The 60,948-nt window shown below is 41.9% G+C and overlaps 1 protein-coding gene and 1 long non-coding RNA gene across 5 annotated transcripts; one reads left to right on the top strand and one right to left on the bottom strand.

Annotated features, from left to right (window-relative positions):
• Window positions 1-33,875: 33,875 nt before the first annotated feature.
• On the bottom strand, window positions 33,876-55,385 carry TPBG (trophoblast glycoprotein). Of its 4 annotated transcripts, none has more exons than XM_072142058.1 (3): window positions 55,322-55,385; window positions 37,664-37,811; window positions 33,876-37,334 (listed from the first exon to the last, which is right to left on the bottom strand). In XM_072142058.1, the coding sequence occupies exon 3, from the start codon at window positions 37,161-37,163 to the stop codon at window positions 35,967-35,969; it is 1,197 nt and encodes a 398-aa protein (XP_071998159.1). In that variant the 5' UTR covers window positions 37,164-37,334; window positions 37,664-37,811; window positions 55,322-55,385; the 3' UTR covers window positions 33,876-35,966. The 4 variants fall into 4 exon arrangements, with proteins under 4 accessions (XP_071998159.1, XP_071998158.1, XP_071998157.1 ...); XM_072142057.1 differs by lacking the exon at window positions 55,322-55,385 and adding an exon at window positions 38,217-38,291; XM_072142056.1 differs by lacking the exon at window positions 55,322-55,385 and adding an exon at window positions 37,919-38,091.
• Window positions 38,001-59,779, top strand: LOC140121902 (uncharacterized). Its single transcript, XR_011854216.1, has 3 exons — window positions 38,001-38,145; window positions 47,434-47,528; window positions 59,154-59,779. It is a non-coding gene; the product is annotated as an uncharacterized lncRNA (long non-coding RNA).
• The last annotated feature ends 1,169 nt before the right edge of the window (window positions 59,780-60,948 follow it).

Raw genomic sequence — 60,948 nt, forward strand, 5'->3', positions numbered from 1 at the left:
ACCGGCGGCTCGTTTCCGATCGCAGGCGTTTCCATAGAAACGCCGATGCGATCGGGCCGAGGCCCGCCCCGGTGGGCGCGACTTTGTCTGCGTTTGCAAGCGCAGACAAAGCGCCCTGTGTGGCGCCGGCCTAAGGCATTGATGTGTTGAAATCCTGGCCTATCCACGCCTGATTCATTTGACAAAAGTCTGTCTCTTCACATTACGGGTGGACATGCGGGTTCTCCTTGCGCACTGAACACCCGCTCTGATGCCACACTACTGGCCAGGCAGGACAGCTTCTCTACTGCAAACTCAGCAAGTTGCGGCCATACATCAAGCTTGGCTGCCCAGTAGTCCAGGGGATCCTCTGCCCATTTTGGACCAGTACATAGGCTCCAAAGGGTGGGGAGCCAAAAGTCATCCCTATGGCGGATGTTGACTATTCGGCTGTCACTAGTTAGGCAAAGTAGCATGCTGCGGCCCATCTGCACAAGTGACTCTGAGGGACTCTTGACCTCCATCTCCACTGTATACTGCCACAGTGCTTCTGGGTCATCTGCCTCGTCTTCTACCTCCTCCGGATGCTCCTGCTCCTCCTCTCCTGTCACCTGGGTAGAAAAACCACTAATTTCACCAGACTCTGCTTGTGCTCCAATGTCCTCCCCTTCCTCCAGTTCAGCCCCCACCGGACTCATGTGGCCATGAGAGGTAGTCGCCACTTCTCCAGTGCCCTGACAGACAGATTTTGCAGCATCAGTTCCAGGACATGAAGCAGTGGAATGACATTATTCATCCCATAGTCCTGGCGACTCACTAATAACGTGGCCTCTTCAAAGGGCATGAGCAAACGGCAGGTGTCACGCATGAGCTGCCAGTGGCTGACATCAAAGTTACATAGGGGAATACTCCGGTGTGCTTGCCTCATCAAAAAATCATTAATGTCTTTTCTTTGTTCATGCAGGCGGTCAAACGGCTGGAAACATCACATATCAACCTATGTTGGGGGAGGCCGTTTGCCGCTGCAACTCGAGGACGGTGTGCATGGCTTTGTAAGAATGGCTGAAGTGCGTGCACAGTTTCCTGGCCATTTTTAGAATGTCTTGAAGATGGGTGGAAGACTTGAGGAACCTGTTGACAACCAGATTGAACATGTGCGCCATGCAGGGTGAATGGACCATCCCTCCTCTGTGCAGTGTGGACCCATGTTCCTCCCATTGTCCCAAATGAGAAGATAAAAGCTTAGTAGGATAAACAAAAATAAACTGATGGGGTAAAAAAGAGGAGAAAAAGTTTTACTAATTATGTATTAGAATGCCCTTAGTTGTAAAAGAAGAATATTCAATACAGTTGCTGGAGTAGCCCTTTTAAGGTTTTTTTTTTTCTTTTACCCTGGTTGGCAGCGGGTTGAATATGGGGAGGGTAGGATGAAGGAGCAAGATATTAGAAGTTATGTGTAATGACAGACGGTTTGTGGCTGTATTAGAAGTAATATGAAGTCTGTGCATAAAATGACATGTAAAAAAAATGTATGTATGAAAGAGTCAAAGTGGGATTAAGCATGTGTTTCTCCTTTTTGTGAAATTTTTTTGCAAAATGATATTCTGCTATTATAATGTTTATATCTGTATTTTCTTGTTTATTTTGGAAACAAAGTAAGTAAAAACAATAAAGTAAATCAGTAGATATATAATATTTCAATGACAGTTTTAATTTCAAGCTTTAGACATTTCCATGCTGTTATGCATTGGTCCTGCACGTTGGCCCTACCATTGTGAATCAAAAATTTGCCTTCTAACTTTTGGTCTGTATGGCAGTGAACACGCTTAATAATTAAACATAATATATTATTATTGCATGGGGGTAAGAGGCACATTTTACCCCTGAAGTGGACTCTTAAATTAGGAAATAATATATTAACATTGCCCTAGCTAGAAGAATTATTTAATTATATTTTAAATATATGAAGTGCCTTCCTAACTTATCTTGGGGATAACTTGCATCATGCAGAAACATGGACATCAGCACAGAGATAGAGAAATCTAGCAGTTATAATGATGTCTGTTGTGAGTGGGCATTACAATGCTCTGTAGGTAAATGTTAGTCTCTCCCATCCTGCCCTTCTTATACTTAATCTGCAATCAGGTAAGATAAAGAATGGCAAAAAAATGTTTTCCTTGAGTTTTACTTTAAGGACATTCAGTGGGTTTTAGTAAATAAAAGGATTAACTCATTCACATCAAAGCATATGACTGAGCTTAACAATTCATTGCTGCTTAGGAATGTGCTGGATCTTCAATGGCATTCTTCTAGTTCATCTCTATAAAAGGGAGATTATCAGGATTAAAGTGGTGTAAGAAACATAATTGAAAAGGTTTGTAAAGATGGTATTGCAAGTTTGGATTTGCAAATACAGTGGGTACGGAAAGTATTCAGAACCCTTTAAATTTTTCATTTTTTGTTTCATCGCAGCCAATTGGTAAGATAAAAAAGTTCCTTTTTTTTGCTCAGTAATGAACACTCAGCACCCCATCTTGACAAAAAACATAAATGCAGATATTTTTGTTAATTTACTAAACAAGAAAAACTAAAACATCACAAGGTCATGAAGTATTTGGACCCTTTACTCAGTATTGGGTAGAAGCATCTTTGAGCTAGTACAGCCATGAGTCTTCTTGGAAACAACAAGTTAATTCCCTCAGGTATGATGGTGAACGTTGACATTTTCAAGTTTCTCCAGAGATGCTCAAATGGGTTTAGGTCAGGGCTCTGGCTGGGCCAGTCAAAACGGTAACAGAGTTGTTCTGAAGCCACTGCTTTCTTATTATAGCTGTGTGCTTAGGGGCATAGTCTTGGTGTAAGGTGAAACTTCGGCCCAGTCTGAGGTCCAGAGCACTCTGGAAGAGGTTTTCATCCAGGTTATCTCTGTACTTGGCCCCACAAATTTTTCCTTCAATTGCAACTCGTCGTCCTTCCCTGCAGCTGAGAAACACCCCCATAGCATGATGTTGCCACTACCATGTACAGGCAAGCTTAGGGGGTTTATCCTACTGCCGTCAGCATTTAGTCTCTTTCACCTGAAAAAGAAGTACTTGATTACCCCGAAACAAGTTGTTTCTTTGAGACATTTTCAAATAAAAATCTTCAATTTGTTATGCTGTTGATGTGACCCTACCACCTGTGTGCGCCAACCACTTTGACCTCTGCTGCCCTTACCATAGATTTAGCATCATGAGACACTTTGATAAATCTGGCACAGAATGAAACTGTTTAGCACACAACACTTTAAAAAATTCTGCCCCAAAGGATTCAAAATGCATCACTACTGGAGATCTATTATAATGACTTCTAATTATTGTAAGCATAAAAGGTAAAATTACACATACATTTAGGCAGAATGGATTTATAACAAAAAATGTGAGGTGTGTTACAAAAATAGATTAGCTCAGCTCTTATTCATTAAATCCAGCTACATTACTTTATAGTTTATATCAGTTCTAAAGCAATAGGTCCACTCTAATTATTCATAATTGCCACTAGTATCATAAGAGAATATTACTTATTAAAGCACTTCAAAACATTTAGAAGTGTAACTCATTAGTTGTGCTGCATTTTATGAAGGCAGAATTATAATTTCATGAAATATAACAGTGTGACATTATTATTTCAGATAATTATTCTTCTTTAGTTCTTCTGAAATCTCAAATGACATGACCTGAATGCAGTGACATGGACATGGATATGATAAGGTATTAATGAAATTGGTCATAGCCATTTCTGAAGAAATTATAGACTTTTGGCTTTTTTACTACTTTATCCAAAATTACATATACTGTATATGTATTCTTCCAAATGGTAAATTCAATAACATAAATTCAAAAGTCCTTCTCAAAGTATGGTACTTGTATAAGTATGATTTGAAACATTTACAAACATCTGGGCAGTGTCCATTTTCAGGACGTGAATGCCTCTAAACAAATACATCCTTCTGTGTTGGAACCTTTGCACTTTCTAGGATAATTGTTAGGGCAATATACCCACATATACAAATTGGATACAAAGCTAAGAATAAATTATAGATACAATCTAAAAACATTTATATAACTCCAATGATACAATAAAAATATTGGAGGCTAAAAATATATAGACTGTAGCAGTGGTGGGGTGCCAGAGGTGGCACTTAGAGCGTTCTCTGTGAGCACTAAAGCTACCACTGCAGCAGAGAGTTCACCAGACAGGATTCCAAGAATCTATGTGCAGTCCCACGCAAGTCAAGATTCACCAATCTCAGTGCTATTTTAATTTTTTTTTTTTACTTGTTAATAAGAGGTTTTATACATTTTTAACATAGAATATCAGATCAACATTTACAGATTAAAGAAAGGGCCAACAGTGGCCAACAGAAGGCCTGAAAATCTGCCTTAGCTCAGTAATCACAATCATCAACAGTAGACAATACATCTTTTGCATGCTCATTATATGTAAATGTATCAAAAAGAGCTCCCTTGGAGGTAATACATAACTTACTTACAACAACTGTGGAACAAAGACACAGGACAAAGATACATGAAGGAAAAATAGAAGGAGTAGGGGGGGTCTCTCTATAAGGCAAATCTGCACCAGCTTCAGTCACCTCCTTGGTTCCCCTCCCCCAATAAGCATTCCATGGGGCCCAGACCTTGGAGAAAAGGTCTACTCTGTCATTCATTGATGCAGTCATAGATTCCATACTTTGTACCACTCTCACTCTTGCCCGGGGGTCCCTCTGGCAGAAGGATTTGTCTTCTTCCAATGTTGTGCAATCAGACACCTGGCTGCAGTGAGGATGTGTAGAGCCAACTTTGTGGACAACTTAGGTATAGATTGTGGGGGGATATTGAGCAGGTAAAACAGAGGATTAAGGGGTACTGATATTGACAGTACCTATTGAAGTAGTTCTCTGACCTTCTCCCAAAAGGGTTGAATACGTGTACAAGACCAAAAGATATGCTGCAGAGTACTACCCGTCTTCACAGCGCCAACGTTTGTTGGGGAATATATGATGTAACTGGGCTGGTGTATGGTACCAAATGTAGAGAAGCTTATATTTATTCTGCTTGTATACAGTACAATGTCGATGTTTTAGTTGCATAGTGCCATATACGATTCCAGGTCTCCTGCGCAATTGGCGACCCCACTATTCCCTCCCACTTAGACGTATAAGCATGGGAGACCGTTGCTGTGGGATCTGGATGTAGAAGCATAAGAGAAATGTCTGAGATGAGCCCTGACATATGTGAGGTAATTTTACAAAGATATTCAAAGAAAGTAGGCTTGGAAACTATGTCAGAGCTTCCCAGGGTTTGCAAGAGATGATGGATCTGCAGGTAGTGATAATGGGAAGAGGTCGGGATGTCAAATTTTTCTTGGAGGGCGTGGAAGAAGAGCACTGTCCAGGAAACATGGTCTACCATGTCTGACCGCATGGGTGACCGCTAAGAGACCAGGGCGAACCTGGAGCAGCAGTTGTGCCAGAGGTTTAAAGTGAAGGCTATGGGTCCTAACATTGGTGCTTCCGGCGAGGGTATTCCAGGGGTCCACAAAAAGGCATTTGGGTGAGAAGGGGCTAAACAGAGTTTCTCTATTTCCATCCACCTCGAGTAAGCCCACAACATTGACCACGCCAGGATACGTCTGAGGTGTACCGCCATGTAATATTTTATAAGGTCCAGCACAGACAATCCGCCCTTAGATCTGTAAGCCAGTAAAACGGATTTCGCTACTCTATGTCATTTGTGAGCCCACACGAAGCAGAGGAGAGCACCTTGCAACGACCGTAAGGCCCCCAGAGGCATCAGTATAGGCAGTGTTTCGGATAGGTAAATCAATTTTGGAAGTATGGTAAATTTTATGGCTTTTACCTTGTTCCCCTGGCTGCTCTCCCTGCCTTCTTGGTTGCCATGGGAATCATTATCTGTAGCTGGAGAGGAGTAGAGGGTAGGTGGATATTGTTGGGTGGGGCACTAGTAGAGCTGTAGCCTGCTAGGTGCAGGAGAATATAAGTCCTGATTAGAGATGAGCGAGCACTAAAATGCTTGGGTACTCGTTATTCGAGACAAACTTTTCCCGATGCTCGAGTGCTCGTCTCAAATAACGAGCCCCATTGAAGTCAATGGGAGACTCGAGCATTTTTCAAGGGGACCAAGGCTCTGCACAGGGAAGCTTGGCCAAACACCTGGGAACCTCAGAAAAGGATGGAAACACCACGGAAATGGACAGGAAACAGCAGGGGCAGCATGCATGGATGCCTCTGAGGCTGCTTAATCGTACCATTATGCCAAAATTATGGGCAACAGCATGGCCATGACAGAGTGACCGAATGAGGCTGGATAGCATCTAAAACATGCAATAATTGACCCTGACACTATAGGGGACGGCATGCAGAGGCAGCGGCAGCAGCGGCAGGCTAGAGAGTGTCATGGCGACATACCATAAATGGACTCAGGCTTCAAACCAATGGGTGGCAGAGAGGAACCAAAGGAGGTGAGCAAGAAGCGCTGAAATGATTTCCTATGTGAACAAAAAGTTGACGGTATATTTAGTCGATAACACAGCATGGTGGCCACATAGTGACCAAGTTCCATAACGTATCTGGTGAAACACCCGAAAAATGAGCCTGACACAGCTCTTTTGATAAGGGGACGACATGTGGAGGCAGCCATGGAGACGACTTCCATGATTAAGAGCGACAGTATGGGGCATTCATATTGCGCTGCTATGATTGCAACTTCAGGTCTCCAGCATGGCGGCGACAGATGGGCCGAGTTCCACTATGTATCTGGTGAAACACCTGAAAATTGTGCCTGACACAGCTCGTTTAATAAGGGGATGATGTGCTGCATATCCTCTCGTGCTCCAGCGTCTGGGGTATAGAGATTTGAAATGAGACATTGGTTGACGCTGTGGAGGATCGTGGAGGCAAAATGGACAGGAAACAGCAGGGGCAGCATGCATGGATGCCTCTGAGGCTGCCTAATCTTGGGATGGAGCTGGCGGTCCACTGCCAGGCGAGCTTTCGCCTGTCCAAGCCCCTGTCTCTCGGCTCCTCCCCACCCAAAATGGGCCTGGGGGCCAGAAGCGTTTACTTTGAAAAAATTATAATTTTCAAAGCAGCCCGGGTCATTTGAATATTTCACCTAGGAATAAAGGAATAGCATAGTGGTTCTATTTTTAATTGTTTTTACGGAAATGGTTCCATGATTAAGAGCGACAGTATGGGGCATCCATATTGCGCTGCTATGATTGCAACTTCAGGTCTCCAGCATGGCGGCGACAGATGGGCCGCGTTCCACTATGTATCTGGTGAAACACCTGAAAATTCTGCCTGACACAGCTCGTTTGATAAGGGGACGATGTATGGAGGCAGTGAACTAGTAGTAGATTAAAGGTGCTGCAGTTAAAACTATGTTAGTTGGATCTTGGGATGGAGCTGGCGCTCCGCTGCCAGGCGAGCTTTCGCCTATCCAAGCCCCTGTATCTCGGCTACTCCCCAAACAGCACTTCTAAGAACCTTCTGTATAAGATCAAGTGTAGTAGCGTTCTTATAAGTTTGGGTTATGGCGGGTGAGGGGAACGTAAACAGATGCGCAAGAAGCGCTGAAATAATATCAGTAAATGATAAAAGTTTGCCAGTATATTTTGTGGATTACACAGCAGGGTGGCGACAAAGTTAACAAGTTTGATGTGGAATCCATGAAAACAACCCAAAATTCTGCCTGACACAGCTCGTTTGATAAAGGGGACCATGTATGGAGGCAGTGAACTAGTAGTAGATTAAAGGTACTGCAGTTAAAACTATGTTAGTTGGATCTTGAGATGGAGCTGGCGCTCCGCTGCCAGGCGAGCTTTCGCCAATCCAATCCCCTGTCTCTAGGCTACTCCCCAAACAGCACTTCTAAGAACCTTTTGTATAAGATTAAGTGTAGTAGCGTTCTTATAAGTTTGGGATATGGCGGGTGAGGGGAATGAAAACAGATGCGCAAGAAGCGCTGAAATAATATCGGTAAATGATAAAAGTTTGCCAGTATATTTTGTGGATTACACAGCAGGGTGGCGACAAAGTTAACAAGTTTGATGTGGAATCCATGAAAACAACCCAAAATTCTGCCTGACACAGTTCGTTTGATAAGGAGACCATGTATGGAGGCAGCTATATGGGTGACTTTTGGAGGCAGCTATGGCGATGACGTGTGGAGGTAGCAATGGAGACAACGTGTGGAGCCAGCTAAAAAGACGACATGTGGAGGCTGCTATGGAGACAATTTAATTTGGATAGTGCCTGTATGTGGCAGTCCAAAAAAGTTTTCAAACCAGAGGAGCAGGTAGGTGGTCCTCCAGAAAAATTAAATAAATTGAGTGCCTGTATGTGGCAGTCCAAAAAAGTTTTCAAACCAGAGGAGTAGGTAGGTGGTCTTCCAGAAAAATTAAATAGATTGAGTGCCTGTATGTGGCACTCCCAAAAATTGCTTAAAACAGAGGACCGGGTAGGTGGCCCTCCAGAAAAATTAAATACATAGAGTACTATAGCTAGAGCCAGTTGGCCCTGGCAAAAAATAACCAGTTTCCTCTGCTTTAGTGTACAAAGAGGAGGAGAAGGAGGACAATGAGGAGGAGGAGTGCATACATTATTCAGGTTGAGCTTCTTTCACCTGGTGGAGAATGAAAATCCGGAGAAATCCAGGCTTTATTCATCTTGATAAGCGTCAGCCTGTCAGCGCTGTCAGTCGACAGGCGTGTACGCTTATCGGTGATGATGCCACCAGCTGCACTGAAAACCCGCTCGGACAACACGCTAGCGGCAGGGCAGGCAAGAACCTCCAAGGCGTACAGCGCCAGTTCGTGCCACATGTCCAGCTTTGAAACCCAGTAGTTGTAGGGAGCTGTGTGATCATTTAGGACGATGGTATGGTCAGCTATGTACTCCCTCACCATCTTTCTGTAAAGATCAGCCCTACTCTGCCAAGACTGGGGACAGGTGACAGTGTCTTGCTGGGGTGACATAAAACTGGCAAAGGCCTTGTAAAGCGTACCCCTGCCAGTGCTAGAAAAGCTGCCTGCTCGCCTACTCTCCCTCGCTACTTGTCCCGCAGAAGTACGCCCTCTGTCGCTAGCGCTGTCAGAAGGGAAACACTGTTTCAGCTGGTGCACCAGGGCCTGCTGGTATTCATGCATTCTCACACTCCTTTCCTCTCCAGGGATGAGAGTGGAAAGATTTTGCTTGTACCGTGGGTCCAGGAGAGTGAATACCCAGTAATCGGTGCTGGAATAAATTCTTTGAACGCGAGGGTCACGGGATAGGCAGCCTAGCATGAAATCTGCCATATGTGCCAGAGTCCCAACGCGCAAGAATTCACTCCCCTCATTGCCCTGACTGCCCATTTCCTCCTCCTCCAACTCCTCCAACTCCTCTTCTTCTGCCCATACACGCTGAACAGTGAAGGACTGAACAATGGTCCCCTCTTCTGCCAACATTCTCCTCCTCTTCCTCCTCATCCTCCTCCACCTCCTCCGATATGCGCTGAGAAACAGACCTAAGGGTGCTTTGGCTATCAACAAGGGAATCTTCTTCCCCCGTCTCTTGTGACGAGCGCAAAGCTTCCGACTTCATGTTGACCAGAGAGTTTTTCAACAGGCCAAGCAGCGGGATGGTGAGGCTGATGATGGCGGCATCGCCACTGACCATCTGTGTTGACTCCTCAAAGTTACTCAGCACCTGACAGATATCAGACATCCACGTCCACTCCTCATTGTAGACTTGAGGAAGCTGACTGACCTGACTACCAGTTCTGGGGGAAGTTGACATCTGGCAGTCTACAATCGCTCTGCGCTGCTGGTAAACTCTGGATAACATGGTTAATGTTGAATTCCACCTCGTGGGCACGTCGCACAACAGTCGGTGAGCGGGCAGTTGGAGGCGGCGCTGCGCTGCCCTGAGAGTGGCAGCATCTGTGCTGGACTTCCTGAAATGCGCACAGATGCGGCACACCTTCGTGAGCAAATCAGACAGATTGGGGTATGTCTTGAGGAAACGCTAAACTATGAGATTTAACACATGGGACAGGCATGGCACATGTGTCAGTCTGCCGAGTTGCAGAGCCGCCACCAGGTTACGGCCGTTGTCACACACAACCATGCCTGGCTTCAGGTTCAGCGGTGCCAGCCACAGATCGGTCTGCGCCGTGATGCCCTGTAATAGCTCTTGGGCGGTGTGCCTTTTATCGCCTAGGCTCAGCAGTTTGAGCACCGCCTGCTGTCGCTTAGCGACGGCACTGCTGCTGTGCCTAGAGCTACCGACTGATAGCGCCATGCCCACGGATGGTAATTCGGAGGAGGAGGTGGAGGAGGGGTGGGAGGAGGAGGAGGCATAGTAGGCCTTTGAGACCTGGACCGAGGTAAGCCCCGCAATCCTCGGTGTCGGCAGTATATGACCAGCCCCAGGGTCAGACTCGGTCCCAGCCTCCACCAAGTTAACCCAATGTGCCGTCAGCGATATATAGTGGCCCTGCCCGGCAGCACTCGTCCACGTGTCCGTGGTCAGGTGGACCTTGTCAGAAACGGCGTTGGTCAGGGCACGGATGATGTTCTCTGACACGTGCTTGTGCAGGGCTGGGACGGCACATCGGGAAAAGTAGTGGCGGCTGGGGACCGAATACCGAGGGGCGGCCACCGCCATGAGGTTTCGAAAGGCCTCGGTCTCTACCAGCCTATAGGGCAGCATCTCCAGGCTAAGCAACTTGGAGATGTGGACGTTGAGGGCTTGGGCGTGTGGGTTTTGTTGCGCTATACTTCCTTTTGCGCTCCAGCGTCTGGGGTATGGAGAGCTGAACGCTGGTGGATGCTGTGGAGGATCGTGGAGGCGAAGATGGGGTTTTCGCACGGGAGGTGTTTGGGCCATGGTCCTGGGCAGGGGGCTGACTAGCAGATGACACAGGCGAAGGAGAAGTGGTGTGCCCGGCCAGAGGTGAACGGGCTTGGTGCCATTGAGTGGGGTGTTTAGCATTCATATGCCTGCACATACTGGTGGTAGTTAAGCTAGTAGTGGTGGAACCCCTGCTGATCCTGGTTTGGCAAAGGTTGCACACCACAGTCCGTCGGTCATCCGGTGTTTCTTTAAAGAACCTCCAGACTTCTGAAAATCTAGCCCTCGCCACGGGAGCTTGACTATGGGCAACATTTGGCGCTGATGCACCAGCTCTGGCCCTGCCTCTCCGTCTGGCCCCACTACTGCCTCTTCCAACCTGTTCTGCTATAGGACTCGCCTCCGTCTCAGAAGCACTGTGTTCACCCGGCCTATCAACCCAGCTTGGGTCTGTCACCTCATCATCCTCCGATCCCTCAGTCTGCCCCCCCCCTCGGACTTCCTGCCCTGACAACAACTTCACCACTGTCTGACAACCGTGTCTCCTCATCGTCCGACACCTCTTTACACACTTCTTCCACTACGTCAATAATGTCATCATCACCCACAGACTGCGACCGGTGGAAAACCTGGGCATCGGAAAATTGCTTAGCAGCAACCGGACAAGTGGTTTGTGACTGTGGGAAGGGTCCAGAAAACAGTTCCTCAGAGTATGCCGCTTCAAATGCCAAATTTTGCTGGGAGGGGGCAGACTGGGGGGAAGAAGGCTGAGGTGGAGGAGCTGGAGGAGTGCTAATTTCGGTGACATGGGTGGACTGCGTGGAAGACTGACTGGTGGACAAATGGCTAGAAGCATTGTCCGCAATCCACGACATCACCTCTTCGCACTGTTCTGGCCTTAACAGTGCTCTACCACGAGTCCCAGTAACTTGAGACATGAGGAACCTAGTGAGTGTAGCTCTGCGGCGTTCCCCTGCTCCCTCATCAGCAGGTGGTGTCTCACCCCACCCAGGACCACGGCCTCTGACCCCTGCAGTAGTTGGACGCCCACGTCCACGCCCTCGTCCTCTACCCCTAGCCCTCGGGTTAAACATTTTCAAAATTAAAACTTCAAATTTTTTTTTTTGTGTGTTTTTTGTGTTTTTTTTTTAAACAAAATGATGCTATCCTATTGCTATGGCTAGTTTCTAACCTACACTGATAGCACACAACTGGATTTTGTGCTGTGCCAGATGACTTTGAGTTATAAGAGAAATAAACGTAAAAAATAAATAAATCAGCAGACTGTGCCTAATTCAAATCAAACCTCTAATAAATTGTCCCACTTCGGTGTTTGAGGTGGATATGTGTGTCACTAAGAGCTAAACACAACGGTCGCAAGTCTCCCAGCAAATTCCTCACAATATGGTACTAGCTGCACTAGTAATGCCAGCAAGCCCAGCCACAAGCAAACAAAAAAAAGGAAAATATAACGCTATTGTAGGCCTAAATAAGCCGTTGGGGTTCTCCTATGGCTATTTTCGAGCCCACACTCAAAGCACACTGATTTGACAGATTACTGTGAGTTCTAAAAAGAAATAAACGTAAAAAAAAATAAATCAGCAGACTCGGCCTAATTCAAATCAAACCCCTAATAAATTGTCCCACTTCGGTGTTTGAGGTGGATATGTGTGTCACTAAGAGCTAAACACAAGTCTCCCTGCAAATTACTCACAATATGGTACTAGCTGCACTACTAATGCCAGCAAGCCCAGCCACAAGCAAACCAAAAAAAAAGGAAAATATAACGCTATTGTAGGCCTAAATAAGCTGTTGGGGTTCTCCTATGGCTATTTTCTAGCCCACACTCAAAGCACACTGCTTTGGCAGATTACTGTGAGTTCTAAAAAGAAATAAACGTAAACAAAAAAAAAATCAGCAGACTCTGCCTAATTCAAATCAAACCCCTAATAAATTGTCCCACTTCGGTGTTTGAGGTGGATATGTGTGTCACTAAGAGCTAAACACAAGTGTCCCTGCAAATTACTCACAATATGGTACTAGCTGCACTACTAATAGCAGCAAGCCCAGCCACAAGCAAACCAAAAAAAAGGAAAATAAAACGTTATTGTAGCCCTAAGAAGGGCTGTTGGGTTCTTGTAGAATCACTCCTGCCTAACACTATTCTAATAGAACACCCTAACGCTTTCCCTGACCAGCAGCAGCTCTCTCCCTAGCGGCATCCAGACAGAGAATGATGCGAGCAGCGCAGGCAGGGGCTAGTCTATTCCAGGGTCACCTGATCTGGCCAGCCAACCACTGCTATCGACGTGTAAGGGTACCACGTCATGCTGGGTGGAGTGCAGAGTCTCCTGGCTTGTGATTGGCTCTGTTTCTGGCCGCCAAAAAGCAAAACGGCGGGAGATGCCATTTTCTCAAGCTGGCGAAATACTCCTCCGAGCAACGAGCAGTTTCGAGTACGCTAATGCTCGAACGAGCATCAAGCTCGGACGAGTATGTTCGCTCATCTCTAGTCCTGATATTTACAAGCATCTGACTGATCGCATGCTTCAGGCCATCCAATTACAAGGAGGAAGTCTTTTTAAATTGTCCCATGAATGGTATGGAGTAGAGCTGGGTGTGTTTGAAAATTTGAATGCAGCACAATCATTTCTAATGAATGGCATCAGATCCTGCACACACAGCACAGTATATATACCGTGTAACCTCTTTGCACTGGGTTGGTCTCTAGATAGGGGGAATCTTCTATAGAGTATAATGGCAACATTTTTTTTTAAAAAAATCAGTGATTAAATACGAAACCAGTCCTGTATTTTGGGGAGGGTGTCCTCTAAGATAGGTGGTCTTCTAGGGATGTTACACTGTATGTGTGGATATAAATATATATACTGTGATGTTGCCATGTGTTCATCTTTGTAGGTGTTTTATTGGACATGTTTTAATATATCTTTTTTTAGTAGTAGATTACTGTATGATCATGCTCACTAGTTCTCTGTACATGCATTAACAATGATTGTGTGTTGTGATTGGCTGGAAGTCACAACCAAGAAGTCCCATCTATCTATCTATTGTTGTCAAAGGCTCTTCTGCTGTGCTAAAACATTTTTTTGTGAAGAAACTTTACAGTTATACTTTAACATATCTGTACCAAGAACTTTATAATGCAATATTCATCTTTGAATTGTATGTACCTTGCATTATCTCCCATATATGAGGTTTAATGCACAAACGTTAGCTTACGTTTTGTGCCCTGTCCACTAGAATTACTATATAGGGAACATCATTCTTATATTACCATTTTTAAAATGTTTTTTTTAATATTGTCCGAAGGTGTTTTACATTTATATGTTAAATAAAGCATTGTTGTGGAACTCGCCTGTATGATTCCTCATTTTCTTTCTATTATTGTTTGTGTAAATTAAATTTTCACCATTTTCATTTCTGAAAAAAAATTATTGCCATTTCAATGCAGGTGCTTGTTTGGTGTTCATGAACCATGATTTTTGCTTAAAGGAAATCTACCATCAAAATACATCATGATAAACCAGGAACACTTACTCACAGATCCAGGCACCATGACTGTGTTGATCTTCTTATATTTGTTATCAATTGTCTCTCTCATTCTAAAATTAACTAATATGGGGGGCGTGTTCGGATGCCGTGAGGAGAAGCCGCGTGTTAGCTTGGCTCCGTCTCCCGTCAGTCCCACGAGCCACTTCACAGCTGCCTACCCCTCCAGTATGGGCAACAAAAGAAGGACCAAAGTATCCACTACCTCCCCGGATCGCTCCGGTGTCCCGCAGACTCCCATGCTGGCGGAGATTTCTTTAACAGAGAGACGCTCCCGGCTGCTGGCGGCCGCAGACTCCTCACAGAAGGCTCTCCACACAGCCTGTCACAACCATCGGGGTCAGCACAGCCCCAGGATTACTCAGGTACCGCTCACCTTAGCCCCGCTGCTCCTTCCACAGGACAGGGTAGGCCTAACCATGAGGCCCAGCTACCGCCCCAGGCACTGGCTCCCAACTCCTCACAGCTACGTACGCAGCAGGGGGACTCTTCATATCCGTAGAGCCCACCCTGTGCTCAATGGGGGTTGCCGAATGCAACCTTGGGGCCCCAGGCACCCCATCAGCAACTACTCATCGACCTGGCTCACCCCTCAGGGCCTGTAGGCCTGCTTCCAAATGTCCAGGCAGAGCCCATCACGTCTTGCCAGCCTTCTACCCCTCAGCCTTTACCCCAGAGGATCTCTGTCCCACAAAAGCGGGTAAACAGTGGCATTGATCTTGATGCGGCAGAATATGCCGCTACCCCACAAGCCCAGCGGTCATCATCACCCCACCAGAACTGGTCTCCTGCCTCTGATGGGTCATTTGCCACAGAACCCCCATCTCAACCACCTGCAGATTGGTGGATGCACATACATCAGCTGCTGACTAAGTTGGATTTTCAAGCTCTGATATTGGAGGTCAAGGAGACATGTAAATCGGCTATAGCTGAAGTACGTAATGATATACAAATGGTGGCTCAGCGAGTAGACTCACTGGAGGACGACCATGCCACAGCCCGTAAAGCCATCAATGCACTCCATAACCAAGTCGCATCTCAGGAAGAGACAATTCAAGAACTACAGTCTCATATTGAGGACTTGGACAACAGGGGTAGGAGACATAACATACATGTGCGGGGGGTCCTGGAATCTGAAGGCTCAGAAAACGTATTTGCTATCCTACAGGAACTTTTTAATTCCATTCTGGGCAACCAACTCAACACTCCTCTCAAGATGGACCGGGCACACAGGGCCCTTCGCCCTAAATCGGCCTCCAACCGCCCCAGAGATATTATCTGTTGCGTCACTGAATTCTTGCTTAAGGAGGACATAATGACAAAAGCCAGACGTATGCGATATGTTGATTACCATGGAGCACAGATCCACCTATTTCAGGACCTTTCTTGGGTCACTCTACAACCACGCAGAATTCTACGCCCTCTACTAATGACCCTGCAAGAATGATGGAACCACTGCGACTCTTTGCACCATCAAAGAACTACCGGAATTTTGCAAGACACTGGATATTCAGATCCCAACAACCATGCAAAAGGAATTTGCCCCACAGATTCCCCCACTCTCACCAACATGGCAGCGAGTTCCTACCCGCAGACGAGGACGCCACACTCCAGCACTGGAGAACTCCTCAACCTCCTCCCAGCGAAGACAATCACCACCACGCTGAGCTAACAATGGTTGAGCTTTTTCCCTTCTTTTCCATATCTTTTCTTTACCCCCTCTTTAGCTTTCTTCTATTCTAATATAGTATAAATATGCTGTCCTTCCTCCTCTTGCTAGAGGTAGGCATTACAATCTTGCATTCTTAGGGACCGCCAAGGAGCGGGTTGCATCGCGGTTCACATCCCCCGGAGACCGCCATGACCCCCCATGACAGACGTACAAGATGCACTGTGCATATATCCCCACTTCCAAGGATACCTCCCTTGCATCGCACATAGGATCTTTGTACACAGGTCAGCTGAACCAGAATGGGGTACCCTAGATGTCTAAGCTACATTAATGTTCTACTTTTGTTTGTACTTAGTTGTTTTACTGTTTTCCCTTGCTTTGTTATGTTTTTCAAGTTTGGTTCCTGTCTCTCTGGAGTACAATCGCCAGACAATGAAGGAGCAGCTTGGCACAGCAACGCGGGGGTTTTTCCAGGACGAGCCCCTGTGTTCCGGCAACATTACACTGATGAGCACCCCTTGAGAAATCTTCTGATATGGTGAGACTGATGTCATTGAATGTTAAGGGCCTTAACTCAAATAGTAAGCGCCATATGTTGCTTCAGGAGCTGAAAAGGTTATCCCCAGATATCGCATTCCTGCAAGAGACTCATTTTGCTGAATCAAACTCATGCAGATTTACGAGACGTAAATACCCGCAAGCATTTTTAGCATGCTCCCAATCTAAAAAGGCGGGAGTTGCAATCTTGGTCTCTCATACATGCCCCTTCACAGTCTCCATGACAGATCCAGATGGCAGGTACATTATCTTGCAAGGATGGCTGAGCGACCTTCCCATAGTACTTTGTAATATCTACACACCAAACTCAGGACAGCTCTAATTTATTTCCCAAATCCTAACACGGTTAGCGCAATTCAGAGGAACCCCAGTCCTAATAGGGGGTGATTTCAATGCCCCCTTTTCAGAGTGTAGAGACAGACTCTCTATCCCAGGTCATCCCCCAACGCGACAGACCCGGGGCTTAGCTAACGGTTTCCGGAGGCTGATCCGCCAATATGACCTGTATGACCTCTGGAGAGTGGACAACCCGACAGCTAGGACGTATACTTTTTATTCTTCCCCTCACAAAACGTATACATGTATTGACTACTTTCTAGGGGACATCTCCATTCTTAGGACTTTAAATATATCTTCCATTGCACCGATTACTTGGTCGGACCATTCCCCTATATTACTTGACCTTAACTTCGCCTCCCCCCCGCACACCCGCTACACTGGAGACTTAACGAAACTTTGCTATCTGATCCCGCACTGCGAGCCGAACTAAATCAATGCTTATTACACTACTTTGATGAGAACACCCTTACTGCACCTTCACATGTAGTTTTGTGGGAGGCACATAAGGCTGTGATCCAAGGCGATTGCATCTCAGTGGCATCTCGGAAAAAGCGGCTAATTCACGCAGCTAGGATGCAGTGTGAGAAGGAACTTCGCTCCCTGGAATCCCACCTCACAGCCAACCCGTCCCTTAGACTGTTGAGACAGGTAGTGGACACCAGGACTAAACTGCGTGAACATCACTGTTCTCCCTAAACCGGGCAAGGACCCACTGATCTGTGCTAGCTACAGACCAATATCCCTCCTTAATTCGGACCTCAAAATCTTCACTAAATTGTTAGCAGACAGGCTCAACCGCTGGCTCCCTCAGCTGATTCACAAAGACCAGGTGGGCTTTGTCAGATTCCGCCAGGCCGGGGACAATACACGAAAGGCGGCAGACCTCCTTGAAGTCATTAGACATCAGGGACAGCAAGCCCTTTTCCTTAGTCTTGATGCCGAAAAGGCATTTGACCGCCTGGACTGGTCCTTTCTGTTTGCTACCCACCAACGTTTTGGACTAAGGGGTCCCTTTCTGCAAGCTCTTAGAGCATTATATTCTAATCCACGCTTACCACATGCCCATTCTTCCCCTTTCCCTATACGGAACGGGACATGTCAGGGGTGCCCACTCTCCTCCCTATTGTATGTTATGAGCATAGAGCCTTTGGTGGCAAATTTTAGGGGGCGAATCCCGATATATCAGGTATACTGGTGCATAACACCCAATTTAAAATTTCTTTATTTGTGGATGATGTTCTGCTTACCCTATCCAACCCAGTTATAAGCTTGCCAAACTTACATGAGACGCTGAAACAGTACAGTGACCTGTCGGGATATAAAATTAACAGCCCTCCCCATTAACTTACCCCAGAGAGCCCTAGAGGACTTACGATCAGCCTTTCCATATTCATGGAAGAGCTCCTCCCTAAAGTACTTGGGCATTAATCTAACCCCTGCTTATGGTGAGCTCTTTGGAGCCAATTTTACGCCCTTGCTCAGCGTCTTCTAAGTAAATGGAAACCAATACATGTATCGTTTATGGGACGCATTGCGGTGGTTAAAATGTCAATATTGCCTAAAATATTATATCTGTTTGAAACTCTACCAGTTAGGGTACCAATGTCCTGGTTGACCAGATTACAGTCCAACTGTCTGGACTATGTCTGGAATGGGCGCAGACACCTTATTCCAAAGTCAGTTATGACAGCGAGCACCGCTAATGGAGGCTTAGCTTTCCCTGATTTGAAATTATATTATTTTGCAGCCCATCTCAGACATATAATGTCCTGAACCATGCTCCCGGCATACAACAGATAGACTGAGATAGAGAAATTATGGCTAGCCCCTTTCCATCCGGCTACTCTAATATGGGGTCCTGTATCGGAAGTGGCCCCCTCCTCCCTCTTAGGACCTATGATGTTTACGAGGGACATACGGCTCAAATGCAGGGTTTGCTTTCAATTGGCTACCTTATGCTCACTGCTGACCCCGGTCCTTTTTACCCCACATATCCCAGATAGTGTCTCCTCTGCAGGGTTTAAACCTGGGTTTCAGGCCTGAAAGTTTCAGATGAGGGACTTTGTAGATGCACAATCAAAGAAAAATGAACCTTGCACAGCAAAGTGTAACGCCAGGTAAAAGTAATGGTCGACACACTCAAAACAAGTAATCAAAAAGCCAGAAAAAGCAGTGTGTCACTGACATAATGGGTTCAGAAAAACATAACAAATTTTATTTGTATCAAACACTGAACACAAACACATATCTAAAATCAATTAAAATTGTACCGAAGTACATACAATTCTCTACCATGTTGTGCACTGTAGTTGGTGCAGAAACAAGACACCTCCTGAATGGGCAAAATATACCCAAGCCACCCCTAAGTATTGAAAAAACAGGTATAAAGTGCAAATGCATATATCAAGCTGCCATAGAGGTAAATGCTAGATAAATGGATGCCTACAATGCAATCATAGTATACATTCAATACAGGTAATGGAGGCAAACCCTAGTGCACAATACAGATAACCTGGCAATAAGCCAGTAAAATAGCAGCATACAAACGGGGTGGTAAAGTGGTCAGGAGGTGGAGGGCTCCCCACGCGTTACGTCTCCAACTGGAGACTTCCACTTTTCTGGCTTTTTGAGGACTTTGTAGATGCCCATAAAAGACAAATCCTTCCATTCTCCACATTAGTAGATAGACATCCCGAATTAGGTGGAGGGCTTTTTTGCTATCAGCAAATCAAGAGTTACATATTGACCGCTATGGGCCCAGAGACAGTCCCGAGGCCAACCCCTTTTGAGTTATTATGCGCTAGTGGCCCATCCAACAAAGGCCTGATTTCTAATATTTATGACATTTTGAATTCCCCTCTGGTAAATGACCTCATGACACATAAGTATATGGATAGGTGGGAATCTTGGCTAGGCAAAACCCTCTCCAAGGAACAGTGGCAGATCATCTGGTCCAGAGCCAAAAAATCCTCTGTCAATACCCTTTATAAGGAAAATCAAATTAATATTCTTATGAACTGGTACCATACCCCAGAGGTGCTTCACAAAATGAACCCTGACATTCCAGATACATGCTGGCGTTGCAATACAGCAGGGGGCTCTCTAATGCACATATTCTGGGATTGCGCAATCATACAACCTTATTGGAATCTAGTTAGACAATTGGTAGTAGACCTGCTGGATCTGAATGTCCCTTTGGACCCTGAGGTATATTTGCTTCACCTATTACCGAAAACCATACAAGGTCCAAGTGCCAAGCTGCTCCTTCATGTCTTCACCGCTGCTAAATGCTTACTCTGCCTATTTTGGACCCATCTCACCCTCTGCCTTGGATCTATACACTCGCTTAAAAGGTATAAGGCTAATGGAACATCTGACCGCTCAAGTAAACAATCAAATGGATAATTTTGAGGTGATATGGTCCGCATGGGATAATTTCTGTGCGACACACACTTTTTAATTTTAGTGTCAGCTACTCAAATTTTTCATCTCCTATGAATGAGACAGGAATCTTAGTTTCAGTTTTTTGTGTTCTTTGTTTACTCATCAATGTTTTATACTCTGTATACAGACATCTGTAAATAAGCGACCGCATATTATGTTTCTTTGCAGTGGCCCTCCTGTTGCGACAGGAGTAAGGGCCCTGTCTTGAGCTTTCATTCACCCCGTCCAGGGGCCGTCGCATATGTGTAAATCTATTCTGAAAATTAAAATAAAGAGTTGATAAAAAAAAATTAAATAAAAATTAACTAATATAATGATAATATAGAATTTACAGAGCCCCACAGTGTTGCATATTTACTGGTTGTTACAATGAGCAGGTCTCTCCTGACTACTATTTGACAACTTTGCCCATAATAATACTTTTTATACATATCCTTATGTTATCAAGGGTGTATGGAGAGGGCTCATAGACTGAGCCCTATACATACAAGACATGTGTCTGCTGTATTGTACAGATACCTGCTTTTAAGTGCTAGCATATATCTTTAACAACTAGCACTGATCACAGTAGTTAACCTGTGAGGTGCCACGGTCAAACCATCCAAGCAGCGGTATTGCATGGGTGCTGCCATATACTTTGAATGGCATGTTTGTGATATAATAATTATCCCAAACTGAAAATGCTTCAACAGCAAAAAAAAATCCAAACTATCTGTGTTTTAGTTTAGAAAATAATTAGTTCAGAATTCAGAATACCATTATGCAAAGGCATAACAAATTTTTTTAAAAGGGATGTGTCTTTTCTTTCGGACCTCACAATTAAAGCTGTAAAAACAGAGCCTACTACCAAATGGCAAAACCATTTTTTTGGTCAACTTCATCTCATTTGGAATTTTTTCACCCAATTGTAAGATGCTGTTCACACTTATCCAACCACAGTATTTTAATTTGGCAATTTTTATTTTATCCCTCTAGATTTCAGTTTGTTGTGTAATGGTAATGCACATATAATGGGTCACATTGAAGGAGGCAATAAATCTGAAATAATTGGTATGACTTAAAACTGCATTTTTAAGACAGATGTGGTAAAGAGACAAGAAAATGACACAAACACACAGTGTCGATAACACGGTTAGTGTCAAGTTAAACTTTGTTGTATCTACATGTGTATATTTGTGCTACATCTGTAGATTTAAAAAATCTACCATTTGGATGCGGTGCTTCTAAAAACAAGCCTCCATTTGGAATATCTGCCTGCCACTCCCCTCCCCCGCAGCCATAGAGTCAGTGATATCAGCCAGCTCTCAGCAATGCCTGTGCATGGGCGGCAGTTATCTCCTCACTGAGCAGTTGGCTGCACAATGCGGTAGGAGACCATGCAGATTTACTTTGGATTCCAAGAAATATTAAATAGTGCAATTTGAATGCTCTCTTAGCCCTTACACTCACTACAATCCTCCCAGCTACCACTTATACCTTTCTCATTAAATTATAATAAGGCAAATAAGAAACCCAAATTACATAATACCTAATTAGCTATAAGATTCCATGGAGGCATGCTGTGATTTCATGTGATCGGATACATACATCGGGTAGATTTAGCAAATGTTAAGGGGTAAAGGACCTTAGATTACATCACCTTGTTCACATAACATGAAGTAATTAATAACAGAGCTATCTCTCAACGTTCCAGCAAGGCACTGGGTAAAACATTTGACTCAGTATTTCTTATAGAGCTGTATATGTCTGTAGTTGAATATTGGCAGATGGTCTCTAAGGAACGATAGCAGTGAGACCTGTCAATTAGGACTAGGGATGCAGGGCAATGCAATGACTGCTGCATATGTAGAAAACCATTAATGCCTTTAGACTCACCTCTAATGGCAGGTTCCCTTTAACCCCTTACCGAGGTGTGACGTAATAGTACGTCACATGCTGGGTGTGGGTGTATGGAGAGGGCTCACGGGCTGAGCCCTCTCCGTAACCGGTAAGTCTTTGCAAAGGTTTACCGGTAACACCCGCGATCAGTGCTAGCACCGATCGCGGGTGTTATCCCAGTCCATTGCTGCCAGCAAAGCTGCTTTTGGTTTAAAAAAAGGGGGCTGCGGTAGTATGGCAGTATATGGTAGGATCGATCAGATAACTTAGAGTACCCTAGGGGGTCTGAAAAAAAAGTAAAAATAAAAAAAAAATATTAATAAAACCCTAAAAATTAAAATCGTTCCCTTTCCCTAGAACTGATATAAATATAAACAGTAAAAATCATAAACACATTAGGTATCACCGCATTTGAAAATGTCCGATCTATCAAAATATAATAACAGTTTTTCACTGTGTTTAACCCAATAACAGAAAATAGTGCCCAAAGTCGAAAATGGCACTTTTTTGCCATTTTGAAAAATATAAAAAATTCAATATAAAGTGATCAAAAGGTCGTCTAGTCCTAAAAATGATAGCTTTGAAAACGTCATCAAAATGTGCTAAAAATTACACCACCCACAGCTCTCTGTAGGCAATTGCTGATGGCAGCACGAGGTTGGTTTCTTATCATATAGCCAGTTCACTCGCCAAGTCAGCCCCCAACTTTCTGAGGGAGTAATTAACAATGTAGTTTTGCTGATTTACATACAGCCCCTGTCTGTCTCTCTCAAAATGTTCCAGCAAAGGATTGTGTACAACTTCCTAACTTTACTACAGCCCCTGCAGGGGCACGAAAAGGGAGCTGTAAATGTTTGTAGTTGAATATTGGCAAATGGTCCCGGCAGCATGGCGCAGCAGTCAGATCTCTCAATCAGCAAAACAGAGAGCCAGGCCGTGCAGTGTGATCAATAAACAATAAAAAGCTATAACAAAGTATTTCAAATAATATACACACAATACAATACAGACATAAACAGTTGTAAACTAAAAGGGAATAAAAGGAAAATACTTACTACTGTATTAAGACTTATCTGGCTTGAAGGTTTGGCATAAGAACTTTAGTAAAGTTGAAAAGAATGGTGCCTCCAAATATTGACAAATGGGGTTTTTTGTGCTTGCTAATTTAAACCCACTGGTGGGTTGCTCACATCCCTGACTGTGATGTCACTGAGAGAAGGGTGTTTATCTGCTAACTCCCTTTTTGCAGAATTTTTTTTAATTAAACTCCATAACTCTTGATAGGATGGTGGAATAATTGCACAATTGCTTCCAAGCAACTAGATACGTAGATGCCTTTTTCTCCAATTCAGACAAGAATGGGGGTGTTAGGTGATTCAATGGGGTTATTGGAATCCTATCTTCTCAAAATTTCATAAATATGGGTTATATCCAAGTTTTTATGTATGTAATATGTAATGCCTTTGTTTATTTATTTCTTAATTTAGGCAGGAAATTTACACCACATACTGTTCAGCGTATCTTTTTCATCCTTACTAGGTTGTTAAATGTATGCATACTGTACGTGAGGTATGACCTTATCTTATTCTCCTAAAAACCTATTTTTTTATGTAGTCTGTGGGACAAGCCCCCCCCCCCATCCCCCACTGTGAGAGCTTTAAAACAACCATATACTACTGGCAAGATCAACCAGGTAGTTGGTGTCTATCCATATTCAGATTCTACGTGTGGTTGTAAGGAGGGGGATTTTATACCATAAATTATGGAAAAATAATGTGCTATTATCACAAGTGTAAAATTAAAGGGAACCAGTCAACAGGAAGGTGATTTTTAGCTGGTGATAGGTTCCAATAGTCTATGTTATGCTGATTTTAAAAAAAGCCTTTGTCAGCATTCTGAATAATCTCTGTAGTTTATATAAGTTTAATTTATATTACCTGGCTCCCTACCACAGCATGTTGCGAGTCCTGGGGGAGAGGCAGCTTCAGCCTGTATATCCTCATGCATTCTCCCTCTACTCCACACCATCCCCCTCCCATGTCTGCTCAGTGTACATGAAAGGAAGAGGGGAGGAGGGAGGGAGCTGGGAGGAGAGGAGACTGTTGAAGGCACAAACAGACTGTAGCTGCCTTCTCCCCAGGATTAGCCACATGCTACTGGCGGGGAGCCAGGTAATGTGAATTAAACTTATATGAACTACTGAAATTATTCAGAATGCTAACTAAGGCATTTTTAAAATCAGCATAGCATAGGCTTATGTAATCTGTCACCAACTAAAAATGACATTCCTGGTGACAAGTGCTACATCGGTATATAGGCATGGTGAAGCTTGTTTCTCTTTTAGGTCTACTGAATATCATAATTGTTGTCAATGCAACACAGCCTTCTAGTGCAATTATTTTAATAACATTTAAACATTTAAACACTTAAACTATTAGATTCCATCTTGTTTGGCAAAGTGAAGCAGCAGTGTTATTTCATAAGTTAAAATTGTCAAAGTTTGGCCTCATCATAGAGTATTCTGTAAATTGTTTAAATTATGAGAAATGGAATAAGTGGAAAATATCATAAATAAACTAATGAGTTCTCTGAGGGAATCAGTGAAAGCTTGAAGAGATGTTGTCACTTTCCCATAAATACATACTACTCATTTTACGCATATCCCATAGGGCAGTGATGGCGAACCTTTTAGAGACCGAGTGCCCAAACTACGACCAAACCCACTTTAAATGCAAAGTGCCAACATGGCAATTTAAACAGTAACTGTTGCTACCTGTTTTGCCACAGCTTTTAATTGCATCTGTGTCCTGGGGACACCAATACAGTTTAAAGAAAAAGGAGACATTCATATTATCATTGTAGCTTCCTTCCAGGGGCCCCTGAACAGGAAGAATTGTGGGTCCACACCAGGAGCTCCAATAATAATGCAGCCTTGTCTGCATCTCCTTACTTTTCCTGTAGTCAAAGGCAGCTGAGGATGTGTAGCTTTAAAATAGCACTAATCAAAGCATATCCTGGGTGGCCAGGGACTGTAGGAGGTGGTTTCCAGAGTCCTGTCTGGAAACTCCATGCTGGGGTGATGGCCTGGATGCCCACAGAGAGTACTCCGAGTGACACCTCTGGCACGTGTGCAATAGGTTCACCACCACTGCCATAGGGGAATGCTGGTATATCCCTTTCTAAAATAAGAAATTTGTATGCAAATGTTTTCGTACAACAGCCTGTATTCTGTAAATTAAGTTCCCACACAGTCGTTGACATGTTCATACATTATTCTTATGCATCTACATTGGGAAATCCCTTCAAATGGCTTGTAGTATATTTTTGATCATTGCATATCTTTTATAATGCTCTTGAATCATCGTAAGAAACACCTATGCCAATAAAAATAGTTAAAGAAAAAACATCAGAGACATCCTCTCCAGGTATACAGGTCAAAGAGACAAGGGAAGCCCTGGAGCTAGGTTCTAGTTCTATAGTTCTAGAGATCAACTAGAGATCCAAAGTACAACTGGTAAAATTTGTTAGGGTTCTCTTAGAGATGCAGGGCCCTGGACAGCCAGGCCCCATATTAATTGCCATATTTGAAGGATTCTTTTCATAGATGGTTCTGCACACATAATACCTTTTGTTCTAATAAAGAATCTTGTTTTAGAGAGGAGATTTCATCTTTTAGCAAGTCTGAGGGTGTTGGCTGGTTGGCATATTCATTAGTCCCCAGAGTGTCTAGCAGCACCTCAAGCTTGTGGGAACATGTTCCTTCTTGAATCTAGTGACATGAGAGATATACACACCTTGGAGAAAACATTTAAGAGCTCCTCATTAGATTGCAGGGGTGGGGTCATAAGAACTGTGGCTGAACACGTACTTTTTAAAAGGGTCATCTAAGAGACACCATAAAGCCCCTGTAGGGACCAGGAGGGGAACAATCTATACAACCAAATAGTGGAGCATGATCAGTTTGAAAAGTAAAAATAATGTAACCTGTGTTATGGGCAAGATAGTGGTAGGAGGAGTCTTTAATGGTTTCCTGGAGTGTACATGGAGCCATGTCTGAAAGGACAATAATTGGGATGACTCCGTGGCAATGTTCTTCACAGTCTCCCTCATGATGATCTTCCAGCCCGAGCACCCTATTTACTGAAATGTTTCTGACATGGGTTTTAATGCCCTCTGTAATAAATTATGGTTTAAAATGTCCCCTCTTTGCCAGTTATGGGTTGAGGGGAAATAACCTTTGCCTTATAAGATAACGTAATTAGCACCTTCCTCCACCCACGCCCCTCTGTGATTTTCCTGTCCCAGCAATAGAAATGTTAATTGGTTTCCTCCGTCCCTTAAATAGAATGTTAATTGACCCAGAATTTCTGACTCCAGCTTGCAGGAGTCTTTGCCATGTGTCTTAAAATGGCTACTTGAAATTATGGCAAAATAATACTACAAAGAAAACCTTGTCATAAAACAAATATTTCAATTTCTGGTCAACAAATCCATGATCAGCATCCTCCAATTGGACCAACATTTCATAATGGTGTTTGATTTGAAATTCATGCTGGGGAATGTGGTAGGCATATCTTCTTCTCAGGAGACCCATGGAAGAAGATATGACATATATACTCAAGTATAAGCCTAGTTTTTCAGCACAAAAAAAATGTGCTGAAAACTCAAACTCGGATTATACTCGAGTAAAAAAAAAATATAGGTTTTACCAGGTTTTTGTGGTAAAATTAGGCTTATATTTGGGTCGGCTTATACTCGAGTATATACGGTATTGTCTCCGACTTTCCATCTTGATTCAGGTGTAGTCACGCCCCTCTCACATGACCATGATATAAATGGTCCTTTTATAAGTTTTACTTGTGCTCTATACGTTCCCATAACTCTGGAGAGGTGAATTACCACTAAGCCATGTTACCTTGTGTGTGTCTATGCTAGCAGTAGCTATAGACAGTGTGTGTCCAAGGTGAACCGTACGTCATCTAGAAGATTGTGTACCTTGGTGTATGTGTGCAGTCCTTGTGTCAATGGCTGGTAAATGATGGATTGCTGACTATTGGCTGGCTGACAGAATGCACCTCGCATTGATTTTGGTCTCCCTGGACAATACATTTATATACGGCAGCACATGGTGCACAACTGTATGCTGCACATTTGCAACTGCTGAATTAAAAGTTCCCATAGACTTCTATGGGGCATATGGAACAGAAATACTGGACAAAACAAGATATTGTCTATATTTTTTTACGTCTTGCTCACAGTACAATATGGTGGACTATACAGCCATGCAAATGGATGGCCATATTGCCCATTGAAATGAATGTAGGGTATGCTACTAGTAAGAAAACTGTAAAGGTTTCATACATTCGTGAAAAAGGGGCCTTAGTCATTAGATATTTCTGACTAAGTGTCAGGAACATTCCTTCATGCATTTCATATTTGTAATGACATTAATTTGCTAGGATGTTTTAATGTTTGCTTTTTTTCTGTTGACTGGCTTATTTTAACATCTTTACTTGACCTTTTTGTTTATTTTATGACTGGCAATTAATATAATGACAAGCACAATAGACTAGATTTAACAAATAGATGAAGGTAGATATTGTCCTACTTTTTTTCTTGGGTAGCAGGTGCAGCGTTGAAGACACAGTACTTGCAAAGGAACAATGAGTGCCAGATTTCAGTAACACTCGATAATTCATTATGTGAAACATAAATCTTTTTTAACTAGCAGAATAACAGGAAAATAAACTATGTAGTTTACTTATTTATAGATAGGCATATAGAAAATGTTTCTTAGAAAATAAATGAAGCAGCATAGCAATGCAGTAAACTTGTACACCAAAATCTCTGGGGAGAGAAGTGGACTCCCACTCCAGGTGTGATGGGGAATTATGATGGACTGATATCACCTTTTTCTAAATTTATAACTGGGATGGATTTAGGTATCATTGGATTACAGTTACAGATCATAAAAACTAGATGACTCAATCAATCCTCTTCTTTACTGAAGAAATAATGATAGGAGTAGTAATCTGTCTAGTCTTTATTTCACTTCAGTGAAAGTCTCAGTTACCCCTCATTAGGTCAGAAAGCTGACAATATACGTTATTATTTAATACTAACATTTTCTGCTTCATATAATAGTAATGCCTCCCATTCTCAACGTTTCCATTTTTTTCCATGTAAGTTTTTTTTTCTGCAACATCGGAATGTGAGCTTACACTTTATCCTACCAATCACTAGAAGTCCAAAAATTACTGCTTCTATAAGCCATTTACCCTTGTTCAAATAGTTTAATACCAAAAAGTTTAGAAAGTTCTGTTTCCTCTACAGGGTTTCAGGTAGCACCAAATTAATGTAAATGTTTAAAAATATGTATCTTTATTATTCTTTTGTCTTGAATCTTACTAGTGCATATAAAAAAACATTTTGTTTTACAATAGTTTTAAAAATTGTTCTAAGAACTTATTTCTATCTGTTCGTAATGGCCAATTTTAGGAAACTCTTTCAGGCATATGGAGAACAGGGTTCTTTGCTGTCGTACATTAGTTTGAAACTTTTGTTTCCGGTTTTGTTTTGTGTTTCTGGTCTAACACTTCCCTACAATGAACCTCACAAAACATGTCACTTCTTAACCATCATGCATCAAGATTGTGTATCCTCTTCCTACAAATCCTTTCTTCTGTTCTTGGTCAGATAGCTGAGGAAGTCAAGAAAGCATTGCTCTTATTTCACATAACTCTGAACAAGTGAAACAAAAAAAGGAAAAAAAACTTAAATATTTAAAAAGTAAAGAAGCATCTCCACCATGGAAAATAGACCATAAATTAGATATTGCCATTTATATATGTACTGAACAAAGCCATAAAATTATCATTAAAAGTGCTACAGTTTGCCATCATATTGACCTATAATATAAATTTAACGTAACATTTATATCCATAGATAACTAGGGAGGTAACATATACAGCAAAGTTTTCATGTTGACACATGGAGCAGGTTTTCAAGATTAAACTGCGGCTTATCACTTACACAATAGTACTTTTTCATTTTATTAATTTAGCCCCATCTTTAGCCATGGCCCTTCATTCAATGGCTTGTCACACCATACTGATCTCAGTCTATACACAATTGAATCCTTGGCTTTTAAGTGTACAGATGTGATAAAGTACATTGACCTAATATAAACACATTTAGCTGTAGGGTGGGAGTACTAGAGGAAAAGCAAAACAAATCTGCAATATTGCTAAGTATTACTTGGTCATTTTGTAGGATTCTTATTTATCTTTGCTGTTATGAACAGGTGCACAGAAACAAAAAGGTGACAAGGCAGGTCTCAGACACGGAGGTCATTTATAAATATCGTGCCCAGAGTACTATGCCATTATACCATAAAGCTTTTTGCACACATCAGTGCATTCTGCTCTCCATACAGCACTGACACTGTACTCATTCTGTTGTCTCCCCAGGTAGCAAATCATGTGTAAATGGGCTAAAGACAAGTTGTTTCCTGTGTTTTACTATCTGTAATTGATCCTCCTGGTCTTTTATTTTTACCTTATTCCAGATTATTTAGATACCACTCTTCTTTATTCTAGGTTACCAGGTAGAGCACAATGAATTCCTAGCAAGATTATATCACTTGAATATTCCAATTTCATTCTATGTAGTCCAGTGGTGTCCAAAACAGTAGGGACCCATTATACCTTCTATTAAGCTGTAATAATAATACCAGAAGGATGAACATTATGCTCACTTTACCTTACATCGCTTTTATTATTAGTAATTACAGGAGAAGATAATTACAGCACATTTATGGAGGCCTCATAACATATTCATAAACTAAGCAATCTACCCAGCACATAACATAGTGAAGTACCAAGTGCTCTACATTTGCAACATTATAATTACAGTTATGTTATTAAATTAATGTCCAAAAACCAAAGCAAAATATATATATATATATATATATATATATATATATATATATATATATATATATATATATATAAGGCAAGATGACGGTCACAAATTAACCATATAAAGTAATTGTGTTTTGACTCACAGTTGGTGATAGCTTTCTTGTGACGGCAATAAGATTCAACACAAGTGAGTGTAAGCAGGAGAACATATTTTTACAAAAAATAAACTAAATTTAGAGAATATGGAACATGAGACATACTCGTAGAGTTTGGCTAAAATAGAATATTACACTGTTATACGACCAATGTTATGTACAACATGAGTTCTATTTAACATTGATCATGTCATATCCTCTGGTAGCATATATTCAGAGAGGTGGTTAAATATGCAACATGAAAGCTTTCAGGTAGTTTTGTACCATATCTAGCTATGTTTTTTTATATTGTTTTGTAAACTCCAAGTTTTCATTTAAAATGCTCAGATTACAAACAGTTAAAAGAAAAAAAAAAAAAACTCTAAAACACTATTTGTGTTGACAACACTCACTTCCCAGACAAAGCTCAGGTTACTGCTTTGAGCAGTTAATTTTTTTCATTCTGGGTTCACAAAGTAATTTTGTCACTGTCACAGCTCCATGTGCGTTTAACTGCATGAGTCATCCCCTCCCACAAGATGAAAACATACATATCTCCCTGCTGCCAAGATCATACGGATACAAGGATCGAGATCGGAGGGAAAGATATATGTAACATTATGTTGCTACTGGTTTCTAAGCAGAGTCATAGATCGCTCTACAAAGGATTATGTTGAAGGGGTTTTCCCATCTGGGCATTTACATTTTCCATATACAGGCAGTCCCCGGGTTACGTACAAGATAGGGTCCGTAGGTTTGTTCTTAAGTTGAATTTGTATGCAAGTCGAAATTGTATATTTTATAATTGTAGCTCCAGACAAATTTTTTTTTTTGCCCAAGTGACAATTGGAGTTTCAAAATTTTTTGATGTAATTGGACCAAGGATTATCAATAAAGCTTCATTACAGACACTTTTAAGCTGATTATTACAGTCTGGGACTATAGTTAAGCCTCCAGAGAGCTTCACCAGAGGTCACAGTGGGCAGAGGGGTCCGTCTGTAACTATGAGTCGTATGTAAGTCAGGTGTCCTTAAGTAGGGGACCGCCTGTATAAACATTTCTTCAATTGGATGTTATTAAAAATATATATATTCCTGTGTGAAGATAATTTCTCATTAATGTAGCCATGTTGTCCCTTAGAAACGAGATAGCTTCCTCGGATATGACCACCTCACATTTCGGCAGCGGTGGCAAGACTTGCGCTATATAGCTCTGCCTGACCTCCTGGATTCAACGATCATTACCACAGGACGGCTGTGGGACATGTAGTAACTCCCAGACATTACATATACAAAAACTTGGTTTCTTTGTGCAATCTCTCCAGCAGAGGTGGTCGCATCCGAGGAATAAGTCTTGTTTCTAAGGAACCATAATACTAAATTTATGAGAAATTATCTTCACATAGATGTTATTAAAAAAAATTTTCCTACTTGAAGAAATGTTTATATATGGCAGATTAATGAAACCGAATGTGAATGCCCAGACGAGAATACCCCTTTAAGTCTACAACTAAGGGGCAGTTAAAGCAAAGCGGGACGGTCCATAATCTTAATGTGCTTTTATTACCCAGTCACGTCAGGACGTTGTGCTACTGTATATAGCCATATATACACACCTTGTAGCACAATTTCTTGAGACTGGAGCTAAAATACTGGATCCCAAGCAATGTTCTTTTTCATTAGCCTTACTACCATTATAATAGTACCATAAAGTATCATAGTTTATACAGTTGAAAAAAAGACACATGTCCATCAAGTTCAACCAAGGAAGGGAAGGGATTGGCTGAGGAAGGGATTTAGGGGAAACAATTCTATAAAACATAACCATCAATGTTATTTAGATGTAAAAAGGCATCTAGACCCTTTTTGAAACTTTCTGCTGTCCTGCTGTGACCAGCGCCTGAGGCAGGCTGTTCCACAGATTGACAGTTCTCATAGTAAAAAAAATCCCTCTTGCCTCTGGTGATTAAACCTTGATTTCTCCAGACGGAGACAGTGCCCCCTTGTCTTTTGATTTGATCTGAAACAACTTAACACCATATTTTTTGTATGGACCATTCATATATTTATCTAAATTAATCATGTCCCCTCGTAGTCGTCTCTTTTCCAGACTAAATAAATCTAGTTGTTTTAATCTTTCCTCATAACTGAGACCTTCCATACCATTGTACCATTCCAAAGTACCATTGGAATTATTTTAAGGTTGAATTTTATGCACTCTGTTCCACACCTTCATTTTGTATGCTCACTAGCCATATTACGCCGTTATAATATTTACTTGTGTAAAATACAACAATTTTCTTACATGGATGAAATGCTTTATGTAAATGCTATATTTGTGTAACCTCAATCCACCTCATAGCACCATTACCTAAAAATAAAACTTTTTACATTAAACTCAAAATTATGTCCACACATGCAGCAAGTCACTTTATACAACCAGGGAAATGTGCTCCCCTATCCCTTGGGTTTCTAGAGTTAATCTGCTGTACATATGTCAGACATTAACAGTTGTTTGTCATTATGTCTGTGTAAGAGACAATCATCAAGACTAGGAAGCAAGCCACATATTTCTAAAGTGAATACATTCAAAACAGAGATGATGTGGTATATATTTGGTTGGGATATTCTGCATCTTGCACTTGTTATACTCTTATCTCAATTTCCCTTATAAACATAAGTATCAACAGTGACATCTGCAGGTTTAAGAAGAAGCTAACAGAACTCTCCAGTCTAGTCCCATCACAGCAATCCCAAGATTATTCGTTTCTCCGAAAAACAATATCACTTAGCAAAAACATTAGGATGACAACTGAAATAAGCCACATGGAGATTTGTTAGAGAAAATCAAATCTCACATCCAAAAAGTCAAATTTGTTGTATGGAGGTTACAGTAAATACTGGTAATTTTATAGCTCCTTATGCAAGTCATAAAGGCTGAGAGAATACAAGTTCTGCTATTTCTTTCAAGACGAGTAAAATATACAAGTACGTATATCAAAGATCATTCACCCAGGGAACACAGAGAGAGGCAAGCTGTATACCTCAACTCATCAAGATCCAAACCATTACCCCCCAAAAAAAGAAAAAACCATCATTTTATCCAGACCAGTTGTCTAGATGATGACACCAAGCCACATTGCAATGCAGTTTACAGGGCTTCTTTGAGAGGTTTTTACCGCATTCTAAGAAACTTAGCCTGAAAATTTAATGGGTAAATTTGCAACTCCGTATGGCGGGCTTATTCCATTTACCAAACCTTTTCTTGCCCATCTTACCCTAAAACTGTATTTTACAACAGCCCCGGTTGCATCACTGTACTGTGTTTTTATCATGAAAACTAAAACCAATAGATGTTGTTAAATCCCCCCCCCCCCTTGTACAGAACTGAAATCTTAGGAAAGCTTTTACATGTGTGGGTTTAAGGTGCTCTGCTGCAATAAAAGCTAAAATCTGAAAGGATCATAAAGAGAAGAAAGGATACGGAGATCAACTTTTAACCAGTTTGGCAGGAAAGGGTAAAAACACAAAACATATATTCATATTAAGTCAGGGGCAACATGACTGCCCCTTTAAAAAGTGATTACACAAGACAAAAATAAATGTCAACTTCGATGAAGGATGTGGAATATTGAACTCTTGTGGGTACTGACTTCTGCCGATTCACTACATAGATCAGACACTCTGTACTACCAGGATATCAGCTAAAAATACTCCCACCCAACGTTCTCAGGTTTATAGCAGTTTAGAAATTTGTGCTTGGCATTATAGAAAGGTATATTAATAAATATTACTATATTATATTTAGATCTAACTTCCCAGAAAGACTTACAATATCTAAAATGTAAAGCAGAATTATAAAGTTTATTTGTCACAAATCCCAACAGTTACAGTATGAAATTTCAGTACAGAAGCAAAACATCCTACTCCCCATGTGCTATCTGTGTACCTATAGATGCTTGGGTACATTCAGAAAAGTTCAGGCACAGAATTTGCCCTGAAATAATACATTCCGTGTATTGAGCCTCAATTATACCATAGCCCTGCACTCAGGTGGGGTTAATACTTCAGGGTTGGCAGGAAAACAGAGATTACATTCTTTTGTGATACATTGGGAAGGCAATTACTAGCTTTGGTTGATTTGACCAAGAACATCTCCAATCTACACAGTTTAAGACACAATTTACATGTTGATGACCGACCTTAACTTTAGGTTGGGCATTTACATGTGAATTCAAAGAAGTCCTAATATTAAAGGATCATTATGCTATTGTTATTATGCATGAGGCTCTAACCCCTCCTAGTAAACTTCAATATGATGTGATTGAACTTTATGTTTACATCTGCATAGTAAAAGCACATTTCGGCACATTTTTACATAGTGGTTGATTCAGATTTATATTTTGCCATGTTCAGATACTAATACACAACTGGCCTTGCAAAGTAACTGATGTCTTTATAATGACAATTGTAAAATGATCCAAACAAGAATAAATGAGAATTATGTGCAACCAGTCTACGGTGACCACAGAGTGTGTCTAAATTCATGCATTGGCCAACATCCCAGTATAAAACATGGCATTCACATGCAAAGCAGGTAACACCACAAGAAAATACTGTTAAAAAAGATGCAAGGGTTAAAAAAAAAAAAAAAATAATAATTCAATGCCTATTACATAATACACAAATTATTTCAACTGACATATCAATGCATTCCCATACTTATCACAGATTGGTATATGTATATAAAAAAAAATAATAATACAAAACATATTTGATACAGACATATTGCGGACTCCAATGTATATACATTCATTGTGATTCTACTACTAAAATAAGCACTCTAAAAATAGTTTTGTGTCCTCTTCCTTTGTGCGAGACTTGGAAGCTCCACATAAGACATTTAGTTTACAGCACATTTACATAGGTGGAAGATCTCTTGGCAGAAAACATCCACACACCGATTATTTTAATATATTCTTTATTGAGTCTGAGTTATTAAAATCAGGTGCAGTTTATAGAATCATTCATATAAACTGCATATCTTTTACAAAAACAGTGCAAAAGTATTACTGTTAATGTTTTTCAACTATGGACCACAAATTAAAAAAGGGGAAGGGGCACTGTACATGCTGTTGTAGTCCTCTTGCTATACATGCAAAGAATTGCAGTTTTGGAAGCATTCTCACAACCCAATATTTCACATAGCATTAAAAAACATAAAAAACAAAACTTAATCTTGAGGCAGTTGTCGTTGACTGGTATCTGGATTGGCAATGGGTGGTACCAACAGGAAACCAAACGAAAGATAAAAAGCAAGTATTGTTGCTGCTCTGCTAGAGTCTCAGGAATAGATTCCCACGTACGTCCAGCATGCAAAGTTCAGATCCCTCAATACAGAGGGAATTATAATGCAGCAATAAATTCACAGTCAGATGGAGGCATTCAGAAGCCCTGCATTTGTTTCATTTCTCCAGCAGGGAGTGAGGAAAGCAAGCTCAGGGTTAAATGCATTATCTGTACATTAAGTTCATGCATAGATAAAGTTGCTCAAGTCCAAAAAAAAAAAAATCTTTATACATCAGAGTTTGTGCTCAAGTTTGTCAGCCTGGGATCTGCATTGATCTCATATCTGTAGTGGTAACCCTCCATGTGATCTCTGCAGGCATCTCTGATGTTATAAATCCACTTTTTAATCCCCTTTCTATTCAGATACAAGACAAGCAGAAAGATGACTCCGATGAGGGCTAGCACTATGCCCAGAAAGACGTAGGAGGTTTGTAAGCTGTTGTCATTTGGATACAGGGAGCACTCTAGCTTTGAGACTTTGACAGAAAGCAATGAAACGTTCCTCATAATCTCTGGGTCAGTGCAAAGCAAACTGGATGAATCTTTGACTACAGTCGTGTCCTTGAGCCAACTGAGAAAAGGTTCAATCTCACAGTCACAGACCCAGCTGTTGTCACCCAGGAACACAGACAAACCAGAGTGGTTTGAAAAATCTTTAAATGTTCCATTTCTTAGGTTTTTTAAAGCATTATGTCTCAGATCCAAAACCTCAAGACTGTCAAGACTGGTAAAAATCCCAGGTCGAAGGCTGACCAGGGAATTGTTGCTCAGGTCAAGGTGTTTTAGGCTGGGCAATGAGCTGAAGATGTCTGGAGGCAGATACATAAGGCTGTTTCCACTCAGGTCTAGTTTTTGGAGGTTACTTAATGATCTATTCTGAAGGGCACCTGCCAAAATGAAGATCAAGGACTCATTGTAGAGAGAGTTTCTAAGGTTCAGCTCCTGAAGTGGACTACTAAGGTCAACACCAACTCGAAATGACAAATCGCTAATATAAGACAACTTATTGCCGCTGAGATCTAGATACTTTAGACCTGGAAGGTTTCTGAACGTATTCCTTCCCAGTTCCTGGAGCTGGTTGTTACCGAGTCCAAGATTGCTCAGGTTAGTTAAGACTTCAGGGAAGGATTCCTCTTGTAAACTGTTTATATGGTTGTTGGTGATGAAGAGATTCTTCACATAGGAAGGAAGGTTTTTGGGCACCTCTTTTAGATTCTTGTTAACACATTTCACAGTCCTGGCTGTATCTGAGCACTCGCACTTCTCAGGGCACAGCGGCTGCTGATCAGACTGAGACCACACACTGCCCAAACCGTGCGCAAGAAGTATAACTAGCAATAGTGACCCCCTGATATTTCGTCCATCACCCCCTAACCCCCTCCTCCAGAGCCACAATGAAGAGAGTACATGAGAGGAAGGCATCTCCTCTGCTATAACCCCAGGGCTCCCGTTAGAGAGGTCTTCCGGACTCCGTCACTCCAGTGTCTTACTCCCAGGCACAATACTCAGAGGAAGGGGCACAGCAGTGGGCACAGCGGGTAGCACTCCTCCAGATGCCAGCTCCTGCTCCAGGATGAACTTCCAATAGCAGACCTGAGGGGAAACAGAAACACAACGATATGAGACAAAGCTCCTAATCCTCCTTTCATCCCAGAACAAAACCTTGGCCATCTCTCTCCTCGCACTCCTTGTCATGGGGTGAATTCAGGCTTCAGGTTACATTCTCCACGCCCGTCATCACATTCCAATGAGGAACCCTTTTCCCCCATAGATTATAAACTAATTACCCCACTCCCGAGATGTACAGTAACTCGGAACACAAGTCTCAGCACAACTTCTCCCGCCTCAGGAAGCACTTTCCACACAACTCCCTGCACAGCTCTAACTAAGTTCCCGCCTTCCCCCCGTCTGCGAGACTTTACCTGCAGCCTGGAGTCGCCCCTGGTTTATGGAGAATTCCTGGCACTGGTCTCCCGGCAGCGCCTCCTCCTCATCCAGCCGCTCACACCAGCTTCTCACTTCGCTTCTCCTGCTGCTCCCTGGTCCTGCCTCTCCGGGACATACCACCAGCTGAAGGGGGAGACAAAAAGTAGTCTGTATGAAATCCCTTCTCTTCCGAGCAGTGTTCCTCCACGCACCAAATGCAGCGTGTATTTTACCAACAATCTCCTGCTTACACAAGAAAACACTCCACACTGATGTCCACATCAGCAGTGAAATAGTGCAGACCAGGTGACCCCCCCTCGTGGTAATGAGATCGCCCGGTGCTCGGATCTACCCCGCTCAGCTGTAGCAGGCAGCCTGGTGCTGGGCGCAGATGACTGGACGGAGGAGCAGCTGCTCGCTGGGACCTTGCTAGTCACCTCCTCGCTAAACTTCTACGGTGAATTCGCCTCCCAGAAATGTATGGCCCCTTCTCATTCACCACACAAAAAACTACATAAACACCCCCACTCAGGTGACTGGTAGTGATACCTCATGAGCATACACCAGGGCTGCCATGTGTGTCTCTGCGCCTGGGCTGTAAGGTCCTGTTCAGCAATTCGGGGTTAATTCCAAACATAAAGTTATATTTCATTATAGATTAAACACCGCCTGTAGGCAATATGCATGTCCCTTCACTTAGGAAAAGGAAAACTGGGGAACTGGAACCCTTCCAGAGGGGAAAATCTGGGGAAATTGTCCATGTGCAATACCACATTCAGCCTACAGAGGGCGTACACACTGAGTGTTGATGCAGTGAGAGGCAGCACCTTTTGGGGATGTATTCCTCTGCCCAATCACTAGTCAGCAAATACAAGCTGCCTAGGCCACACTCATGTCCATTCACACCAGGGATGGGATTGTCCATGTGTAGTATCTAATTCAACCTGGAGAGGGCACACACTTTGACCCCTTTAATATATACCGTATATATACATCCCCATAGATGGCTATGGCGCCCGGCCACTGTGCGTCACTATGCTTCTCTGCAGCGGTGTGAAAGTAGCCTCAGATGTAGTGCTTTTGGAGATGTATTCCTCTGCTGAATCACAATGTAGCACACATGAGCTGCCTGCAAGCTACTTTCATTCTCACTCACCAGGGAAAAGTGTATTGGGGAAAGATGGTGCAGAGAAGGCACACACTTTGCGTATACAGGTGAAAACTCCTAGGGGGCATTTATCAATATCTTGTACACTAATTTCCCACCCAAAATCAAGCCAAGTGATCATGAATGGGTGGGGGCATGTGCCAGGGTTTGACTTTAGACTGTGTAAGGTCATCTTTACTTGCACAGCAGCTGAAAAAGTCTCCGGACCACCCCCAGCATTATATCGAAGGCCAGAGTACCAGAGGATCTAGAATTTGCATGACTTTTGTGGCGATTCTACATGACACCAAATACCTTATAGGTGGTAAAATCCATTTGCTCTCACCACACTGCAAGATGGCTACTCTGCTACTCTCAGCTGCCATGCTGACTTACAAGACTTCTGCAAGGTACTGGAGATAACAATGCTGCAACTTCCTGCTTGGGAAGTCGGATTGCCTCCTCTGTCCCCCCCCCAACCTGCCTAGCAGCCAGTCCATGCCCGTAAATGATGCCCTTCTTCTTCTGGATCACCATCTTCACAGTTTCGTGCTAGGTAATCAAATTAATGATATCCTAAGTCCTTTGCCACATAGTCACATGACTAAATTCTACTAATGGTGGTAGATTGCCACTCGTCCTCGGGTTAAATTTACCTTAAGGTGCTATTACATGCTGGTGATTCTTTGGTGGGGTCTACGCTCACTTATGTTAGATGTTTATGTACATTGGCAAGGATGGAGTGGGGTTTTCAGTAATGCTGTTCTCATTTGGGTATGGGTCACCCCCTATCACTTAAATGGGTATTGCCATAATAATAAGATTCTTAAATAAGGAAAAATACAAATTCTCTAATTCACTGTTATTAACAAATATAGAGCATTTCACATATAAAATTCCAACCTGTCTCTATTAGTCTTGGTGTTTACAATTTTGGTTGTCCCTGGATCTGACCGTAAATCTTCCCAAGAATAGCTTCTGCCTCCTGCCCCCCTGCATTACAAGACCAGCTCAGACACGGGCACTTCCTGCCAGTAAGCAGCAGTGTGCAGAGACTTAGTCTACAAGCTACAGATACAATAAGGTCTGTATCTGGGAGGGAGGCATATAGCAGAGCATACTCTGTGTGTGTTATAGGTGAGCTGACCTAGCTGACTGTGTGTTTTATTGATTAGGTGAGTTAGCAGAGCTGAGTGTGTCATTGTGTTTTATATCCATTTCATGGATCTCATAATTTCTCATCTCTGATCTGTCTCATCTCTCTTTTTCTATGTGTCAGATGCTAGTACAATGTTCAGAAGCTAAATAAAAGTGTAGATAAACCTTGATCCTGATAATGTAACCACATTGTCAGCATCTCATAGCACATCATAATGTCTGATTAAAGAGTCCATGCCCAAACTCTGGAATTTTACACTGACCATTTCTTATAAGTGCTAAAACAGCAATAAAGCTGAGTAAAATTGTAAGGTAAGGGGGTTAAAATGATCTTTATTGTGTAAACATCAATGCTGAAGTTATCGTAACCGATGGGTTCCATTAGTATCCAAGTTTATTTTTCTTGCTATAATGGTTAACTGTGTATCACTCAATGTTTAAAGAGCAACTGTAAAGTTTTTTTCCCCCAAAAAGCAATAGCTCTTGGGATGTAAAACAACTTTGTCTATTATCTTTGTTCCCTAGTAGTTTACCTGTAGTTTCTTTGTTATGGAGACCGCAGTTTGTTATTATCTGATGGTTTTATGGGACTCCCTGCTAACAGAGGAGGAGGTCATGGGACAGAGCTCTCTCTGTGAATGTAGCAGAGCTGGATGTGTTTAAGACTGTGAATACAGATGTCTCCAGCACAAAATAGTGAGGTACAATATCTCCTCTATTCCCTATCAGTTCCTCCAACCCACTTTGTGATTCTACATATTTTTTTTGTTTCTTTCTGCACCTCATGCTTCTCCCTTCCCCCACCTTGTAATCCACACTTTGTGCACTGTGCAGCTATTAACCCTTGGTGCTCACATAGCATAGACTTCATGTAACTGGTTTACTTATGATTTCTTTTACATATTATATGTTCCCTGATTCTCTATATATAAAGATGGGTTGGCTAGATTCTGCGGGCGCTGACCACCGACTGAGAGTATCAGCGAATGTATCACTGGTTACAACTCCAGATTGGTAGGAATAATTTATTGATAAAACCAGAATGGTAAAACAAAAGTACAGGAATGTATAGTATATCCTCTTAACGCGTTTCGGGCCGGACGTCCCTTTCTCAAAGATAGGAATACTGTAATGGTAAGTATACAGGTATTTAAACAGGAAATCACATGTCTAGGACAGCTGGACAATTAGTGACATCACTTACAGGCAACCAATCAATGGTGTACTGGTCATAATTAGCATATGTAAACAGGAAATCACATGTCCAGGACAGCTGGACAATTAGTGACACTTACAAGCAACCAATCAATGGTGTACTGTGCATAATTAGCATATGTAAACAGGAAATCACATGTCTAGGACAGCTGGACAATTAGTGACATCACTTACAGGCGACCAATCAATGGTGTACTGTGCATAATTACCATATGTAAACATCTCTACATTGGTACATAAACAGGCCTTATACCTACAAATATAAACAATCATCCCTGATCCTCTATGTGAGTGATGGCGAACCTTTTAGAGCCCCGAGTGCCCAAACATCAACCAAAAGCCACTTATTTATTGCAAAGTGCCAGCACGGAAATTTAAGCAGTAATTTATTTATCCTTGTTCTTTGACAACTTTCAATCCTTCAGCCTCCTTAGGACACCAATGCAGTTGAAAGGAGGAGTGCAAATTCGCCTATCATTGTAGGAAGATTCTGTGGGAAGATTCTTTGAGTCCTGTCTGGTGAACTACCGTATATACTCGAGTATAAGCCGACCCGAGTATAAGCCGAGACCCCTAATTTTACCACAAAAAAATGGGAAAACCTATTGACTCGAGTATAAGCCGAGGGTGTAGTATACAGCCAGCTAGCCCCCTGTAGTATACAGCCTGTCCCAAGTAGTATACAATCAGCCTGCCCCCATGAAGTATACAGCCTGCCCCCATGAAGTATACAGCCTGCCCCCATGAAGTATACAGCCTGCCCCCATGAAGTATACAGCCTGCTCCCATGAAGTATACAGCCTGCTCCCATGAAGTATACAGCCTGCTCCCATGAAGTATACAGCCTGCCCCCATGAAGTATACAGCCTGCTCCCATGAAGTATACAGCCTGCTCCCATGAAGTATACAGCCTGCCCCCATGAAGTATACAGCCTGCTCCCATGAAGTATACAGCCTGCCCCCATGAAGTATACAGCCTGCCCCCATGAAGTATACAGCCTGCCCCCATGAAGTATACAGCCTGCCCCCATGAAGTATACAGCCTGCCCCCATGAAGTATACAGCCTGCCCCCATGAAGTATACAGCCTGCCCCCAAAAAGTATACAGCCTGCCCCAAAAAGTATACAGCCTGCCCTCAGTATAATAAAAAAATAAACTTAATACTCACCCTCCGACGATACTCACCTTTGATTTGAAGTGGCGGCTCCCGGTTCTCGGCGGCGGCTCCTGGTCCTGGGCGGCGGCTCCCGGTCCTCGGCGGCAGCTCCCGATCCTCTGCGGCGGCTTCTCTCTTCGATCTTCACGTGCCGGCAGTCGCGTCCATGCGACTTGCCAGCGGGCGCACAGTGCGATGCGGCGGTGTCGCCGCTGATGACGTCATCAGCGGCGACACCGCTACATCATATTGTGCGCCCGCCGGCAAGTCGCATAGACGCGACTGCCGGCACTTGAAAATCGAAGAGAGAAGCCGCCGCAGAGGATCGGGAGCTGCCGCCGAGGACCAGGAGCCGCCGCCGAGGACCGGGAGCCGGATGGTGAGTATTAATTTTTTTTTTTTTTTATTAACTCATGTTTTTTTTTTTTATTAACTCGTGTATAAGCCGAGATTAGGTTTTTCAGCACATTTTTTGTGCTGAAAAACTCGGCTTATACACGAGTATATACGGTACATGCTGGGGTGATGGCCTGGGTGCCCACAGAGAGGGCTCCGAGTGCCGCCTCTGGCACTAGTGCCATAAGTTCGCCACCACTGCTCTATGTGATGGAAGCGGCTGTATGTACACTATGCAATGTTTAGTGGATTTACTTGAGGGAAACTCAAATAGATTTTATGCTAAATTACTTGGAGAGAGAACACAAGGCATCATGGGATTTGTGGGCAAGCTATAGTCTGACAGACATTAATCACCACCCAATTTTGTCAAACACTTTCAGAACAGAGAATGCCATAACTTTAGAAAGAAAAGGATGAGCTGCACAAAGTAGGCATCATTTTGTTTGTTTTTAAAAGGTAAATCACATGTAATCATTTGGTGAAATCATAATATATATAAAAGAAAGTACCATATATACTCGAGTATAAGCCGACCCGAGTATAAGCCGAGACCCCTAATTTTACCACCAAAAACTGGGAAAACCTATTGACTCGAGTATAACCGAGTCAGCCCCCATGTAGAATACAGCCAGCCTGCCCCCATGTAGTATACAGCCAGCACCCATGTAGTATACAACCAGCCTCTGCCAAGCGCATTAAAAATAAAAAACTTAATACTCGCCCTCGGGTGTCCGGATCGTCGGCGCAGGTCCCGATGTTCGGCGTGGTTCCCGACGGCTCCTCTTTTCTCTTCTTTCTTCTCTAGCCGGCAGAGTTGCATCCATGTGATCTGCCGGCGGGCGCACACTGTGATGTGGCGGTGTTGCTGCTGATGACTTCAGCGGTATCATCGCATCATAGTGTGCGCCCGCCGGCAGATAGCATGGACGCGACTCTGCCGGATAGAGAAGAAGAACCGCTGGGAACCGCGCCGAAGACCGGGAGCCCTGCGCCAACGATCCGGACACCGGAGGGTGAGTATTAAGTTTTTTATTTTTTAATTGACTCATGTATAAGCCGAGGTGAGTTTTTTCAGCACATTTTTTGTGCTGAAAAACTCGGCTTATACACAAGTATATACAGTAATGGCAGCACTCCAAATTATGAAAAATATCAGCAGACTTTATTCCATAGTGCTAAAAGGCTTCAGTTGAAGCTGAAATGTAGCACTATGGAATAAATTCTGCTGATATTTTTACCTTAGTTGGAGGGCTTCCTTTATTTTTTTTTATATCCATGTAGAATTTCACCAGGTTCCGTTGGTTCCCTGATGTCTCTATTTTTTTGCTGTGCTGCTTTGTTTTTGTTTCTTTGTGTGTGTATGTATGTATGTATGTATGTATGTATGTATAGATATATATATATATATATATTATTCAGAGTATGGGCAGTGTGTAGGTATCCAGTGTGTGCACCCAGTCTAAGGATATCCAGCACACTGCAATCCCCTCAGTATGTAGGTATCCAGCATACTGTCCCCCTATATATAGGTAGCAAGCACACTGCAGCCTTCCACCCACCCATTGTATAGGTTTACAGCACACTACAGCCCCCCCAGTATAAAGGGAGCCAGCACACTGCAGCCCCCCAGTATATAGGTAGCCAGCACACTGCAGCCCCCCAGTATAAAAGTATCCAGCACACTGCAGCCCCCCAGTATATAGGTATCCTGCGCACTGCAGTCCCCCAGTATAAAAGTATCCAGCACACTGCAGCCTCAACCCCTAGTATATAGGTATCCAGAACACTGCAGCCCCTCCCCAGTATATAGGTATCCAGCACACTGCAACCCCTCCCCAGTATATAGGTATCCAGCACACTGCATGCCCCCAGTATATAGGTATCCAGCACACTGTCCCCCCAGTATAGAAGTCGTCCCCAGCACACTGCAACCCCAGTATACACTCACCTGACACTTTATTAGGTACACCATGCTAGTAACATAAAAGTGGACCCCCTTTTGCCTTCAGAACTGCCTCAATTCTTCGTGGCATAGATTCAACAAGGTGCTGGAAGCATTCCTCAGAGATTTTGGTCCATATTAACATCACACAGTTGCCGCAGATTTGTCGGCTGCACATCCATGATGCGAATCTCCCGTTCCACCACATCCCAAAGATGCTCTATTGGATTGAGATCTGGTGACTGTGGAGGCTATTTGAGTACAGTGAACTCATTGTCATGTTCAAGATACCAGTCTGAGATGATTCCAGCTTTATGACATGGCGCATTATCCTGCTGAAAGTAGCCATCAGATGTTGGGTACATTGTGGTCATAAAGGGATGGACATGGTCAGCAACAATACTCAGGTAGGCTGTGGCATTGCAACGATGCTCAATTGGTACCAAGGGGCCCAAAGAGTGCCAAGAAAATATTCCCCACACCATGACACCACCACCACCAGCCTGAACCGTTGATACAAGGCAGGATGGATCCATGCTTTCATGTTGTTGACGCCAAATTCTGACCCTACTATCCGAATGTCGCAGCAGAAATCGAGACTCATCAGACCAGGCAACGTTTTTCCAATCTTCTACTTGTGCAAATTGTAGCCTCAGTTTCCTGTTCTTAGCTGAAAGGAGTGGCACCCGGTGTGGTCTTCTGCTGCTGTAGCCCATCTGCCTCAAAGTTCGACGTACTGTGCGTTCAGAGATGCTCTTCTGCCTACCTTGGTTGTAACGGGTGGCGATTTGAGTCACTGTTGCCTTTCTATCAGCTCGAACCAGTCTGCCCATTCTCCTCTGACCTCTGGCATCAACAAGGCATTTCCGCCCCCAGAACTGCCGCTCACTGGATGTTTTTTCTTTTTCGGACCATTCTCTGTAAACCCTAGAGATGGTTTTGCGTGAAAATCCCAGTAGATCAGCAGTTTCTGAAATACTCAGACCAGCCCTTCTGGCACCAACAACCATGCCACGTTCAAAGGCACTCAAATCACCTTTCTTCCCCATACTGATGCTCGGTTTGAACTGCAGGAGATTGTCTTGACCATGTTTACATGCCTAAATGCACTGAGTTGCCGCCATGTGATTGGCTGATTAGAAATTAAGTGTTAACGAGCAGTTGGACAGGTGTACCTAATAAAGTGGCCGGTGAGTGTATATGTATCCCTCACACATCAGCCTCCCCCATATATAGGTTCCAGTCCACTTCAAGCCCCAGTATTTAGGTATCCAGCATACTGCAGCTCCCCCAGTATATAAGTACCCAGCACACTGCAGCCACCCCAATATATATATATATATGTGTCTAGAACACTGCAGCACCCCCAAGTATATAGGTAACCAGTACATTATAGCCCCCCCAGTATAAAGGTAGCCAGCACACTGCCCCAGCAAATTAAAAAATAAACTAAGCACTCCATGTGGCTCCTGTTTTCCCCTCTTCAGCAGCTCCTATGCTCTGCCTGCGCACACATTATGACGCGGGACTTATGGCATCCTAGTGTGTTTGCAGGTAGAGTGCATGGAGCTGCAGAAGAAGAGTGGAGAAGGGGAGCCGGTGGTAACATTGGAAGGTGAGTACTGAGATTCGCTTTTTTTTTACTGGGGGGAAGTTTTCGCATGCTGGCGTCCCCGTTTCTGTCACCCACCCTGCCCAATGGAAGAAACAGGCCTGACCAAGACCTATGATGGTCCACTACAGCCCCTCAAACAGCCCAGTTCATCATGCCACCATAAGAAATAGACTGATCAAATAGGCATCCATCCAAAACAAGAACTACTGCTGAGTAAAAAGAACATAACAGCTTGACAAGGCAAAAGTGTAACTTTTTGGAAGGTGTAAGTCCTATTACAGCTTCTGTAGAAGTGTCACACCATTTCAGAAAAGGAACATCATACCAACAGAAAAACATGGTGGTGGTAGTTTAATCGTTTTTGGGGTTTTTTGCTGCAAAATTTGCTGTACAAAATGGAACCAAGAATTCTGCTGTCTCTTCCCCCAGCCAATTGACTTGCCCACAGAATGCTAAGAGAGCCTGTGTCGTCACCGTCATTGTGTGGGCATGTCAGTCAACCAGGGAGGAGTGCATAAATTTATTATCATCACAGCCATGAGGCACTCAACAGAGCACCAAACGCTCATTTGCATAGGTTATAAAGCACTTTTTCTATGAAACTTTTTCTATAAGATGACTAAAGAAGGTTATTGCCGTTCGGGATAGTCAAAGTCTTGACCTTAATCTGCTTGAGATGCTGTGGCATGACCTTAGAAAAGTGGTTAGTGCTTGGAAACCCTCCAATTTAGGTAAACAATAACAATTCTGAAAATATGAGTGGGTAAAAATTCCTCCAGTGCATTGTAAAAAACTCATGGGCAGTTATCACAGACGCTTGTTTGAGGCTGTTGCTGCTAAAGGTGGTTCAACCAGTTATTAGGTTTAGATGGAAATTACTTTTTCCCTTAATAATGAATTCATTTATAAAATGAATGTTGTCCTTAGTTGTGTTATTTAAATCTGTTTGGTGATTTAAGCGTGACAACATACAAAAGATTAAGAAAAAAGAAAGTGGGCAAATACTTTTTCATACCACTGTAGCCCCCGTCAAATAATTTATATACACTTTTTTTATACACCTATTTGCCCATGAACTTTAGCTATTAAAAAGCAAATTTACTAAACTATGCTGCGTTCACTTCTCTCTGCAGAGTTGGGACGGATGTAAAGAAAGCATGCAGCAGTACCTTCCTGGGTCATAGTGCGCTGTGGAAGTCTCCCCATGGAAGTCTGCATCCTAAATATGGTCAGTCGCTCACCAAATGATGCCTCTTCCTTCAAAGGTTCTTTTCCTTTTGATGAGAAGCTTTTACCAAAACTCAGTTGTGAACTGCCCCTTATGGTCGCAGTCTTTGCTTTTTGGATTGTACTACACATTGGTATAACAGAAATTCTCAGTTATTAGTTTTGTTCTTTATCCTTAGGTTGATCATTTATTTACTTGCATCTGTACAGTACAAGTTCCTTCTCACTGGTTAAAAAACCTGCTTCTATCCTATCATTTGCAAAGGATAAAGCAATTTATCATCTGGCAATTGCTTTGCAAGCAGATTAGATCCTATGTTTAATTTTTCATACTAATCACATGCTATTTTTATCATGGTCCTGTAAAAGAGCTCTGCCTGCGTCATGAGCCGATTCAGATATGGGCATGAAATACATTTTTGTAATATTGTATGCAGTATGTTTAACCCTTTCCTGACACAGGACGTAATAGTACAGCACCGTCTGTGGTAACTTCCAGACACATGCTGTACTATTATGCCCTGCTTCTGGCACTGGCTCCCAAGTGGAGTCGACACCAGAAACTGCGGATGTCGGCCTTATGTTACAGCTGACACGCACCTGTATTACCCATCATCGGAGATTCAAGCAAATCTGTGAAAAAAAAAGTTTTAAAACAATTATAAATCATAATAATAGTTTTAATAAAAATAAATAATAAAATAAAGTGAAAGTCTATTATCTTCACATCACCATTTTCCACCTAAAAAAGTACAAAGCACACAAAATCACAAACCCCCCCCCCCCACATATTTGGTTTAACCACAATTTGTACAATAAATCACAAACATTATTAGACCTGCTCGTGAATGCCGTAAAAAAATCAAACAAAATAACTAGCCAAAAATGTAAAATTTTCCTCAAATCCCTTCACAAAAATGTTGCAAAGGTGATAAAAAAAAAAATTATGGGGCCAAAATGATACTACTGAAAAGTACAACTCATCACATAAAACATAAGCCTTCAACCAGCTCTGTCGACCGAAAAATACAAAAGTTATTCCACCAAAAAGATGGCGATTCTAAAACAAATGAGATGTTCTCTTTTTATTTGTTTTTCATCCGTAAAATTGTAAAAAAATACATAAACTATATACATGCGGTATGACCGTATCACTTTCCCTTCAATGCTATGGCGTGTGCCCATACAGCAGGTTTTCACCATGTATGGATTATTTCAGGAGAAATTGGGTATCAAACTTTGTGGAGTGATTTGGTATTTTATCTACTGAGATTACCGTATATACTCGAGTATAAGCCGAGACCCCTAATTTCAACACAAAAAACTGGGAAAACCTATTGACTCGAGTATTAAGTCGAGGGTGGGAAATGCATTGGTCACAACCTCCCAGTATATAGCCAGCAAGGCCCCTGTGTTGATAGCCTACCAGCCCCCTGTAGTATACAGCCGGTCCAGCCCCTGTAGTGTATAGCCTGCCCAGTCTGTCTCCGATGCTGCCTCGGGTCCTTCGGTCCTCTTCGGATTCTTCCACTCCTCTTCGGGTCTTCGCGCTCCGCCGGCACACAGAATTACGTCAGCTGCTTGCCAACGTCATTGTTTGTGAGCTGCCAGCATCGGGAGGGGACCCAAAGAGGAGTGGAAAAACCCGAAGAGGATCCGAAGGACCCGCGGCGGCACCAGAGCATCGAAACAAGTATAACACCTACAGGTGACGTTGGAAAGGCGAGTTTTGACTAATTTTTTTACTCGAGTATAAGCCGAGTTAGGGTTTTTGAGAACAAAAACTAGGCTTATACTCGAGTACAGGCAGTCCCTGGGTTATATACAAGATATGTTCTGTAGGTTTGTTCTTAAGTTGAGTTTGTATGTAAGTTGGAACCCTATACTTTATTATTGTAACCCCCGTCAAAATTTTTTGACAATTGGATTTTAAAAATGTTGAATTGTCATAAGAACCAGGATTAACCATAAAGCTTCATTGCAGACACCTCTGTTAACTGTTATAGCTGTTTATTGTAGCCCAGGGCTAAAGTACAATAAATTACCAAAATCCAGAGGTCCGTTTGTAACTAGGGGTCTTATGTAAGTCAGGTGTTCTTAAGTAGGGGACCGCCTGTATATATAAATGTTTGAAAAATACATTAATTTATCCAAATTTAAATTTCAAAATTGCACCCGATTTTGTTATAACTCCTGTGTAGCAATTAAAGGGTGAACAAACTTCATAAAAGTTGCTTTACATATGTTGAGGTGTGTAATTTCTACAATGGGTTAATTAACATATTTAACATTTAATAATTAACACTGGCGTGGCGCAGAGGACCTGAAATAATCGCAAATGCTAGCTTACTGCTACCTTTTGCGATTATTTGCCCCGATCCGCCACCTTCACGCCAGTGGGGCGTGAAGGGGTGGGGGTGCGGCCGGCCAAGTGGAGGGCGCAGCCATACGGGAGTGGACCGGCACGGGGAGTAACTGTCCCCGCGCCTGCACACTCACTGCTGCCGGCGACTTTTCATATGTGAAAAGCCTCTTGATGTGATATGCGGAAGCCTCTTGATGTATCGGGCTGCGAACATGCACGAGCGCCAGTGTATGATAAATATGCCCCACGGAATCTATAGTCCATCGGTGTGACAATCGGGACCCTCCATGCAGCCATGCACGATAAGGACCCCAGGGCTGCCTATAGTAGCAGCCTGTCAGGATCGTGCACTGTGCAGCTGTCAGCCTATGCAGAATGCATAGGCTGACTATGTAATATACTGCAATACATTAGTATTGCAGTATATTACAATGAACAAGTGATCAAATAATCACTTGTTCATGTCCCACCCTGGGACAAAATAAAACAGGAAAAGTTAAAAAGAAAAAATTGCAATTATCACAGTTTTCATTGATACCAGCACCCTGAAGACACCAATAAAGCAGAAAATAGTCCCAGGTAGCGCTGTCACTTTAAAATACCTCTGTGCACAGCAAGTCCTGGGCTGTCTGGGACTGCAGGAAGATACCTGGAGTCATCTCTGGTGATGGCCTGAGTGCCCACAGAAAGGGCTCTGAGTTCCACCTCTGGCACCAATGCCATAGGTTAGCCATCACTGATATAGGGTATCTACACGTCCGTAACAACCCGTACAGTTAAATAAAATTGTCACTGAACCCGTGACCTCATAAAAAGCACAGAAAAAGTGATCAAAAAGTAACGTTTACCCCGACATGATACCAACAAAAAGTACAGCTTGTCCCGCAAAAGCTCTAACACAGCTCTGTAAACAAAAAAATATAAACGTTCTGCCCATTGTTACATGGCGATGCAAAAACAAGCAAATTTCTCACAAAATGCTTTCTCTATTCTGCAAAACAAGTTTACCATAAAAAAAGCTGTATAATTGGGGTAGCGCCGTAATCGTGATAACCCATAGAATAACGATAATACATTAATTTTATGGTACGGTGAACATCCGGGAAAAAAAATGCTAAAAACCGTAGACAAGAATTAATGATTTTTTTAACCACCACCAAGAAAGAGTTAATAAAATCTGATTATTAGCTATTGAACCCCCCATAAATGATGTACCTGAAAAGTGGATCTCATCCACACAAAAAAGAATCCCCCATATGTCCAGTACAAGTACAAAAAAATAAACATTTTATAGTAAAATACAATACAAAAATACTTCCGTTCTATGCCCATACAGCAGTTTACTACCACATATGGGGCATCATCTTACTTGGGGTTTCACACTTTGTGGAGTTTTTTGTCATTTAATACATTGTGGTTTCATTTTTGGCCAAAATTAATATATTGTCTAAAAAAAATTAGTTTGTAAATTACACCTCCATTTTGTTTTAACCCCTGTGAAACATCTTTCACCCGTTGAAAGGTCTAGTTTCTAAAATGGCATAACTTACAGGGTTTTACTGCTGTTTAGGCTTCTCAAAGGCACTTAAAGCTGAGCAGGTGCCTCTAAATAAGGGTTTTTGCTGATTTTCATAAAAATGAGACAAATTGCAGCCACAATTCTGAACCTCCTAACAACCTAGAAAAGAGAGGATGCATAAAACCCTATGCCAATATAAAGCAGACATTCCAGAAATGTTAGTTATAAAGTTACTTGGGTGCTGTCAATATCTGCTTGAAAAGCAGAAAATTTTGAACTTTGAAAATAAATAATTTTTAGAAATGTTTGCCTAATTTCAATTTTTTTCATAACTAAACACAAAATATATTATCAAAATGTTTCTATTACTTTCAAGTACAATGTGTGACGAGAAAACAATTATATCATCAAAATGTTTCTATTACTTTCAAGTACAATGTGTGACGAGAAAACAATCTCAAAATCCCCTGGATATGTTAAAGTTATAACCTCCTATAATGACACAGGGCACATTTTAAAAACCAGGCCTGGTCGTAAAGCCCTCAAATTGCTTAGACACAAAGGGGCTAATGGGGTGTATGATTCAAGTGACTTGAAAGCTGACCAGGTCCCTCAAAAGTAGGATTTTGTATTTTTTTTATTAAACTGTGAAAAATTGCACCTAAAGTTCTCATAACATCCTACAAAAATGAGATAACACATAAAAAACCACGTCATGTCAAGTTATTTTGGTGTTTGGTGACTTTGTGTAGGACATTTTGAATTTCGACACTCAAGAATTTTTCCAGGTTTTCACCAAATATCCTTTTTTTCCATAAATAAACACAAAACATATGAACCAGATTTTTCAACTAACATGAAGTTCAATGTGTCATGAGAAAACAATCTCATAATCACCTGGATATTTTAAAGTTACATATAGTGACATATGTCAGTTTTAAAAAAATGGTGCAAAATGTCCGAGTCGTTAAGGGGTTAAGAGAAGCATTTTACCCTACAGAGTTATGAGCCTCATGGGGCTTCTTATTATTAGTGATCACCTTTGTGACTCTTAACACGTGTTTATGCTGTCTAAGCACATATTACATAAGGAAGGCTGTATACATAACTATTTCTTACAGACTAAAGAATAAAATTGGTGCTGTTTGCTTACACATGGAAATATCACCAGTATACTGTGACATGTCATACTTTTATTATGCAAATATTAGTCAATAGCAAGTGAAAAACACAGAAAAAAAATAATAAATACTATTTACTGACAGTAGCATGCTGCTTTCTCAGTGTGTGTTTTCAGCACCCTATTGCTTGCAGGATTTACACTGGTTTCCCAAGACAGTAGGCTGTGTTATTTATTGAAGAAGGAAAGCACTTCTGGGGGAGGGAGGTAGATCATCCACAGGGGACATGAAACAGCTGATAGGATCTCAATGACAACAGGAGAGCACCGGAAGGTGGGGGGAATTGGGAGGGGGGGGGTAGATTTATAGCAACATAATTAAATCCAAAAATGTATATAGTTTTTCTATCTTTTTATGTTCTCTGGGTTACTTGTCAAGAGAAGAAAATGCAGAAGACAGGGTGGAAAAATGTGAATGGTGAGGTTATTATATTTAACCCCTTAAAGTCGCTGCTTCCCCTTTTTCATTTTTGGATTTTAATTTTTCACTCCCCACCTTCAAAAATCTATAAACTTTTTTTTATTTTTTCATGTACAGAGCTGTGTGATGGCGGAACAAATTACACTTCAAAATGGTGGTATTTAATATTCCATGCCGTGTACTGGGAAGCGGGAAAAAAAATTCCAAATGCAGTGAAATTGGTAAAAAAAACTCATTTGTGCCGTATTCTTATGGGCTTGGATTTTACGGATTTTACTGTATGCCACACATGTCTACTTTATTCTTTGGGTCGGTACGATTACGGGGATACCTAATTTGTATAGGTTTTATAATGTTTTCATACATTTATAAAAATTAAAACCTCCTGTACTTTTTTGTAATCTTTTTTTTGGGAGGTGTCTTTTTTTGGGGCTTTTGATGACGTTAACAATGTTATCATTTTTAGGACTGTACAACCTTTAGACACTTTTTATAGAATTTTTTAATTTTTTTTAAAATGGCAAAAAAGTGCCATTTTCGACTTTGGGCGCGATTTTCCGTTATGGGGGTTAAACACAGAGAAAAAACGTTATTATATTTTGATAGTTATTTATATCACTTCTAGGGAAAGGGGGGTGATTTGAGTTTTAGTTTTTTTTATTATAATTTTTTTTTTAAACTTTTTTTAATTTTTATTTTTACTATTTTTCAAAACTATACTTTAACCCTAGGTTGTCTGTACGATCCTATCATATACTGCCATTCATTACAATGTGCTGACAGCCCGTGAGCCCTCTCCATGCACCAGCACCAGGCATGTGACGTAGTATTACGCTTTAAAATAGCACTGAAAATATATCCTGCTGCCGAACATTCAACCAGCGCTGTGAATAAGCCCCTCTGCAACTGCTGTCAGTGCATAACATCTCATAGAGCCGGCAGCAATTGCGCAATATATGCGCTGCTGGCGGCGGTTCTTACTGGTCCATAACTGACAGGGGGTGTGTCGGCCGGCCCTCTCAAGAATACGGCTAACTGCTAGGGGACCTGTACGTCGATCCGACCTCTTATTTGGTAAGAGGTTGGGATCGATTAAAACTAAGTTTGCACACACACATTTTAATAAATATAAAGGGGCTGGGGACAGGATTAGGGGCAGCATATTTGGTGGGGGTATTTTTCAGGGGTGACAGGTCCTCTTTAAGATAATTGAACCTACTGTTAGATTCTTACACATCAGAGCTAAGATAACATCCCCAGAATGTTACCAGAAGACAGCAGTGCTGGACCCAGGAGGAATCTCTCCAATGATCCACTGCTTCAGGCTGTGTTCACATGATGCATTTGAATTGTATTTTGAAACGCAAAATGCTTCATCATGTGAATACATTTTGGTGCCTGTCCCCTCTGGCAGGATCTGCTCTTCTTTAAGCTTCCTATGCCCTTGTTTTTAAGCAAAAAAGGCTTTAAAATTATGCAAATAAGTCTGAGGGGCTCCAGGCTCCATTAAATCTATTGAGCGCTGCAACACTCATGCTCATTTGCATAATTTGTAAAGACTTTTTTTTTGCGAAAATAAGAGAGAAGCTAAAATAAGAGAGGATCCTGTCAGAGGGGGCACACACCAGTATGTCAGTGTGCTTAGTTTATAAACACAATTAAAGAACAGTGCAGAGAAGCTTCTGCACATCACAACTGCGTTTACACTGAAGTGTTTATAATTCGGAAATGCACACCACGTGCTTTGAATTGTGCACATCTGATCGGGAGAGACTCCTCCGCACTACGCATGAATTGTGTTCCTAATAGTAATTCCAGCCTCTCCTAGTTACGCCCCTACCGGGGTGATAGGAGACACAGCACTGCAATGGAGCACCAGAGGGGGGTAAGTACAACTGCTTTCTTGTTTTTAAAGCCTCCCCACTACAGTGATAAAAAATATACAAGCCTGGAAAACCCTTTTAATCGTGAAGGCCATAAATGTATATGTATATGACCAATTTGGAAAGCTTTGTGCAGCGCTGTTTAATCTGTATGCACTATATAAATAAAGAATTATAATAATAATAATGATATCATATATAGACCTTTATAAATATATATGTACTTATTTATACATGCCTATATACAATATAGACATATATACATACGTGACCTTCATGATTAAAGGGGTTGTCCAGACTTATCTATATACAGCCATGTTTAGATACTTGAGAACAGAACCAAAACCAAGCTCAGTGTTGTGTATTGAGTGCAGAATTATTAGATTAAGTGTAATGCCAGCACTTACTGTAAATCTGACAACTCACATATGATGCCTTTGGTTGGAGGAATTTTCTTCATCTTGTTCTTCTACCTGGAGGATATGATATCTTCTTTCAGACAGAATTCGGCTCTGAAAATTTAGAGTAACAAAAAAGTTAGGTTCCTCATGTTGTCATCTCCTCCACCTTCTTTTGACAAATTTTATAGTGTTCTGTTGTTCCCCTAAGACAGTGATGGCCAACCTTTTAGATACTTAGTGCCCAAACTACAACCAAAACCAACATATTTTTTGCAAAGTGCCAATGCAACAACTTAAGCAGAAACTTATTACTCCCTGCTCTTTCATGGGTTCAAATTGTAAAGGGCACCTGAGGACACCAATACAGTAGAAAGAAGGAGAGGAATTTTGAATTATCAGCGTAGCTTCCTTCTAGAGTTCTGGGCTGCCTGGGACTAAAAGAGTCCTTGAGTCCTGTCTGGCGAACTCTGCGCTGGGGTGATAGCGAGGGTGCCCATAGAAAGGGCTCTGAGTGCCACCTCTGGCACCCATGCCATAGGTTCGCAACCACTGCCCTAAGATCACAGTTATACCACACAGTAGCCAATAGTCACAGGGCTGTCCCCAGTAGCCACTGCTGCCCCTAGTATTCACAGGGCTGGTGCCGAAGAAGTCACAGTGCTGCCCCCAGAAAAAAATACTGCTCCAGTAGCCATAGTTCTTCCCCCTAAGTAGTCACAGTGAAGCTCCCAATTAGTCACACAGGGTTGCCCCCCAATTCGTGCCACACTGCTGCCTCCCAAATCATTGCAGAAAACTACCCTCCATGTCGTCACACAGGGCTGCTCCCCATGTCGTCACATGGGGCTGCTCCGCATGTAGTCACACGGGGCTGCCCCCCCAAGTAGTCACACGGGGCTGCCCCCAAGTAGTCACACAGGGCTTCCCCCCCAGTAGTCACAGGGCTGCCCTCCAGAACATTCAGAAAACCATACCCCCCATTTAGTCATGCAGGGCTGCCCCCAAGTAGTCACAAAAGGCTGCCCCGAATTGCAACACAGGGCTGCATTCCAAGTAGTTGCGTAGGGCTGCCCCCTAAGTTGTTGTGCAGGGCTTGCCATCATGTAGTCTCACAGGGCTGCCCACCACAACACCCAGAAAACCATACCACCCCCCAGTGTCTGGCGGCAAATAAAGCCCTGCTTAAGGAGCAAAAATAAAAATGTATGAAAGATTGTCTGCAATTTATTAGTTCAGCACACAGCCATTATATGCATGAAGCTCCATGCTACAAGATGGCTTAAGTACACAATGAAGAAAGGCCTGATGATTAAATTAAATAAAAAATAACATAGCTTTGTAAAGGCTTTGAAAATTTCTTAAAATATATATGGAAATTTCTATTATTAATTATATGAAAACCTATTCTACTACTTATCGCTGCTGAATTTGCCCCTTTATGTCTTCATCTCGCTTCATAAAATCACATTGCTTCCCTAAAGGTACGTTAAGTATAATGTTCCAGGGTTAACAACAATGTGCTCCTGAATAAAATTTTCTCACAACACACATACTCCTCATAATACCCCTGACCCTGATGTGCCCCCCAAGCCAATTAATTTTTTTATGGTGTCTCTCCAACCAATTAATAATATAAATATTCAATGGTTTTTATATATATATATATATATATATATATATATATATATATATAATATATATATATGCCAAATATACTGGAGTATATACGGTATTGATTATGATTTGTTGTAAATAAAATGACTTGCCTCCTGCAGTTTTCCTGTTATTCTTCTTAGAAAAGTTGATAAAGACAACAGAATGCAGGCAGCCCTATGATGCAGCACATGCAGGAGATTAGAGCTGTTGTAATCAATTGTTATGGTGTCTTTACAATTGATTATTCAATTTTGAATGATTTAGTAAACAAGAAGCCTCATCAAGTGGCCACATCAAGTACTAAAGTAATTGTCCACAGAACTAATGAAAGGGGTCGAGCCAAGTGATTAGGTCCCTCAGTGCAGCACCCCCAGTAGTGTACGGGTATTTTGGTGATGGCCAATATCTTATTTGGGAAGTCTCTAGCTTATCCACGATTCTATAGTGAAAAGAGAAAATAAAATGTTCCCATATCAGATTCTAGTATTGCAATATTACTCAAACACATGACAATTCCCTGAATGGAAATCACCAGGACAACCTTTGTGCAGACAACGGACAAGCAAATCTGAAGCCTAACACAGAAAACACACCACCATAAGAGCAGACTGGCCACTACCATCTGAATCTCTAATCATCTGAGATGTAGCAAATTGTCAACAAACCATATTTTAAAGGAACCCTTCCATCAAAATTAAGCCTAAGAAGCTACATCAGAAGGGGCTGTGGTAATGCCCCCAGAACCTTTCTAGCACATTAACATAATTATCTAGAAGACCATGGTTAAGAAATATAAGAAGATTACCATAGTTGAAGTGCCTGTATCTATAAGTGAGTTCCCCTTTGCTTGATTTTGGTAGATTTCTTTTAAATAGGTCAAACTTTGCTAGTTATAGCCTCTACATTTTACTTATCATCATCATCTTAGTAGCAGGAGGTTAACTATAGGGTAGTCATAACCGTGTCAGGTGGTCCCATCATCTGACCTGACACTAAAGAATGGAGGATGTGCACTGTTACGAGTATAATATGTATGTACCATATATGTGATGTATATATGCTGTATATGGTGTATGGTGTGTATACACTGTATGTTTGTATATATGCTGTATGTCTGTATATGGAATTGTATGTGTGTATAAGGTCTATATGTGTGTAAGAGTGTATACATGTGTGTGTATAAGTGAAGAACTGTATGTTTATAGGTATCGAAATGCTGGTATATATATTTTTTTAAGCGGTATGGGGGGCTCATTCAGAAGTCTGCTATGCGGCCCTGCCTCTTTTTCCCAGTTCTAAGAATAAGCTGTGATTTCATGTAGGTTTTCTATGTAGAGATGCTTGTTAGACATTTCAAGACCTCACCGCCCTTTTTATAATTCTAAACTTAGTCACTAAATGTTTGGTCCTTTGTCCATGACTACATGACATTTGTCATAGAACTAAGATTAAGTAAAGTACCGTACTTCAACTCCAGTCCAAAAACGACAAAGCCAAACACCTCTATGTGTTGCAGATTTCAGTATTCTTTACTTCCTTCATTTTGGTCAATGCAATTTTCCAGTACTTCACTCCCCTCTAGTGGAATAAATATGTGAAAGAAATGGATATATAGCACATTTCTAGTGTGTATTTCTATTTCACAACCAAAGTGAAGTATTTCATATGAAGTTAAGTAATTATGCAACATATTTTTAGGTTGTTTTCTCAGTGAGAAGACATAGTCACTTAAAAAACTTTACGGGTTGCTGTTTGAAACCGACAGCATGTAAACTGAATTGTAATGGCATATATAATCTCATTTCCCACAATGCACCACAGTTGCAATGTATAACTAAAAATATTATTCTGGTTTATTTATTTACTTGACTAAATTGCTGTGGCTTCAATTACCAATTAAAGTGTCCATACAAAAGGAAAATATTACCTTTAAGTATCATATGTATCACATGGTCTGAAGACATAGTGTTAACCTGCAACACAATCTAAAGTACTCGCTAGCTGTGGTTTCATGTCAAGTATTATATGACTTTGCTTTCCATAACATGGCCTCTTCAAGAAACCTTGCTCAGGGCTCACCACTGGTTCAAACGCTAAATTTGATCAGGGTTACTTGTGTGATTATCTAAGATTACCTTGAATTAGGTGTAAATTATGTTTTACATGTACAAGAGTTTGACAAAAGTTGTATTTGATTGCAGTGCCAAGTACAAGCCCCAGTACTCAGAAGAATACACAGATGACAGCCTGGGCATCTGTCCAAACTGGTTCATGGTTTTTTTCCTATTTATGAAGCCAATAATAGTATCAAGATGGCATAACAAAGAGAAGGAGTGATACTGCTTATCTTATGAGTAGTTAATGATGGTGTGCTTAAAGGAAATCAACCACTGAAAAAAAAACCTATAAATACTCAAATTCCTCTTCATCTTGATCCCAGCATTGCCCATTGCTAGTATTGACACACCGAATCACCTTGAAAAGAAACTGATAATTAGCAGCACGAAGCGCGTGAATTCATGCTTCTCGCATGCGGGGATGTGCATAATTAGCAGCCTGGAGTGCTGGACGTCTTGTCCCCGCGCTTCGAGCTGATGGATCATGCCTTGAACACCCGTTTTCTGGTGTGCATATGCCATTGAAATTGCAACTTTTCAGCCCTTTTTGGGCACATGTGCCTTTTTTTTTAAAATAAAGTGGGAGCAGCAGGATGGGAAACAAGACAACTGGTACAGGTTCTAACTAAACTTGTGAGTTCTTCACCATAAATATTAAGTGAGAAATAAGTCAGCCATCATTTTTTAACATTCTGTAAAAAATATTTACTTCAGTGAATTGTTGATAAAAGTGTCTTTAAACGATAAGGTGTACTTATCATGAGGTAAGTGAAGGTGGTGCCAAAAATTAAATTTTTTTTACTGTTTTGTTGTCACCTGTAGTAATTTTATTTTATAGAAGAACTTACTTTCTTATTTTTAAAACTGTACAGAACTAGTAGCTTTACAGACATTTAAGGGTACATTTTAACAGACCAGATGCTGTAATATATTTATCAACACGCATAATTATAATCCAACATTACTGTGGTTAAAAAGGGAGCCTATTATCAGAAATTGACTTAAAAAACCACTACCAGTATGTTGTCAAGCAGCTGAGCTCCCAGATTTTGTTTCTTTCTGGTGGCATCCTCCAGAAAATCATCTTTGAAGTGAGATGTAAATTGGTTGCATAAAGTTAACGAGGTAAAGATTTTGACACTAAAGTCAAGCTTTTTCTTCCTTAGAAAGCCCCCTTCACTGTAATTGATTGTCCTACATCCAGATACATTGCTAAACAGTTCTCCTGAAGTCTGGCTCATGATGTCAATCACAGAGGAGAAAGCTTTCAGAGCTCCCCACCTTGACTTCAGTGTTAAAATCTCTGCCTACTTGACTTTATACAACCAATTTACATCTCTGTTGATTTTCTAGATAATGCCACCATACAGAACCATAAAAGGAACAAAAACTAGAACGTATCACGCTTTTTGACAATATACTGTTAGTGTTTTATTGGACCAATTGCTGATTGTTCAACTCTTTATTTATATTTTCAAGTATAACAATCACAGTTACATCGGCCCTAGCAAGGGCAAAAAATAGATGGCACATCCTCCTGACAGACCAATTGCTGATGACAGGTTCCCTTTAATGGTTCATGAGCCAACAATGTTAATAATGTAATGTTGGTGTGTTTTATCTGTGGTGTATTGCATTCATAGAACAGACATATATGTCCCATGACAATGTACTGTCATGATAAACATGGGATTTTACCTGTTAATAACATAGGGCTATATAAGATAATCAGACAAAAGCCATTATCTGACCTTTTTATAGCTGACTTTTCAGAATATTTACCCATCACCATCACCTGTCTCCCATAATTGTGTTTCTTATACTATCCAAACAAATATTTTCTATAAATGTTTAGTCCATGGTCTGTAGGAACTATCAT

Source organism: Engystomops pustulosus, chromosome 3, assembly GCF_040894005.1.
Source record: "Engystomops pustulosus chromosome 3, aEngPut4.maternal, whole genome shotgun sequence".
Classification (NCBI taxonomy): Eukaryota; Metazoa; Chordata; class Amphibia; order Anura; family Leptodactylidae; genus Engystomops; species Engystomops pustulosus.

What these genes read in the sequence shown, in the direction of transcription:
- TPBG (XM_072142058.1), bottom strand. Translation starts at nt 37,163, where the DNA reads ATGCCTTCCTCTCATGTACTCTCTTCATTGTGGCTCTGGAGGAGGGGG.